Here is a 64,491-nt window from a genome sequence, read left to right on the forward strand (position 1 = left end):
TGGATGAGCTGCACTACCTGAGCCACTTGTGTGGGTTGTAGACTCCGTCTCATGCTACCACTAGAGTGAAAGCACCGCCTGCATTCAAAAGTGACCAAAACATCAGCTAGGAAGCATAGGAACTGAGAAGTGGTCTGTGGTCCCCACCTGCAGAACCACTCCTTTATTGGGGGTGTCTTGCTAATTGCCTATAATTTCCACCTGTTGTCTATTCCATTTGCACAACAGCATGTGAAATTTATTGTCAATCAGTGTTTCTTCCTAAGTAGACAGTTTGATTTCACAGAAGTGTGATTGACTTGGAGTTACATTGTGTTGTTTAAGTGTTCCCTTTATTTTTTTGAGCAGTGTATAATATACATTACAATTCTACCAGGAGGAATCACTTCCCCTCAGACTCATTGCCGTTCCTACTATAGCAGGCTATATGACACAGCGAGAGCTAGTCAAAGAGTCTACAAGTGCGTCCCAAATGGCACTACTTTTCACCCGAGCCCTATCAGCCCTGGCCAAAAGTAGTGCACTAAATAGGGGAATAGGGTGCCATTTGGGACAAAACCATCAACGTCTTGGGGGCTCGTCCTGCTGAGCTGAGATCTGGTTTGAGGTATGTCACATCAAACATCTCCAATCCAAAGTTAAATCTAGAATTGGCTTCCTATTTCGCAACAAAGCCTCCTTCACTCATGTGCCAAACATACCCTCGTAAAACTGACCATCCTACCGATCCTCGACTTCGGCGATGTAATTTCCAAAATAGCCTCCAATACCCTACTCAATAAACTGGATGCAGTCTATCAAAGTTAACTAAAAAGCAGCATTCTCCAAGAGAGGATGGCTCTCACTTCAGCAGTGATGAATTCATGAACTTCTTTGAGGAAAAGATTATGATCATTAGAAAGCAAATTACGGACTCCTCTTTAAATCTGCGTATTCCTCCAAAGCTCCATTGTCCTGAGTCTGCACAACCCTGCCAGGACCTAGGATCAAGGGAGACACTAAAGTGTTTTAGTACTATATCTCTTGACACAATGATGAAAATAATCATGGCCTCTAAACCTTCAAGCTGCATACTGGACCCTATTCCAACTAAACTACTGAAAGAGCTGCTTTCTGTGCTTGGCCCTCCTATGTTGAACATAATAAACGGCTCTCTATCCACCGGATGTGTACCAAACTCACTAAAAGTGGCAGTAATAAAGCCTCTCTTGAAAATGCCAAATCTTGACCGAGAAATTATTAAAAACTATCGGCCTATATCGAACCTTCCATTCCTCTCAATTTTTTTTGAAAAAGCTGTTGCGCAGCAACTCACTGCCTTCCTGAAGACAAACAATGTATACGAAACGCTTCAGTCTGGTTTTAGACCCCATCATAGCACTGAGACTGCACTTGTGAAGGTGGTAAATGACCTTTTAATGACGTCAGACCGAGGTTCTGTGTCTGTCCTCGTGCTCCTAGATCTTAGTGCTGCTTTTGATACCATCGATCACCACATTCTTTTGGAGAGATTGGAAACCCAAATTGGTCTACACGGACAAGTTCTGGCCTGGTTTATGTCTTATCTGTCGGAAAGATATCAGTTTGTCTCTGTGAATGGTTTGTCCTCTGACAAATCAACTGTAAATTTCGGTGTTCCTCAAGGTTCCGTTTTAGGACCACTATTGTTTTCACTATATATTTTACCTCTTGGGGATGTCATTCGAAAACATAATGTTAAATTTCACTGCTATGCAGATGACACACAGCTGTACATTTCAATGAAACATGGTGAAGCCCCAAAATTGCCCTCGCTAGAAGCCTGTGTCTCAGACATAAGGAAGTGGATGGCTGCAAACTTTCTACTCTTAAACTCGGACAAAACAGAGATGCTTGTTCTAGGTCCCAAGAAACAAAGAGATCTTCTGTTGAATCTGACAATTAATCTGGATGATTGTACAGTTGTCTCAAATAAAACTGTGAAGGACCTCGGCGTTACTCTGGACCCTGATCTCTCTTTTGAAGAACATATCAAGACTGTTTCAAGGACAGCTTTTTTCCATCTACGTAACATTGCAAAAATCAGAAACTTTCTGTCCAAAAATGACGCAGAAAAATGTATCCATGCCTTTGTTACTTCTAGGTTGGACTACTGCAATGCTCTACTTTCCGGCTACCCGGATAAAGCACTAAATAAACTTCAGTTAGTGCTAAATACGGCTGCTAGAATCCTGACTAGAACCCAAAAAATTTGATCATATTACTCCAGTGCTAGCCTCCCTACACTGGCTTCCTGTTAAGGCAAGGGCTGATTTCAAGGTTTTACTGCTAACCTACAAAGCATTACATGGGCTTGCTCCTACCTATCTTTCCGATTTGGTCCTGCCGTACACCTACACGTACGCTACGGTCACAAGACGCGGGCCTCCTAATTGTTCCTAGAATTTCTAAGCAAACAGCTGGAGGCAGGGCTTTCTCCTATAGAACTCAATTTTTATGGAATAGTCTGCCTACCCATGTGAGAGACGCAGACTCATTCTCAACCTTTAAGTCTTTACTGAAGACACATCTCTTCAGTAGGTCCTATGATTAAGTGTAGTCTGGCCCAGGGGTGTGAAGGTGAACGGAAAGGCTGGAGCAACGAACCGCCCTTGCTGTCTCTGCCTGGCCGGTTTCCCCTCTTTCCACTGGGATTCTCTACCTCTACCCCTATTACGGGGGCTGAGTCACTGGCTTCTGGTGTTCTTCCATGCCGTCCCTGGGAGGGGTGCGTCACTTGAGTGGGTTGAGTCACTGACGTGGTCTTCCTGTCTGGGTTGGCGCCCCCCCTTGGGCTGTGCCGTGGCAGAGATCTTTGTGGGCTATACTCGGCCTTGTCCCGGGATGGTATGTTGGTGGTTGGAGATATCCCTCCAGTGGTGTGGAGGCTGTGCTTTGGCAAAGTGGGTGGGGTTATATCCTACCTGTTTGGCCCTGTCCGGGGGTTTCATCGGATGGGGCCACAGTGTCTCCTGACCCCTCCTGTCTCAGCCTCCAGTATTTATGCTGCAGTAGTTTATGTGTCGGGGGGCTAGGGTCAGTCTGTCACATCTGGAGTATTTCTCTTGTCTTTTCCGGTGTCCTGTGTGAATTTAAATATGCTCTCTCTAATTCTCTCCTTCTCTTTCTCTCTTTCTCTCTCTCGGGAGCCCTAGGACCATGCCTCAGGACTACCTGGCTTGATGACTCCTTGCTGTCCCCAGTTCACCTGGCCGTGCTGCTGCTCCAGTTCCAACTGCTCTGCCTGCAGCTATGGAACCCTGACCTGTTCACCGGACGTGCTACCTGTCCCAGACCTGCTGTCCCAGACCTGCTGGAACCCTGACCTATTCACCGGATGTGCTACCTGTCCCAGACCTTCTGTTTTCAACTCTCTAGAGACAGCAGGAGCGGTAGAGATACTCTCAAAGATCGACTACGAAAAAGCCAACTGACACTTACTCTTGTGTTACTGACTTGTTGCACCCTCGACAACTACTACAACTACTATGATTATTATTATTTGACCATGCTGGTCATGTGCTGTTATAATCTCCACCCGGCACAGCCAGAAGAGGACTGGCCACCCCTCATAGCCTGGTTCCTCTCTAGGTTTCTTCCTAGGTTTTGGCCTTTCTAGGGAGTTTTTCCTAGCCACCGTGCTTCCACACCTGCATTGCTTGCTGTTTGGGGTTTTAGGCTGAGTTTCTGTACAGCACTTTGAGATATCAGCTGATGTAAGAAGGGCTATATAAATACATTTGATTTGATTTGATTTGATATCACAGTGCCATCCGTTTTGTCACCAAAGCCCCATATACTACCCACCACTGCGACCTGTACGCTCTCGTTGGCTGGCCCTCGCTTCATACTCGTCGCCAAACCCACTGGCTCCAGGTCATCTACAAGACCCTGCTAGGTAAAGTCCCCCCTTATCTCAGCTCACTGGTCACCGTAGCAGCACCCACCTGTAACACGCGCTCCAGCAGGTAAATCTCTCTAGTCACCCCCAAAGCCAATTCCTCCTTTGGCCGTCTCTCTTTCCAGTTCTCTGCTGCCAATGACTGGAACGAACTACAAAAATCTCTGAAACTGGAAACACTTATCTCCCTCACTAGCTTTAAGCACCAACTGTTAGAGCAGCTCACAGATTACTGCACCTGTACATAGCCCATCTATAATTTAGCCCCATTATTTCTATTTCTACTTTGCACTTTCTTCATCTACAAATCTACCATTCCAGTGTTTTACTTGCTATATTGTATTTACTTTGCCACCATGGCCTTTTTTGCCTTTACCTCCCTTATCTCACCTCATTTGCTCACATTGTATATAGACTTATTTTTCTACTGTATTATTGACTGTATGTTTGTTTTACTCCATGTGTAACTCTGTGTTGTTGTATGTGTCGAACTGCTTTGCTTTATCTTGGCCAGGTCGCAATTGTAAATGAGAACTTGTTCTCAACGTGCATACCTGGTTAAATAAAGGTGAAATATATATATATATATTTTTTAATAAAAAAATGTGAGGAAAGCTTGGGTCAGAGCAGAGGGCCCTGGTCTCCTCTACTCATCTAGGCTGAATATCAAATGACACCATATTCACTACATAGTGCACTACATTTGACTAGAGCCCTGGTCAAAAATAGTACACAATATAGGAAATAGGGTGCCATTTGGGATGCAGAACTACAGTCTTAATTACATTACTATCCTCCTCATCACCACCTGTCATCACCTGTATCGCCATGGAAACATTTCACTCAGAGCCCCCTGACATCATGCTGTTACTATAATATCATGTCATAACTTTACATTTACCAAATCTTTTTAGGGAACACTTGTTTCTATTGAGTCACTTCAACAGCATTACCACAAATGAGAAACAATAATACAAAATGTACAATCCTCCCTCCCACCCCCTATTAGCCTGGCCCCAGATCTGTTTGTGCTTTTTCTTACTCCATTGTCATTCCCAAGCAAAACATATTTGGCGTAAGACTTTCATAATAAGAATTTGGTAAGGAAGATAACACCCCATCCTTTGATTGACCTGTAGTTGAATTCTAGTTTAAGTTTGGTTTACACTGTAATGTGTTATGTAAGCTGCAAGTATGTACAGGTAAGGGTTTGGACAGGATGGATGAGAGCCTGGTGAGATTCTCCTCATAAAGCATCATTTTCTTGACTGATGTATTGTCAAGTCCTATCAACAATATTTAATTGCAAAAGGATTAAGCCATACCATTGTTGAAATAGTTTCTGATTAAGACTAAATGCCACACACACAATCAAAGCAGTTTGTTTGACACTTGTCAATACATAACAACATTTATGGTGCCGTCTTCAGGGAGTAAAATTACCAGACCGATTCAATCCAGACAATTGGATCATTGCATGGGCTTCAAACATAAGATCACGATGAAAATGATTGTAATGTTTTTCTGTGTATATTTCTTAGTAAAAGTTTGAATTCCTTGTATGACTTATTAAAACAATTGCCATGTATTGCTAATCATACACATACTGCTATAAAGCACTATAATACATGATTTATTTCATAGTACATTACGGACTCCTTTGAAACACAACAGCTTGGATGGAGATTTTCGATTGAGGCTAATATACAACACAAAGTGAAGAGAAATCATAAAACCCATTGTGAACAGAGATGTGTACAAGAAGCCAACTAGTTTCTAAAAAAGGAACAATAAACGTTTTTTTTTAAACAACAATGGATACACCATTGTTTTCAAGAATGTAAGTTTTATAGAAATTGACATCATCGATTATTTACACAAAAACATCCATGTACGTTTGCAAAACTACAAGTAATTTACCAAACTTCCCGGAATCTTCAGTAATTTTGGTAATTAACAGGTAATCTATGGCAATCTATGGTAACTTTGGTAATTTATACTTGAATAACTTTAAAAAATAATGGATTCATATAGTATTATTTTTATATTTGTGTCCATATTGTCCATGAGTTTCTAGTGGATAGACCATATGGTTAAAGAGAAAATTGCCTAATTAATGAAAAAGCATCTAATCAACAATGGCATTATTTCAATTAAATCTGAAACTATTTACTTTTTCACAACTTAGTGCCAAAACATTTACAACAAAGACATTTTGACATAGTAAAATAAATAATATTGTAAAAAAAAAAGTATATTTCATTCTGAAACCCTCATATTAAACACCAATGGTATTCACTAAGTTGATGGTTTATACTTAGGATAATGTTTTACAGCTTTGTCATTCTATTTTTATTTAATCAACCTATTTGATTATGTTATTTGCAGTATCTAACGTGTTATAAGGCCACACAGAGGGCCAGAGATAATTACAGACACCTGTGATAATCTGATGTACCCAAAAAGGCCATATAACATTTTGAAAGTTACTAGTAATAAACCCTCCTTTTGCAATCCTACATCCATGATATTCCAGCATGACATACAATAGTGTTTTATGAAATACAGCGTGGATAGGAATATTGCATCTTCAGTAAGAACAATGATGTGTGTTGGACACATGGGATGGATCAATTCATTCAACTACCCAAGAGGATGAACAACACTCCAATAAGGTTTCAAAATAGAAAATTCACAAGCTTTGTTAGAGTTTTGTAGAATTATGTTATTATGTTAAACAACCAAAAAGTACTTTGACTCAAATCATTGATTTATACAAACAGTTATGCCCTTTTTTTGGAAAAATATAACATTAGAAAATACATTATGATTATTCAGTGCCAGTATACAGTACTGTACATCTCTGGAGGCACCTCATGCATACAGTGGTAGGTATTCAGGTCTACAGCAGGGAGCTGATGATTGAACCCCACTGAGATGATTCCCTATAGGCTATAGTCACCTGGAACCTCCACTGAGCTCTTGTCTTCTGAGCTGTATTTCTCAGAGGAAATCTGAGTTGGATCTGTCTTCCACTCTACATCCATCAAAGCATTTGAACAGCTGTAAAAAAAAAAAAAAAAAACATTGCAACACACACTTTTCCAGAGTTAAAAACTATTTCCAGACCAGCGTTACGTAACTCTTTGGTCTCCATTATTATTGGAGCGTCACCTAGATTTAAATCAATCATGTGTCCATGCACGCTGGCTGACATTGAAATAAGATGGATGTGTCTGTGATATCATACTGTAGGATTATTGCATCTCTGAACTTCACTTTCAACCACTGCCTGTTGAGAATGCTTTGGGACAAGATACTGACAACAGTACTGTCTCCAAGTGGATACAAGTTACATACTGTAAACAGATTCCCATAGGGGCAGTATTGCAAATCAACTACAGTATAACTAAAAAGTGGCGCTTTCAAATATTTTGATTGATCCAGTAATTTTCTTGGGTGAAATTAATTAAGACTAAACAATGTTTAAAGTTAAAAACACATAAATCAGTAACCTATCCAGAAGCAGAAACTCATCTTGATAAGTAAACAGAAAGAGATATGTCTCAAATACTTTGAGAAACATGAACATTGGTCTAACAGGCGAAAAAAATTAAGAAAAACCTACGGCCTATAGTAAACCACATTTTAAGCCACGTAGCATAAGTTTAAAAAAAAACTTTTCTGGCACCAGCTTACCTATTAAAGGGCCGCAGCTGAGCTGAGGAGGATTATTTATTGGGTTCCATTTATGTTGCACTTGCGATGCCTTGGCTTCCTGTCAGTGCACGAAAGATTGTGCAACTGTTGAATCAGTTCCTCTGTGTGACACCATGCACCAATGGAATGGTAATGGAAAACTCTCTCTGTCTAAACAGATGATAGGTTGGGGCTGGGAGAGTACTATAGCAGCTGGGAGAGACTAGGAGAGTACTGACTCTGAGGGAGTCCATTCAGTCATGTCAGGCTTGAGAACAACTGTTATTCCAATTACCTAATGATACACATGCTCTGTGCCATGGCTCTTATAGGAAGATACTCTTTCTGAACAAATACAATGCTATTTCTCTGTAAAAAAAAAATAGCAACAGACATTCAGCATGGGTATAGAGAAGGGCACTCAATATGTACTGCCCTGACACAAATGACTGATGATTGGTTTAAAGAAATTGATAATAATAAGATTGTGGGAGCTGTACCGTTAGATTTCAGTGCAGCCTTTTTTTTACCCCTTTTCTTGGTATCCAATTGGTAGTTACAGTCTTGTCCCATCGCTGCAACTCCCGTACGGACTTGGGAGAGGCAAAGGTCGAGAGCTGTGTGTCCTCTGAAATACAACCCAGCCAAGCTACACTGCTTCTTGACACACTGCTCGCCGTACACCTGGCGACCGTGTCAGCGTGCATTGCGCCCGGCACACCACAGAAGTCGCTAGTACACGATGGGACAAAAACATCCCTGCCGGTGTAACCGACGTGAAATGGCTAGTTAGTTAGCGGTGGTGCGCGCTAATAGCGTTTCAATCGGTGACGTCACTCGCTCTGAGACTTGAAGTAGGGTTGCCCCTTGCGTTGCAAGGGCCGCGGCTTTTGTGGCGCGATGGGTAACGATGCTTCGTGGGGTGTCAGTTGTTGATGTGTGCAAGGGTCCCTGGTCGAGCCCGGGTTGAGGCGAAGAGAGGGACGGAACCTACACTGTTACATTGATGCTGTTGACCCGGATCATTGGTTGCTGCGGAAAAGGAGGAGGTCAAAGGGGGGGGTGAGTGTAACCGACGTGAAATGGCTAGTTAGTTAGCGGTGGTGCGCGCTAATAGCGTTTCAATCGGTGACGTCACTCGCTCTGAGACTTGAAGTAGGGTTGCCCCGTGCGTTGCAAGGGCCGCGGCTTTTGTGGCGTGATGGGTAACGATGCTTCGTGGGGTGTCAGTTGTTGATGTGTGCAAGGGTCCCTGGTTCGAGCCCGGGTTGGGGCGAGGCGAAGAGAGGGACGGAACCTACACTGTTACACCGGCCAAACCCTCCCCTAACCCGAACGACGCTGAGCCAAATGTGTGCCACCCCATGGGTCTCCCGGTTGTGGCCGGCTGCACCAGAGCCTGGACTCGAACCAGGATCTCTAGTGGCACAGCTAGCACTGTGATGCAGTGCCTTAGACCACTGCGCCACTCGGGAGGCCGCCTTTGATATTTTTTACCATAACCTGTTGTTGAGAAAACGTATGTGTTATGGCTTTTCAACATCTGCCATATTGTGGATTCAGAGCTAACTATCTAATAGAACTCAAATGGTTTTCTTTAATGGAAGCTCCTCTAATGTCAAATATGTCAAGTGTGGTGTACTGCAGGGCAGCTCTCTAGGCCCTCTACTCTTTTCTATTTTTACCAATGACCTGCCACTGGAATTAAACAAAGCATGTGTGTCCATGTATGCTGATGATCCAACCATATACGCATCAGCATCCACAGCTAAGGAGTGCACTGAAACCCTTAACAAAGAGTTGCAGTCTGTTTTGGAATGGGTGGCCAGTAATAAATTGGTCCTGAACATCTCTAAAACTAAGAGCATGGTACAAATAATTCCCTTAGATTGTAAATGGTCATGGTCAAAACATATACATTACGAGTCAAAAGTACTCATTCCAGGGTTTTTCTTTATTTTTACTATTTTACTAATTTCTACATTGTAGACTAAAAATAGAAATAACACATGGAATCAAGTAGTAACCAAAAAGGTTTTCAACAAATCAAAATATATTTTATATTTGACATATTTGAGAATACAATGCTCTTAGTTTTAGAGATGCACAATGCAGAAAGTAGTAAAAATCACGAAAAACCCTTGAATGAGTAGGTGTGTCCAAACTTTTGACTGGTATTGTCACGACTTCCACCAAAGGTAGCTCCTCTCCCTGTTTGGGTGGTGCTCGGCGGTCGTCGTCGCCGGTCTACTAGCTGCCACTGATCCTTTTTTCCTTTTCGTTTAGTTGTGTCTGTTTTGTTGTGCACCTGTTTCTTGTTTGGGTTGATTAGTGTGGGTATTTATTTTCTTTCTACCCGCTTTGTGTCGTGCGGGTTTAATTTTGTTTCCCTGTTGTGTTTGGGAAATGTTGTTTTTGTTCATTATTTTTTCATTCAGGTTATGTCATTGGGATTTCGTTCTTTTGATCATTGTTGGACTGTATATTTTTAGTCCGGTGCATGTATGGTTTTTTGATGGACGTTATTAAACTCTAGTTATTGGAATTATCTTCTCTCCTGCGCCTGACTCCTACACCCATCTCTCGTAGAGAGACATTACAGGTACTGTAGATTTAATGGTTGTAAAGATGGGGAGAGGGCTGTCCGTAATAAAGAGATGCTCTGCTTTTTTGACACCACACTCCAAAAAACAAGTCATGCAGCTTCTAGTTTTGTCTCATCTTGATTATTGTCCAGTCTTGTGGTCGAGTGTTGCAAAGAAAGACCTTGTTAAGCTGCAGATGGCCCAGAACAGAACAGCACATCTTGCTCTTCATTGTAATCAGAGGGCTGATATAATAATCCTATGCATGCCAGTCTCTCTTGACTAAGAGTTGAGGAGAGACTTATTGCATCACTTCTTTTTATAAGAAACAATGTGTTGAAAATCCCAAAATGTTTGCATAGTCAATTTACACACAGCTCTGACACACACACTTACCCCACCAGACATGCAACTTCGGGTCTTTTCACAGTCCCCAAATCCAGAACAAATTCAAGAAAGTATACAGGAGTATATAGAGCCATTATTGCATGGAACTCCGTTCCATCTCATATTGCTCAAATGAACAGTAAACCCGGTTTCAAAAAACAGATAAAGTAACACCTCACGGCACCACGCCTCTCCCCTATAGTGAGAGAAAAAAGTATTTGATCCCCTGCTGATTTTGTACGTTTTCCCACTAACAAAGAAATGATCAGTCTATAATTTTAATGGTAGGTTTATTTGAACAGTGAGAGACAGAATAACAACAAAAAAATCCAGAAAAACGCATGTCAAAAATGTTATAAATTGATTTGCATTTTAATGAGGGAAATAAGTATTTGACCCCTCTGCAAAACATGACTTAGTACTTGTTGGCAAAACCCTTGTTGGCAATCACAGAGGTCAGACGTTTCTTGTAGTTGGCCACCAGGTTTGCACACATCTCAGTAGGGATTTTGTCCCACTCCTCTTTGCAGTTCTCCAAGTCATTAAGGTTTCGAGGCTGACGTTTGGCAACTCGAACCTTCAGCTCCCTCCACAGATATTCTATGGGATTAAGGTCTGGAGACTGGCCAGGCCACTCCAGGACCTTAATGTGCTTCTTCTTGAGCCACTCCTTTGTTGCCTTGGCCGTGTGTTTTGGGTCATTGTCATGCTGGAATACCCATCCACGACCCATTTTCAATGCCCTGGCTGAGGGAAGGAGGTTCTCACCCAAGATTTGACGGTACATGGCCCCGTCCATCGTCCCTTTGATGCGGTGAAGTTGTCCTGTCCCCTTAGCAGAAAAACACCCCCAAAGCATAATGTTTCCACCTCCATGTTTGACGGTGGGGGTGGTGTTCTTTGGGTCATAGGCAGCATTCCTCCTCCTCCAAACATGGCGAGTTGAGTTGATGCCAAAGAGCTTCATTTTGGTCTCATCTGACCACAACACTTTCACCCAGTTGTCCTCTGAATCATTCAGATGTTCATTGGCAAACTTCAGACGGGCATGTATATGTGCTTTCTTGAGCAGGGGGACCTTGCGGGAGCTGCAGGATTTCAGTCCTTCACGGCGTAGTGTGTTACCAATTGTTTTCTTGGTGACAATGGTCCCAGCTGCCTTGAGATCATTGTCAAGATCCCCCCGTGTAGTTCTGGGCTGATTCCTCACCATTCTCATGATCATTGCAACTCCACGATGTGAGATCTTGCATGGAGCCCCAGGCTGAGGGAAATTCAGTTATTTTGTGTTTCTTCCATTTGCGAATAATTGCACCAACTGTTGTCACCTTCTCACCAAGATGCTTGGCGATGGTCTTGTAGCCCATTCCAGCCTTGTGTAGGTCTACAATCTTGTCCCTGACATCCTTGGAGAGCTCTTTGGTCTTGGCCATGGTGGAGAGTTTGGAATCTGATTGATTGATTGCTTCTGTGGACAGGTGTCTTTTATACAGGTAACAAACTGAGATTAGGAGCACTGCCTTTAAGAGTGTGCTCCTAATCTCAGCTCGTTACCTGTATAAAAGACTCCTGGGAGCCAGAAATCTTTCTGATTGAGAGGGGGTCAAATACTTATTTCCCTCATTAAAATGCAAATCAATTTATAACATTTTTGACATGCGTTTTTCTGGATTTTTTGTTGTTATTCTGTCTCTCACTGTTCAAATAAACCTACCATTAAAATTATAGACTGATCATTTCTTTGTCAGTGGGCAAACGTACAAAATCAGCAGGGGATCAAATACTTTTTCCCCTCACTGTATTTCACCTAGATAGTTTTTGTGTATGTATTGATGCCTTTTTAAAATTGATGTAGTTCTGTCCTTGAGCTGTTCTTGTCTATTAATGTTCGGTATTATGTCATGTTTCATGTTTTGTGTGGACCCTAGGAAGAGTAGCTGCTGCTTTTTGCAGCAGCTAATGGGGATCCTAATAAAATACCAAACATGATTACATGGGTTCTCTCTGCATCTAACAGGCATGTTACGCTGGATGTGTAACTTTTGAGAACACTTGATGAAGTGGCTCGAGCTCTGCTCATGGCAGAAAAAGCTATACGTGTCCTGTGAAAGCCCCAGTGTAGTTCCTCTGTAGTGCTACTACATGGGTTGAGTCTTTGTGCTGTAGGTAAGACTCATAAATGGCCCTACCTACCTCAGTAAAAGCCCAAAGTCAGTAAAACCCTGCTCAGATTCCAGAACTGTAATGTTGCAACCAGCTGACGAATCACATTCACACTGAGGATGCAAAGCCAAGGCAATCAACGAGGCAGGCAGCGCACCCGTAACATCTTTATAAACTGATACACACTCTGGGTCGTAAAACAGCAAGGCTGGTATTTGGGACACAGCACGAGCGTTTCTCTGTGCTGAGCTGACACAGGGGATGTGGGAGTATTAAAAAGCAGGTTCAGTTTCTCTGTAAGAGGCCGATCTCATAACTATGTCAGTGGGGGGCTCAGTGGACAGCAGGTTACAATGCAACATAGTGATTTCTTATATATATATATATATATATATATATATATATATATATATATATATATATCGTATATTTGTTACACTAAGAATTTCTGCTAGCATTTTTTCTCTTACAGACATTACTCTGGATTTAGCCTAGCTGAGTTGACATGTGAAGGCAGGAACAGCTGCTGGTGACACAAACTATTCCTTGTTGAAGGAATACCACCCAAATTAGGAACTCTGACTGAGGTGATGGTTTAGATAAGGAACAAAACAGTATAGATTACATTGTATCGTGAAAGCATATGATAGTGAGGTTTAGGAGGAAAACTGAGTCCCAGGATGATTGTTGCTTACTCACTCAGAGTCCACCCATTCTTGTTTTCTGTTCTTCCGTCGAACCGGATGTGAGGGTTTGGCACAATCTGGTCGAAGAGCTCAAACATCACTGAATCTGGACCGCAGATACCCCATTGAGGAAGACCCTGATGAGAGAGGGTGTGTTTGTTGATAAGAACAAAACATGCCAGCTGCTCGACTCAAAGACAGACCCTAAACCTCAACCGAATTGTGACAGAGCTATAGACTCGCAGCAGGAATCATTCCAAGTCAAGAAAGGCAGTGAACACTGCAGATTTCAGGTCCAAAATATAGACACTTCATAGTGAAAAACTGGCATTGAGTTTTGACAACAGTGGAGGTTTTATGAGTTACAGTCTCTTTACAAAGACCTATACGTATAAAAGTCAGTTCAGTCCTGAAAACATCTTTCTGTATGACAACTAATATCCACCCATACAGTACTAAACACACATTTTCCCTTCCCATATCTCCAAGGCTTTATTCAACCACGCCTATAAAATACTTTTTAGTTGGTAATAATGAGACATTCCCCACTAACTGCTCATAAAGAGAATATAATGCCTGAGGGTATGTGTGTTATTGAACTCAATGAAGGGTTGCGTCCCAAATGTTACTCTATTCCCTATTTAGAGCACTACTTTTGACCCAGGCCCACTATGTAGGGAATTGGGTGTAATTCGGGACACAGCTTTACTTTTGCTGAAAGGGCATTTAAGGTGTATCATTGCCGTGTGGTAAGAAGGTGCATGCCTTTTCAACAAGGAAAAGGTCAGGACGAAGGTTGGCATAAATGGTACATCAGACTGGCAGCATGGAACAGCATTGAGCTAGGATGCGTCACAAAGAAGTGGCACCCTATTCTCTATATAATGCTGATCTTTGACCCGAGCCCTATGGGCCCCCGTCAAAAGTAGCGCACTATATTGGGAATAGGGTGCCATTCTGGATGCACATTGAATGTAGGTAATTTGCCCCTTGAAAATCACTGTGTTGCTGTTTGTCAGAGTTTGGTATTGTCTGTGGGTGATCTCCCCCATCTTTTCCACAGTCTCATAAAATATAAACTGAATGATAGAAAGATCAGGGCTAAGCATATTTCTGTACTTCCAAAACCACATGGAAAAGCAATAGGAATCACTTTTACATGGTTTCTACATACATGCACTTTATTACAATACAGAGAATGCTGTAAACACTTCTGAATAAGCTTCAGACTGAAAATTACATTTCATTGTCAGTATTGTGAAGCATGGAACTCTTTGTCAGGCTCTTTGTGGTCAGATCTCCCCAATTCCCATCAGGAAAAAATAAAATAATAATATGTCCTTAACTTCTATAAATCTTAATACCATAATATAGAATGATGGACAGAACACACAGCAGACTCAAACAGGCCGACGGCAGCCTATTGAATTGATATTTCAAAATACTGGTCTTTCTCGGAAAGCAGTGGCTGAATTTTAGTCAAAGGGTTTTCACCACGTGAAGTAGGGATGCTGGCAATCTATGGAGTACATGTGTGTATGTACTAATAAATTGCTAACGGGGTGCTAGGCTTATTCTTGAGACGGCTTCAACACTGGCAAACCCCTCCCTGGAGCTGCCAATGTCAGCTATCCATTACAACACTTACGGTGTCAGAGGAAGCGTCGCCCAGAGGATTCCAGCCATGGCAGTAACCACTTCTTGTCCCATGCTTCAAATTCACTCTGGTCTGAACAAGTTACTCTAGCGATCTGCAACATGATTGGTTAAACAAACATTTATTTGCATTTATCGTGTGCAGGTTTATTTTGATTGACAAGAGCTACAATTATTTGATACAAAGCTTTCCTTTGCCACAGCATGCAGTCACCCCTTTTGATAGTGATGCCCTCTAGCTTTGAATAGATTTGCATAAAGCAGGCTCAGTTCATAATTCTGTTCACAAACATGTCTGTAATTTCATAGGACACATTCAACATCAATCCTTCAGACCTTCAGGATATTTACAGTGCCTTCAGAAAGTATTCATACCTCTTTAAATGTTTTTGTGTTATAGCCTGAATTCAAAATGGATTAAAAAAATAATCTTTTAGCAAATTTATTGAAAATTAAATACAGAAATATAACATTTACATAAGTATTCACACCCCTGTGTCAATACTTTGTAGGAGCACCTTTGGCGGCAATTACAGCTTTGAGTCGTCTTAGGCATAGCTGTATCAGCTTTTGACATCTGGATTTGGGGATTTTCTCCCATTCTTCCTTGCAGATTTTCTCAATCTCTGTTAAATTAGCTGGGGAGCTGCAGGGAACAGCAAGTATTCAAGTCGTTCCACAGATTTTTTTATGAGATTCAAGTCTGGGCTTTGGCTGGGCCACTAAAGGATTTTCATTCTTGTTTTGAAGACATTCCAGTGTTGCTTTGGCTGTATACTTAGGGTCATTGTCCTGTAAGAATGTAAATCTTCGCCCCTAGTCTAAAGGTTGTTTACACTCCGAAGCAGGTTCTCATCAAGGATTTTGTTCTCTCATTGTTATCTCTATCCTTACCAGTCTCTCAGTTCCTGCCACTGAAAAACATGCCCACAGCATGATGCTGCCACTACCATGCTTCACGGTAGGGATGATGTTATATGGGTGATGAGCTGTGCCTGGTTTTCTCCAGACATAGCGCTTTGCATTCAAGCCAAATAATTACATTTTTGTCTCATCAGACCACAGAATATTTTAGAGTCTTTCACATGCCTTTTTGCAAAGTCCAGGCGTGCTGTCAAGTGGCCTCTGTCTGGCCACTCTCCATAAAGCCCAGATTAGTGAAGTGCTGTTGCTGTAGAGACTGTTGTCCTTCTGGCCGGGTTCTCCCATCTCGGCCAATAAACTCTGTAGTTCTGTCAGAGTGGTCATTGGGTCCTTGGTCACCTCCCTGGCCAAGGTCCTTCTTGCCCGGTTGCTCAGTTTGGGCGGATAGCCAGTTCTAGGCAGAGTCTGGGTAGCTCCATATTTTTTCAATTTACCAATGATGGAGACCACAGTGCTCTTGGAAACTTTAAACACTCTAGACATTGTTTCATACCCTTCCCCAGATATACGCCTTATCACAATTCTATCTCGGAGATCTACGGACAGTTCCTTGGACTTCATGGTATAGTTTATGCTCTTGAAAATAAAGGAGAGCCGCACACTCTAGGAGCTCAGATGCAAAAATGTTATATCCAACGTTTTGACAGCCAAGCTGTCTTCATCAGGGTATAATCACAAACACTGGGGGATGACTCGTTTATATAGTGTCAAAAGACACACAGGTGTCTGTAATCATGGCCAAGTGTGGCCTAATATCATTGGTTAGAGGATGGGGAGAGGAGAGGAGAGAAGAGGAGAGGATGAACGGGGGTGGAGAGGGATGGGGGAAAGAGGGGAAAAGTCCTGTCAGTGGAATAAGAAGTACTGTAATACAACGGAAAAAGGCCTTTACTGCAGCACATATTATGACGTGGTGGTTGCTGATGGTCTCCATTAAGACAACAAAGACTGAGACACTGAAATTATGGAAAAGATCCTGCCAATGATAGCTCTTGCAGGACGGTTCCATACGAGTATGGGCATATAGACCAGTTGACTCTGAGGTTATAATACAACACTTCAGTGGTACTGTAGTCCTCAGCTGCAGGGAGATTTAATCACGGAACTTGCCTCTGCAAGTGTGCATGTCAATCTGTTGTTAATTAACTTGAACTGAACTGAAACTCTTTTCAGGTTGATAAAAAAAATAACTGTCTTAGAGTCAACATGAGAACCTGAAGAAGCTGTACAAGAAACGCATTGTTCGTTGATGCAGAGCAGAGGAAAAATTAAAGATAAATATACCTAAAGTAAACTATTTTCAGGTTGAGAAATAAACAACTGCTGTACAGTCAACAAACGGACCTGAAGAAGTGAAGCGAGTTGTTCATTGATGCACTGCAAATGAAAAATAAATAGAATAAAGAATAGGAGATGGTCGGTTGTCTGTCTTGTGTGAGGTTTTTACACTTGTTTTTGGATGGGAGATTGTGTCAGGGCTCCTTCCTATTGTGACTTCCCTGTCTCTGTAATGTCAAATCAAATCAAATGTTATTAGTCACATGAGCCGAATACAATACATTGAAATGCTTACTTACAAGCCCCTAACCAACAATGCAGTTTAAAAAATATGAATAAGAAAAATAAATAAAATAAATAAATGGAACAAATACTTAAAGAGCAGCAGTAAAATAACAATAGCGAGGCACCAGTTAGTCAAGGTAATTGAGGTAATATGTACATGTAGGAAGAGTTATTAAAGTGACTATGCATAGATGATAACAGAGAGTAGCAGCGGCCTGAAAAGGGGGGGGGGGGCTCATGGCTTGGGAGTAGAAGCTGTTTAGAAGCCTCTTGGACCTAGACTTGGTGCTCCGGTATCGCTTGCCATGCGGTAGCAGAGAGAACAGTCTATGACTTGGGTGGCTGGAGTCTTTGACCATTTTTAGGGCTTTCCTCTGATACAGCCTGGTATAGAGGTCCTGGATGGCAGGAAGCTTGGCCCCAATGATGTACTGGGCCATACGCACTACCCTCTGTAGTGCCTTGCGGTCGGAGGCCGAGCAGTTGCCATACCAGTCAGTGATGCAACCAGTTAGGATGCTCTCGATGGTGCTGCTGTAGAACCTTTTGAGGATCTGAGGACCCATGCCAAATCTTTTCAGTCTCCTGAGGGGGAATAGGTGTTGTCGTGCCCTCTTCATGACTGTCTTGGTGTGCTTGAACCATGTTAGTTTGATGGTGATGTGGACACCAAGGAACTCAAAGCTCTCAATCTGCTCCACTACAGCTCCGTCGATGAGAATGGGGACGTGCTCTCTCCTTCTTTTCCTGTAGTCCACAATCATCTCCTTTGTCTTGATCACGTTGAGGGAGAGGTTGTTGTCCTGGCATCACACGGCTCCTCCCTATAGGCTGTCTCGTCATTGTCGGTGATCAGGCCTACCATTGTTGTGTCATCGGCAAACTCAATGATGGTGTTAGAGTTGTGCCTGGCCGTTCAGTCATGAGTGAACAGAGAATACAGGAGGGGACTGAGCACGCACCCCTGAGGGGCCCCTGTGTTGAGGATCAGCATGGCAGATGTGTTGTTACCTACCCTTACCACCTGGGGGCGGCCCGTCAGGAAGTCCAGGATCCAGTTGCAGAGGGAGGTGTTTAGTCCCAGGGTCCTTAGCTTATTGATGAGCTTTGAGGGCACTATGGTGTTGACCGCTGAGCTGTAGTCAATTAATAGCATTCTCACATAGGTGTGAAATGGCAATGTGTACTGCAATAGAGATTGCATCATCTGTGGATCTGTTAGGGCAGTATGCAAATTGGAGTGGGCCTAGGGTTTGGTGCTGATGTGGTGCTGATGTGAGCCATGACCAGCCTTTCAAAGCACTTCATGGCTACAGACGTGAGTGCTACGTGTCGGTAGTCATTTAGGCAGGTTACCTTAGTGTTCTTGAAAACAGGGACTACGGGGGTCTGCTTAAAACATGGTGGTATTACAGCCTCGGACAGAGAGAGGTTGAAAATGTCAGTGAAGACACTTGCAAGTTGGTCAGCGCATGCTTGCAGTACACGCCCTGTTAATCCGTCTGGGCCCTGCATCCTTGTGAATGTTGACCTGTTTAAAGGTCTTACTCACATCGGCTGCGGAGAGCGTGATCACACAGTCGTCCAGAACAGCTGGTGCTCTCATGCATGTTTCAGTGTTATTTGCCTTGAAGCGAGATTTGAAGTAGTTTAGCTCGTCTGTTAGGCTCGTGTCACTGGGCAGCTCTCGGCTGTGCTTCCCATACCAGTCTCTGTGAGTCACACTGTCCTACAGCATAACTTTAAATATAAATGGTATCTTTTCAGCCCCAGTATGCAAAAGCAGGCACAGACTTACCTTCTTCACTGACAGTTGAACAGTCTCTAAGATGGATGTGCTTATTTTCTGCAGTTGGAAATGAGGTGCTGCATCGTTTTCCTTGGTATGGGTTTAAAGATCATAATTCAAAATGAGAACCAGCACAAAGAAAAACTGATTACAGTTGGAAAGCAACCACTGTAAACAGAATTTTCTTTTTTCAAAGATGCGCTATGCAGAAATCGCTCAGCCATTTCCTGGTTGCAAAAATTCAGTTTATGCATTGTGTAGAGAATAATTGTACCATCTAAACTGTTCTAAAATATATTTTCCATAACCAAAAATATTTTCTTATCAGCTCTTTGAAGCTGGTGTACAAAACTGAAAGTAAAAGATCCAAAAACTAAACTTAAGAATGGGAAGCATAGAAATAGTGCACATAGAACAGCTCTACCGCTTCTTAGACTTGCTTTCAATGAGAATGACAGGGGGTGTGATATGGAATATGTAATTGCATTACACTCATAGAAAAAAAAAACTTTATCTAGGACTTGTGGGTACAGGCGAAGAACCCTTTTCGAACCCCTTTTTATAAAAGAGTATAGGATCCAGTAAAATGAACTATTGGTGTGACTGTTGAACTTTACAGCCATAAACACTGGTTTATGGGGTTGTACACTATCACTGCAGCCAGATAAGAATATAAGAACCTCCTGATCTGATCTATATTTCTGCCAGATCAATGCATCTCCTTTTCTGGGATCAGATGGTTGTGGTTATAGTCTGGATGGAAGCAGATAGTTGACGTACCAATCATATAGCTAGTACACTATGACCCTTCAAACACTCACAAGGTAAATTTAATTCTGGACCTCGAGGCCAGTACTACTTCTGATTGTCATCCTTCCCCTCTAATCAAGGACTGATTTAGAACTGGGACAGCAGGTGAGTGCAATTAATTATCATGTAGAACAGAAAACCCGCAGTAATCTGGACCTCCAGGCTTGGATTTAATTACCCCTGCTCTAAACCATACGTTTCACATCATTGTCTTATAATACCCCCACCTTAAACCCCCATCATACCATCATATGTGTTTGTATAGTGTAATAACATCAAACTAATGTTGTATCATAGTATTTTAAATCCTGAATGGACTTCACTAGCTAAAGCTCTGGCCCTGTGTGTCTAGCTGTCATGTGTAACACTGTATTTTAACATGTACGTCATCGGATAATCCTTTGTGCATCCCAAATGGAACCCTACTCCCTACATAGTGCACTACTTTTGACCAGAGCCATTTGGGCCTTGGTCAAAAGTAGTGCACTATATAGGGAATATTGTGCCATTTGGAATACAGATTTCTTCTCACTGTAGCGATTCCCAACATTTTGGTTTTGTTAAGCTAAGAACATATGGAGATACTTCCCATCCAGAGAATTGGAACATTCAGCAGAGTGCAAATTAGGGGGTGGGCGGCTGAATAAGTCATGAGTCCTCCTAAATGCAACAAAGTCAACATTTTGGGGGGTCTCTAAATAATGTTAATTTAACCATTCTCCTGTTTGTTTAAAATGCAATTTGTACTGCTACGGTGGTAAATATGAAAATAAAAGTTTCTTCCAAATTAAACTAGCTCCCGTCCCGTCCCGTCCCGTCTACTCCCCTTCCTCCCCTCCGGCGTTCGACATCGCCGGTATACTAACCACCGGTCCTGGGATCCATCATTATATGCACACCTGGCATTAATCATTACGCGCACCTGCACATCATTAGGCACACCTGGACGCCATTACCTCATATATTACCTCCCTTATGTCTGGCACTCCCTTAGGTTCTTTCCCCAGTCAGTATTGTTTATGTGTTTCATGTCTATACGCTACTCATGTTTGTTATATTGTTCGATGTTCTGTTTATTATTAAACTCACCACCTGCACTTGCTTTCCCGACTCCCAGTGTATACGTTACAGAATACTGACTCAAACAATGGAAGCAGCAGGAACACAGAATGTCTCCCAGACAGTCAACGAACAGGGATACCTTCTGCATCAACATCATGACCAGCTGGCACAACTGGGGACAGCTATGGAAGAGGTTCTTCGCAGTGTGCAACGTCTCGAACATACCCGGAAGGCGTAGCCGTCAACTAGCGGAGGATACTCTACAACCAGCCGACCCAGCGAGCCAGCCAACAGCCCATTCAGCAACCCGATGTGGTCAGAATTCCCGTTTGTCCCTCGCGGATAAATATGATGGTACCCCATCTAAATGTCGTGGCTTCCTACTTCAGTGCTCCCTCTACTTTACACACCAGATAGGAGCCCCCACCACCGAGAGGTCCAAGGTTGCCACAGTTAATTCTCTGCTGACTGGGCGGGCGTTGGAATGGGCCACGGCCGTCTGGGAGCGAGGAGAAGAACTAGATTCATATGAGGGGTTCATGGCTCTGTTCAAGTGCATCGATCATCCCCCAGAGGGCAGAGAGGGAGGTGAGAGCTTACTTAATTATGGCAGGGGGACCAGACGGTTGCCAAGTACACGTTCACCTGCTGGACAATAGCAGCATCCAGTGGATGGAATGAGCCGGTGCTTCGTACGCTATTCAGAAGAGGTCTGCGCAAGGAGGTCCAGACGGAATTGGCCTGTCGAGATGACAATCTCTCCTTGGACGCACTCATTGCGATGGCCATCTGTCTGGATAACCTACTTCGGGAGTGTCGGTACTCTCATCGCTTCTCTCCCTCAGTGAACACTCTGGCTCAAAGCCTGAACCCATGGAGGTAGGGGTCACACACCTCCCCGCGGCGGAGCGACACAGATAGTGACAGCTGAGGCTCTGTCTGTATTGTAGTCAAGGAGGGCTCCAGCGGTGTCCGGCACTTCCCAATCCGGGATTCACAAGAGCAGAGGGACAGTCACGTGTTTTTCCACCTCCTGGGGTAGGAGTGAGTATTCCATCTTCAACACTTTCTGCTAAACTCTTTTTGGTGTCCATTACACTAGTTGACTGTCCCTCATGTACTGTGTCTACAGCGTTAGTGGATTCCGGTGCCAAGGGGAACTTTATTGACCAGACCCTTGCCTCCTCTCTTAACATCATCTCATACCCGCTCTCTTCTCCTTTCCCAGTTCAACTCCTCGATAGTCGGCCATTAGGATCCGGAACCACCACACACATCACCCAACCCCTCACCCTCACCGTGGAATCCATTCATCAGGAGAACATACCCTTCATCACCAGTTCCCAAGATCATCCTCAGCCTTTCTAGGCTTCAACGCCATAACCCCACCATCTTATGGTTGAGGATGAGAATCACAGACTGGTCACACGAATAACGGAGGACCTGCTTCCCCATCCCCTGTGGTTCCATGTCGGTTGAGAGTCCTATGGTTGCCCTTCAGCCCAACATCCCGGAGGTATACCAGGACCTGCGGGAGGTTTTCTTCAAGACCTGCGCCACCTGTCTTCCTCCTCATCGCCCCTGGGACTGTGCCATCGACCTGCTGGTAGGGTCTACGCAGATGAATCTACCCTCTGTCGGTGGCTGAGACCCAGGCCATGGAGGATTACATCCAAGAGGCACTCCAACAAGGTTTCATCCGCACGTCCACTTCTCCTGCATCGGCAGGAGGGATGGAGGGTTACGTCCATGTATTGATTAGAAGACTCAATGAAATCACCACAAAGTACTGTTACCCTCTCCCGTTGGTGCCAGCAGCCATAGAACAGCTCCGCAGGGCCCATTTCTTTACCAAACTGGACCTGTGGAGTGCATACAATCTCATCCGCATCAGGGAGGGGGATGAATGGAAGACGGCTTTTAGCACAATGTCTGGTAACTACGAGCACTTGGTGATGCCGTTTGGTTTAGCCAATGCTCCGTCAGTGTTCCAGGCATTCGTTAACGAGGTGTTCAGGGACATGCTCGGACGCCAGGTGGTCGTGTATATCGATGACATCCTGGTCTACTCGGCTACCCTGGAGGATCACATCACTCAACTTCGAGCAATCCTGGAACACTTCCTGGCTAACCACCTGTTTGTCAATTTCATCAGAAGGCCGTCTCCTTCTTAGGCTACTAAATTAGCCCGCAGGGAGTGAGGATAGATGACAAGAAGGTAGATGCGGTTAGGTCATGGCCAGTCCCAATCACCCTAAAGGGGTTACAATGGTTTTTGTGGTTTGCCAACTTCTACCGCCGTTTCATCAGGAACTTCAGCTCCGTCGCCGCCCCTCTCACCTCTCTCAAGGGTGGTCCCCGTAGGTTAGTATGGAGCCCAGCAGCTGGGGCCTTCCGTCTACTCAAGGGACATTTCACCTCCGCCCCATTGCTCAAACACCCAAATCCCACGATATCCTGGTGGAGGTGGAAGTGGACGCGGATGCTGGAGGTGGAGGTGGACGCTTCAGAGGTGGGCGGGGGGGGGGGGGGGGGGCAGTTCTGTCTCAACGACAGGGTAATCCACAGAACTTGTATCAGTGTGCATATTACTCTAAGAAACTGTCCCCTGCAGAGAAGAATTAAGACGTCGATGATCAAGAGCTCCTGGCGGTGAAGTTGGAATTAAAGGAGTGGAGACACTGGCTGGAGGGTGCCAAGGAACCATTCGTCATCCTCGCTGACTATCGGAACATGGAGTACATACTGACAGTGAGGAGGCTGAATCCGCACCAAGCAAGGTGGGCCCTTTTCTTCACAAGGTTTGAGTTCACGCTGACCTATTACCCAGGTTAAAAAAACACCAAGGCCAATGCCCTGTCCCGTCTCTACGATTCGGGTGATGGTCCTGTCCAGCATGCACCTATAATCCCATCCTCCCGAGTCGTAGCTTCTGTGGTCTGGGACGTTGATGTGGACATTTGTCAGCCTGCACCCTCTAACTGTCCTCCTGTGCGCATCTACGTTCCTATGAGGATAAAGGATTGGCTGCTGTCCTGGGCACACACAGCTGTTGTCGCTGGACATCCAGCTATTTCTCACACAACCAAATCCATCTCTGAGAAGTACTGGTGGCCCACTGTGGCACAGGATGTCACTCGCTACGTCAACTCCTGTTCCATATGTGCCCAAACCAAATCCTCCCGGAACGCTCCAGCAGGGAAACTCCTTCCCCTTCCCGTGCCTCAGCATCCCTGGTCCCATCTATACATTGACTTTGTTACTGATCTACCCTCCTCTGCTGGTTTCACAACCATTTTGGTGGTTGTGGATAGATTTTCAAATCCTTTCATTTTAATTCCTCTTTCTGGTCTCCCTGCTGCTCTCTAGGTGGCTGAGGCACTATTCCAGCAGGTCTTCCAGCATTATGGCCTTCCAGAGGACGTCGTCTCCGACAGTGGCCCCCAATTCACATCATGGGTATGGAGAGCCTTTATGGAGAAGCTCGGTGTCACGGTCAGCCTCATTTCCAGGTATAGGCCTCCAGTCCAACGGGCAGGTGGAGAGGATGAACCAGGAGCTGGGGAGGTTCCTGAGGAGTCACTGTCAAGACCTGCGGGGAGAGTGGGCTTGATTCCTTCCATGGGCAGAGTACGCCCAGAACTCGCTTCATCACTCCTCCACTGGGTTGATCCCCTTCCAGTGTGTTCTGGATTTCCAACCGGCCCTGGCTCCGTGGAACCCGAGCCAGACCGAAGCTCCTGCGGTTGATGAGTGGTTCAGGCGTGCAGAAGAAGTGTGGAGCGACGCTCACGTGAGACTCCAGCGCACCGCCCACTGTCAAAAGGAGCAGGCAGACCGCCACCGCAGTGAGACCCCTGTGTACCACCCTGGGGATTGTGTCTGGCTTTCTACCTCCCACTCTGCCTGCCCTGCAAAAAGCTGAGTTCCCGGTTTGTGGGGCCGTTCAAGGTTCACAAGAGGGTCAACAAGGTGACGTATAGGTTACAGCTTCCCAGTGACTACTGTTACTCACCTTCTTTTCAGGTCTCCCTTCTCAGGTCGATGCTGTCCCCCACAACACGCCTCCAACCCCCCGGACATCGAGGGGGTCCGGCCTAAGCCGTCAGATCTCTACTGGACTCCTGAAGTCGTGGGGGTCAGCTCATGTACATGGTGGACTGGGAGGGGTATGGCCCAGAGTAGCAATGTTGGGTTCCAGTGGAGCACATTCTGGATCCCAACATCATCTGTGATTTCCACTTTTGCCACCCGGACCGGCCCGCTCCTCGTCCTCGGGGTTTTCGACGTCGCCGGTATACTAATCACTGGTCCTGGGATCCATCATTACGCACAACTGGCATGAATTATTACGTGCACCTGCACGTCATCATCAGGCACACCTGGACTCCATTTCCTCCCCTATATCTGGCAGTCCCCAGTCAATATTGTTTGTGTTTCATGTCTATACACTACTCGTGTTTGTTATATTGTTCGATGTTCCATTTATTATTAAACTCACCACCTGCACTTGCTTTCTGACTCCCAGCGTATACATTACAATAGTCCCCTATCTCAGCCCCTTTTTAGTTGCCCCAACATTTTTTCTACAAAAAAGGTCCTTTTGTCAGTCAGCAAGATACATCAATTGATTTAGTCTAGAAGAGTATAGACAATCGCTGAATGTCATTACATTTTTTGGTGTTTAGTAACCATGTCTATTTCCATTCATCAAATGGTGTGGAAAAAGTCTGACATTCTGGGATTTTTTTTGACTGGACCTCCTATGCGTGCACGAACTTGCATGGCATTTTTTAATGGACTTAAGAGTAAATATGTAATTTAACAGTATTTTTTATTTATTACATTTTAATTTGGGCATAAACACAACCAGTCATGATGTTTTAATCTTATAGTCAAACAAATCGCTTAAGGTAGTCTACCTGTGCATGTTTGTCCACTCCAAAAACATTACAGCATCCAAACAGTGCATGATGATTTGTTTGACAATAAGATAAAATCATCACGACTGGTTGTGTTCATGGCAAATTAAAAGGTAATAAACAATAAATGACATGTCTTTACAATTAGGCCCATAAGAAATGTCATGCAAGCGTGTGCACACATAGGAGGTCAAGTGCCCCAAAAAATTGAGACCCCGACAATCATGGTATAATTCGCACTCTGACCTTTGACATTTGCTTTAGATTTGACTTAATTCTCACTTTAGGAGTTTCTCTTTAGAGGGAGCTAGGTTAAAGCGTAACAACTGACACATTTAAAGGGACACAGATTGACATTTGTAGCATTGTCAGACTCTTTTATAGATTTTAGGAGATCTTAAAAACAGACCCCCTCCCCAAACAACTAGCGTTATACAAAAAAATTGAATTGATTAAGTAGGCAGGGAGCCAGTAGACACGTGCACAAATTAGAATGCTATCATACATCTTCTCCTCAAATTGGGTAAATGTGATTCTAAAATCTAACTTGAATTGAATTCCTTATATCGATGAACTACTAACAAGTTTTTCAACAAGTTTTTCTCATTTACATTTACGTCATTTAGCAGACGCTCTTATCCAGAGCGACTTACAAATTGGTGCATTCACCTTATGATATCCAGTGGAACAACCACTTTACAATAGTACATCTATATCTTTTTTTTTTTTGGGGGGGGGGGGGGTAGAAGGATTACTTTATCCTGGCGTATTATGCACTTCATATCCAAGAATATACTTTATTAAAAAAGGTTTGAAAACTGCTGTAAAAAAAGCTATTGAGAACATGTGAAAAGTTAAGTTTGTCAGAGTGTTGCACATTTGAAACTTCTAAAAGCAAAGACATGCTCAATATCTGAATGGTTAGCTAGGTAGAATAACAGACAGTCAGACAGAAAAAGAGAGCAAACACACTACTGTGAAATTCAGATCAGAGCTGAAATTACATCTGGTAGAAAAATATAAACATTTGCAGAAATTAAGTTACAGTCAGAAAACAGCAATCACATTTTATTTTTTATTATTTTAATTTTTATGTGAGCACCACAAACTCGATATCATGCAGAGGTAAATTACAAAATCTTCCTAAAATCCTGTTGTATCACCTCAACCAATGATCAAGGCTTCCAATAGATTGGTTTCAAAGATAATTTTGCTACCCCTGGCTAGCTTCTAATCTTTCATCTCTAATATACACCGAAAACCCACAAATATGCGTACCTTATTTACATATATTGATGGCTTTTAGTTATCTTTAGATACATGCATCAATGATTTTTGTTTTGTTTAGCAAATGGCTTTACTGGTCTCACTAAGTTCAAGTTCTGTATGTCTACACACTGCATCATTTGGAGTGTAGAGCTTTTATGAGAGACCATTCATTGACATTATCTCTGTTGTTCCTCTCTGGTTGCCGGTGCATCTTCAGTCACCTGGTCTGTCCATGTTTATGCTCTTTGTTCCTCTGGTCTGACTCTCCTCCTGGCACCAGCTAGGAACAGAGACAACAGAAAGATCATCATACACTCAAAATTATAGAAATAAAGTTCAAGTCAATGTTAAATGATAGGTGGTCATTCTATTTCTATGGTCGCAATTACAGCTCCTCATAGGATGACATTACCCATCATTTGAATCCCCCAACACGGTCAAACATTATGTTATGTTATCAAGGAATTATGTATTACCTGGAATTTTCCTGCCAGTTACTCGTCTCGGGCTTCCCTCTGTGAAGACAAATTTAAACACCAGTCATTATAGAACCTTATAGAACCCAAATTTTGGTCACTACAGAACCTTAAAGAACCTAAACCATAGTCATTATAGAACCCTACAGAACCAAACCTCTGTCACAATAGAACCCTACAGAATCCAAACTCCAGTCACAACAGAAACCATATCTGAATCACTACAGATCCTTACAGAACCCAGTGAGGATGAGTAGGGTTTAGATGTGTCTCTTACCTTGGATGAACTTGGTGATTTTATCAGAGTCCATGTCGAGCATTGAGGGGTTTCCCTCGATGGTGGTGATACGGGAGAAGTCAGCACCTACAGGACGGAGATAGGGATGTTACTGTATATGTCACAGATGGGACTTTTATGTATTCTAACGAAACAAGCAATTATGTTGGACAATTGACTAATTCTGCCGACTATGCCAAATATCACAGGGTGGAAATGTAACAGTTAGTTTGAATCCTGTTTGTCAGTCTCTCAACCCAGATTCTAACAGAACCTGTCACATGTCTACCCAGTGACATGCATATATGTGATTTTCAATTAAACATTGCATTATTTCCTCTATATTACGTTGTCTATCTACAACCAAAGGGGTGATGTTACTGACCATCCAGCTCAATGTTGGAGACACCACTGCTGGAGCCACTGCTGCTGGCCGAGTACTGAGGACCTGTGGATGACAACATATTGAAACATTACATCAGTCTTCACATAGAAACATAATGTTTTCACAGAGTGGCAGATGTAAGAGTCATGATCCAGGGGTGATGTAGAGTAAAGGGAATTCAGTACAACACATTAACATCTGTAGACCTGTGTCACACCTCAGCAACCCAAACATTCACTTCTTTGTTTCATATAGTGCATCAATACACCATATAGCAACTATAGACCAAAACAGGTTGATTTTACTACATGTTAATATGTACCCAGAGTTCTTCAGACCTCATGGACAGGAGTCAAGAAAGACCTGTGTGTCTGTGAGGTACATACCTGAGACCACTCTGGTAACTTTGGTGACTTTGGGCTCTCCCTCGATGACTCTAGTGACCTTGGTGAACTTTGGCTCGCCTTCAATGACTCTAGTCACCTAATAATCATAATCGAATATTAGATTTATATAACGCTTTTCCCGATGCTCAACGTGATTTGGTGGTTACATGGGTGGATACAACAATTGAAACATGGTTTGTTACATTGGTGTTACCTTGGTGATGGTAGGCTGTCCCTCAATCACCCTGGTCACCTTGGTGATGGTAGGTTCCCTTTCGATAACCCTAGTCACATGGGTCACATCAGGCGCTTTAGAAAGAGAGAGAGGACAACAAGTTTGACAACTGGAATAAATAACAACAAAAGCATCATTGAAGAACATGACGTTTAAACGGCAAACTTGTAAGATCTGAAGGTCCGAATGAACGTAAAAACTCCAGACTCCATGAACTACAGACATGTAGTGTGTCAGTGGTTCCTCTACTCCTTGATTCAAATATTGTAGTTTATACTTTTTATCAAATTAGACTGAAGCCCAACCTTTCACTGGCTTTAAAAGAATTCATATGACAGGAATATATTGCATAATCAAAGGACACGTGGATATGTGCTTTGCAGATACGTTCCGAGTAAAGGCTTTCTCCAAGACATCAGTTTTCCCCTTAGAGTAGCAAATTCCTCTTTCAGAATCTTGACTGGAGATAATTGCATAAACTGTACCTTGAACTTCTGTGGATATTTCTCTTTCACATCAAGAATTAACCTTACAAGTCAAATCCCAATAAAGAACGGTTATTTTAACCAGAACAGATAAAACCTTGCCAGGTGTCTGCTGCTATGGCAAGTCTTCTCTTGTTGCTGTCTGTACTGTAATTATCTGAACAACCACAATGGTTTTTCCTCTTGGACATGGGTCATGAATCTCATTGAAGATAGAGATCCTCCTTATCTGAACTGTGCCAACTATTCTATCAACTCTTGTAGCACAATGTCTTCAAGTCTTTCCAAGACTACCCATCATATATCATGTAAAATGAATATACACTGAGTGTACAAAACAATAGGAACACCTGCTCTTTCCATGACATAGACGAACCAGGTGAATCCAGGTGAAACCTATGATCCCTTATTGATGTCACGTGTTAAATCCACTTCAATCAGTGTAGATGAAGGGGAGAAGACAGCCACCAATTTGAGTGTGTCAAGAACTGCAACGCTACTGGGTTTTTCACGCTCAACAGTTTCCCATGTGTATCAAAAATGGTCCACCACCCAAAAGACATTCAGCCAAATTGATATAACTGTGGGAGTCACCATGGGCCAGCGTCCCTGTTGAATGCTTTCGACATCTTTTAGAGTTCATGCACTGATGAATTGAGGCTGTTCTGAGGGAAAAAGGGGTGCAACTCAATATTAGGATGTTTTGTACACTCAGTGTACTACGCAATGCTAAGATTTATGCATGAAGGATGTTGTTTCGATCCTTTAACTGTAACTTACCTGACTCAATGACGCGTGTGATGATCGTCCTCTCTGAAGGAAACAGAAAACACACAGCAGTTAAAAAAAGTTACAAATAGTTGCAACGCAAAAAGGTACAGCAGACATCTAGACTTCGACTGATACAGTTGTACTCACTCATGAATGTGAGGGGGATTTCCTTATAGCTGTATCCTGACACGAACTGTGAATGAATAGAAAGAAGGATTAGAGGCTGTAAACCATATTATTGTAGGTCTGTGTACACATCGTTCTGCTCAAGTCCAATGCAGAGGGCAACTTTGAATCTTCAGATGCACTGCCTGGGGCTCGTGAAGGAAGGAGACATATCTGCCTCTATTATGTGGTAGGTACTGTATTTGTTCAAGGCTTTACATAGTGTCTTGTCATCTTAAGGTCATTTTGTAACAAACACTTAGACGTTAATCTCATCTTGCTATCTCAGGGTTCTGGTACATTACCTTGATCTCCATGTACTTGATGAGTCTTCTCAGCAGCCCCAGAAGGTCAGAGTTTCCAGCAGGCAGCTCTACAGGACAATACAGTACAGGGTGTTAGACATACTGGTAACACTTTATACTAGGGTATATACTGTACAGTCCGGCACAGTACAGGGTGTTAGACATTCTGGTAAAACTTTATTTTAGGGTACATAAAGTTTACTGCCAAAATAATGGAAAAACTTTGAGGAAATGAGGGATACAACATATATTGAAAGCAGGTGCTTACACGCAGGTGTGGTTCCTGAGTTAATTAAGAAATTAACATACCATCATGTATGTAGGGTCATGTATAAAAATGCTGGGCAGGCCATTATTTTGGCCAATATTTTGGCTACCATGGCTTTGCCCCAATAGGATGACAATGCCCCCATCCACAGGGCACAAGTGATCACTGAATTATTTGATGAGCATGAAAACAATGTAAACCATATGGTATGTTTACATGGCATAAAACCATGTTTGGGCTCGTGGTGGCCTAGCACCCTACACTTTATGTTGGTGTTTCCTTTATTTTGGCTGTTACCTCTTAATACTGGTAACACTTTATGTTAGCGTATATATAGCACAGCACAGGGTGTTAGACGTACAGGTAACACTTTACATTAGCGTACATACAGCACAGCACAGGGTGTTAGACGTACTGAACCATTTAGCACTGCTAAATATATATAATATATCAAGAAATGATTCCCTGCACAGTGTGTCTCTCAACACATGACAATATAATCAGGGTATATTTTGTTTCTCCAACAGAGTAGCTGGCAGTCAGAGAGGTTTGAGTCTTACCTCCGGGGTAGAGGAGGGTTTTGACAAAGTGAATGACTCCGTTAGTGGCCATGATATCATTTTCAGGGACCTCAATAGTGTTCACTCTGATTGTGTTGTTAGCCTGGAGGAGAGGAGTAGAGAGGATTAAGATCCAAACACTGATGGGATGATTACACATAAGACAACCACAATGAGATGAGTTATGAGTACAAGCTGGTAATGCGCCATATGTTTCTCAATTAGGTTGGCATTTACTTTTTCCACATTTTGTTACGTTACAGCCTTTTTCTAAAACGGATTAAAGGCATTTTTTCCCTCATCAATCTACACAAAATACCCCATAATGACAGTGCGAAAACAGGTTTTTAGAAGTTTTTGCAAATGTATTAAAAATGAAAACAGAAATACCTTATTTACATAAGTATTCAGACCCTTCGCTATGACACTCTAAATTGAGCTCAGGTTTATCCTGTTTCCATTGTCCATCCTTGAGATGTTTCTATAACTTGATTGGAGCCCACCTGTGGTACATTCAATTGATTGGACATGATTTGGAAAGGCAATCACCTGTCTTCAGTATTTCAGGTCCCACAGTTGACAACACATGTCAGAGCAAAAACCAAGCCATGAAGTTGAAGAAATTGTCCGTAGAGCTTCGAGACAGGATGGTGTCGAGGCACAGATCTAGGGAAGGGTAGCAAAAACGGCAGCATTGAAGGTCCCCAAGAACACAGTGGCCTCCATCATTAAGTTTGGAACCACCAAGACTCTACCTAGAGCTGGCCACTCGGCCAAACTGAGCATTTGGGGGAGAAGGGCCTTGGTCAGGAAGGTGACCAAGAACCTGATGGTCACTCTGACAGAGCTCCAGAGTTTCTCTGTGGACCTTCCAGAAGGACAACCATCACTGCAGCACTCCACCAATCAGGCCTTTATGGTAGAGTGGCCAGACGGAAGCCACTCATCAGTAAAAGGCACATGACAGCCTGCTTGGAGTTTGCCAAAAAGCACCTAAAGGACTCTTAGACGATGAGAAAGAAGATTCTCTGGTCTGATGAAAACAAGATTGAACTCTTTGGCCTGAATGCCAAGTGTCACGTCTGGAGGAAACCAGATACTGCTCAACACCTGGCCAATACCACCCCTACGGTGAAGCATGGTGGTGGCAGCATCATGCTGTGGGGATGTGTTTCAGCGGCAGGGATTGGGAGACTAGTCAGGATCGAGGGAAAGACGAACGGAGCAAAGTACAGAGAGATCCTTGATGAAAACCTGCTCCAGAGCACTCAGGAAATCAGACTGGGGCGAAGGTTCACCTTTCAACAGGACAACAACCCTAAGCACACAGCCAAGGCAATGCAGGAGTGGCTTTGGGACAAGTCTCTGAATGTCCTTGAGTGGCCCAGCCAGAGACCGGACTTGAACCCGATCGAACATCTCTGGAGAGACCTCAAAATAGCTGTGCAGTGACGCTCCCCATCCAACCTGACAGAGCTTGAGAAGATCGAGGCTGTAATCGGCGCCAAAGGTGCTTCAACAAAGTACTGAGTAAAGGGTCTGAATACTTACATAAATGTGATATTTCCATTTTTTAATATCAATTTGAGGTATTGTTTGTGGACTGGTGTGGAAATAAAACAATTTAATCAATTTTAGAATAAGGCTTTGACCTAACAAAATGTTGAAAAAGTGAAGGGTTCTGAATACTTTCTAAATGTAGTTAAGCTACAGAACATTTGCAACACTTTGCAGTAACCTGGTGGTAGTTGAACTAAATTCAAATCTAGGTAGTGTTTTCAGTAGTTAATTACTTTTTCACCATGTAGCTAACTACTGGAACTACTAACACACTACTTTTTTGGCAAAAATAAAATATGGATGAAGTAGGCAAGAATTTACTTACGTTTTTGGCATTAGACATGCCTAAATTAAGCATGCTGTTAACATAAGGTCAAAGTAATGTGCAATTTGTAGTCTATGACATTTCAGATTTACATATGATAATTTATCACAGAGAAGTTTGGATATAGTGAACTACTTTTACAAGGTAGCTTTAGTTCAGTAAACTATATTTCTTAAGGGTAGCTTTAGTGTAGCTTAACTTCTGTAAAGTAATTGGTAGCAGTGGAATGCAACTGTCTGTTGTTGGGTAAAATGTCATCTAAACTAAATCATGAATATTCTGCACTACAAACATCCAGGGACCTCACATGGCTTTCTGCTTTATTTTAAGAAAGGAAATGTTTTTATGATCTTAAAATATGACCCTAAGGACACTGCTGTAATACAACTTAAAAGCTAAGAATAAAATTAACCCAAAATTAAAATAGTAAATACCTTTGCAAAATTCTAAGTCTTGTCAGAATGCTGAATTATGTTGGGGAAGTTGTCTCTGGGGAAGTTCATCCAACAAATATGGTTCCTGTTTCTTACTCATCAGATTAATGTTATTTTAGACATCCTCTTTTCCCAAACACGTTTAAGTGTTATATATGTGTTCCAAGAAGTAAAAGTTAGCCATAATTCCTAGTTTAAACGTTTGTTCACATTGTCGATGACAAAGGATTGCGGTAGTTAGTAATACTGAGTGGATCAGGATGAGAGTCTCTTGATTCACTGTAAAAACATTGTATAATCTCTTCAGGATCTTTGTGATACTTGCTTGGTTTTGTTGCAGCCATGATGCCATGATTTCTTATATTTACAGCCCTGTTGAGTGTTGAGAGGTTTGGACTCACATGCAGCACTCGGAGGTTGTTTCCCTGCAGAGACTTGAGGAGGTTGGTCACCCCAGTCTCCAAACCTCCGCCGATGAACACTCCGTTGCTGAAGTGGTAGAGCAAGATGGTACGCAGGGCGTTCATATTACCTGGCCAGAACAGACAGGGCTTTAGATGGAAGACTACGGATCCATAGTACATATCGTACATACATCTACCTACTCTAAGTCTTATGGATGTTCCTTTGACATTACAACCTTTAGGAGATAGCTTGTAGCTATGGTAGCTATGGTTAAGGTCTGCAGTTTTTCCTGACCACCACGATGTGGCCTGACAAGAAAACCTCTGGCTATGGTATTTGTTTGAGAGACTGAGACTGACTAACAGGGACGGAGAGAGAGGGAGAGTCTGAGAGATGAACCAACCTCTGAGCAGAGCCATGTCACTGTCGCTGACACCAGCGAAGGCCTCATCACTGGGAGCGAACAGAGTGTATTCTCCTTCCTGTTTGAGCAGGTCAGTCAGACCAGCCATCTCCATCAGTGACAGGAAGATCCTACAACCAAAACATGATGAAGGAAACAGTTACCTGGCTCTCATGACAACCACTGAGGGTAGATATAACTGGTGCCAGTGTGATAGGTTAGCATATAGAACTCCTTCCTGAACTTGTCTCTGACTGGGCTTTAACCAGGGTTCTCTACCTTGCCAACACATGTGACCGCCCGTACGAACCGATTGAGCTATAGAAAAGGATCCTCTTCAGTGATGAGATCCTTGGTATTATTTAGATAAAAAGATCACTTGCAAGAGGTGTACATGATTTGGAAAGAAGTTGGCCCACTGGTCTGTATAAACTCTTAGTACATTTCCCAGCCTGCTCCCAGGTCTGTATACATTTGATTGAACTGATTAGTGAGCTCTCTGACTCTCTGGCTATTGGGTTGGCTAAATAACATCCTTTCTCAAGCAGGAGTAGGGGTGAGACAGGATTGTACTCCAAATCCAACACTGTTTAATATACAGTATATTCATGAGTTGGCCACAAAATCGGAACAATCTTCATCTGCCCCTTGATCCTTCCACTAGTCTGATCTCAGCTCTGTATGAGCTTGAGCTAACTTATCTGACTATTTCATTGGCTGAAGCACATACAGATCTGGGACCAGGCTAAAGCGCACACAGTCTATATGTCCACAAGCAGCTTACTTGAATCCTCCGTTGTCAGTGAGGATCTGGAACATGGTGGCCTCAGCTGGCTTCATCAGAGTCCTCATCAGGTGGAGGGCTCCGTTACTGCCCTCCTTGCTGCCGCGCACCAGGCAGGAGTTCTCTATGCACACCGCCTACAGACAGACAGGACACAGGACACAGGGTATACAGGTTAAAGAACCACTTAAGTGAAAACTTTTTTATCCTAATAATGTAACTCTAGTCCTAATATCCTAATTTTAGCAAAATTATGACCTATGTGGGCATTTTGGTATGCTAGCATAAGCACCTAACTAGTTAGCTAGCCAGATAGTTAGCTAGCTAGGCTAATTGGTTCTCCAGCCAGCTAACTTCTGTTTTGAGCATCTTTAAAACTGAAATTTGAGTTGGAACATCTGCTGAAGTCGCCCTTTATAAGACATGGAAATGAATAGTCTACTAGCTACTGAATTAACAGACTCTTAGTCAGTCCAGTAGATGATAGCCAAGTGAAAAGAATATGTGTTGTATGGCAGACAGCCATTGTGTTTGACCAGCTGTTCAGAGACAAGAGATGGACTTGCACGCACGCACACATGCACGCACACACGCACCCACACACACACACACACACACACACACATTTGTATACTCACACAAACTCTCTCTCTCTCACAAACACACACATACTGTATGCACACGCATACACGCACACACACACACTCAAACACACACACACAGAGACTCACTGTGCGGTAGATGAAGACTCTGAGGAACTTCCCGGCGATAGTCTCCAGGCGCTGTCCGTTGTACAGCTGTCCCAGAGTGATCTTCTCCTTCAAGATGTGGTTCTCCAGAATCACCTTCAGAAAGCTCTGGTCAATGGCCATCACCTCATCTGGAGGATGAGATATTTCATATAGATACATTGTAAGAGATCAAAAGATGACATTAAATCTGTTTGTAAACAATACGTTTGTAGAAACTAGCCCCAATTCTGCAAAAATGGAGATACACGTTTTTTCTAGGACCTTCACCTCCACTGGGTGGATGGTATACATGATAAATATATACATGGTAATCTTCTCTATTGAAGAAAACCCAGATGTGTAGACACCTCGTCTGGAAGGGTGATATACATGGAATATATATACAGTACAGTATATGGTTAATACTTAGATAAACAAAAAGACACAATAAACTACAGCCAAATGCAGGGGATCTTGCGGTATTGAGCAAAACTCAGACGTGTACAGATCAAAAGATTACAATAAATCTGTTTGTAAACAATAACTTTTCTAGGAGCTAGCCCAAATTCCGCAAAAAATGTAGATCAAAGGTTTCCCTAGGACGAAGACGATAAAAAAGTTCAATTGTGATTATTATCGTCATTATGAGTCATAATATAGGTTAATGATGCAGTCTGGTGGTCTAGTCAGTCATTGTAAAACGTCAACCTTATTTTCCAGGAAATCTCCCGGGTTCTGTAGTTTCCCTACAGACAGATTGTACCAGTATCTGTGTCACGAATTGCACCTTATTCCCTTATTCCCATAGGGCTCTGGTCAAAGGTAGTGCACTACTGTATATAGGGAATAGGGTGCCATTTGGGACACAGACAGTGACTGTTCCAGTCTGCATTACCCGTACCTAATATACTGATATCCCGTCGGGAGAAGAGCTACCTCCTCCAGAGAGGAAACTATGGCTCTAATAAATGAGGACGTTTTAACAAGTGCTGAGCTGTCTGAGATACAGAGCTGTTCTGTTCTGTTCTGTACCGTACGTCGACAATGGACAAATCATGTAGAGTCTAAATTAGAGAACAATTTAGTGGAGGAATTTATAAGCCGTAACTCAACTATTCCAGCCTGGGACTCTTTCCTTTCCTGCAGCATGCAGCAGGCTAGTGTATCATACTACTGATTAATATACTTCGGTTCAGTTTATCACACATGCGTTACAAATGTTGGATTCAGGTAGGAGATATCTCTCCCCACGCCTTGTGAGGTCTAGAATGTTCCTATGCTGTGTATGTGTGTATGTGTGTGCGCAGTGGTAATTATGTATTCTTTGGGTTTGCACGGCATAAAGCTCCAGCTATTAATCATTCCAGCACTCTTCCCTCAGGAGACCAGTTGTCACGTCCTGACCAGTATAAGGGGTTATTTGTTATTGTAGTTTGGTCAGGGCGTGGCAGGGGTGTGTTTGTTTTGTGTTATCGGGGTTTTGGGGTATTGTTCTATGTTTTGTATTTCTATGGTTTTTCTATGTTGTGTATTTCTTTGTTGGCCTGGTATGGCTCTCAATCAGGAACAGCTGAACATCGTTGTTGCTGATTGGGAGTCATACTTAGGTAGCCCTTTTTTCACCTGTCTTTTGTGGGAAGTTGTTTTTGCATAGCTGTGTTTAGCCTGCAATACTGTGCGTTCGTTCGTTTTCTTCTTTTTGTTGTTAAGTGTTCAATAAAAGTTTAAAATGAGCACTCAACCCGCTGCGCCTTGGTCTAATCTGTACGACACCCGTTACACCAGTATACAGTATGTATAGTATATTGCTCACTAGTGAGTCCGCATGACAGCAAGACTAATGTCACAGTTTGGAACTCAGTGTGCATTACCCACCTGTGAGAAAGAGAAAGAAGGAGAGGAGTGATAAAGTGGTGACAGAGGAGCTATAAAGAAGAAGAGGGGGACTGAAGAGGAGCTAGAGAGAAGAAGAGGGGGACAAAGAGAGGAGCTAGAGAGAGGAAGAGGGGGACAGAGAGAGGAGCTAGAGAAAGGAAGAGGGGGACAGAGAGAGGAGCTAGAGAAAGGAAGAGGGGGACAGAGAGAGGAGCTAGAGAGAGGAAGAGGGGGACAGAGAGAAGAGCTAGAGAGAAGAAGAGGTAGACAGAGAGAGGAGCTAGAGAGAGGAAGAGGGGGACAGAAAGAGGAGCTAGAGAGAGGAGGAGGGGGACAGAGAGAGGAGCTAGAGAGAGGAAGAGGGGAACAGAGAGATAGAGAGAGGAAAAGGGAGAGACAGAGAGAGAGTTAAGGACCAAGAAAGGAAATAGTTCAGGACGTTCAAGAGTATTTAAGGGGAACGAGGGATGTGTTACAGACAGAATTGAGCGGGGCCATGATGTGTACTCACCAGTGAAGACAGAATTGAGCGGGGCCAGTAGTGTGTATTCTGCCTCAGCTGCCATGGCTGCAGACAGACCTAGTTCTGACACCATGTCACTGAAGGTGGACTGGGAAGGGATGAGCAGCTCCATCACCTGCTTAGCTTAGAGGACACAGACAACACCATTAAAAGCTTCTCTACCACTGAAAGATCAACACTTCTACACTTATTCAGACTTTTCAGATTTTATCTTAGTCTTGCCGTCATTGTTTTCATCTATTTGCCTATGTGTATGGTTGACTTGTATAACAGTGTAACAGCAAAGGGAGATTTAAATAAAGGTGTTGTGTATTTTGTGAAACAGTTCATGCCATTTACATTCCAACAAACAAATGCAAATGCAGAAACACAAACTGTGTGTTAGGAGCACAGCTCTGTAATGAAAGCACTATACAAATGACATGTATAATTATTAGGTGGGTCGAGATGGGGGAGCTAACCTGAGTCAGGCATGAGGACCTCGTCGATGAGGTGGATGACTCCGTTGGCGGTGACAATGTCTTTCTTCAACACCATTTTGATGCCGTTGACCGTCAGGCTGTCCCCGTCACAGCCAATCTCGATGTTGTGGCCTTCCAGGGTCTCAAAGGTCTGGCCGGACATGATGCCCTCTGAACACTGGACAGAGTTCAGCATGTGGAAGTTCAGCAGAGCTGGAGGGAGAGGAGAGGAGAGAGGAGAGGAGAGGAGAGGAGAGGAGAGGAGAGGAGAGGAGAGGAGAGGAGAGGAGAGGAGAGGAGAGGAGAGGAGAGGAGAGGAGAGGAGAGGAGAGGAGAGGAGAGGAGAGGAGAGGAGAGGAGAGGAGAGGAGAGGAGAGGAGAAAAGTGTCAATCGGGCCCACACACTCAGATACTCCTACATACAGTATATCCTTATTGATTAGCAGCATTTTCGTTTGGTTGGGTTACTACACTATGGACATGACTGGACCAGCATCCCGGGAAAAGTGATATGTGTTTGACTTCATACACTGTACTAGCCAGGCGTCATTTTAATCCTAAATAACATAAAAATCCCCATCAAAACCTGTCAGTTTAAGCTAGAGATATTTTGCATGGGCTCAATCTACTGCATTGCATATGTCGGCCATCCACATCTGAGATGGAAGGTGTCCAAGCTACAGCGGTGTTTGTCAGAGCTACTCGTGAGACATCCCGAAAATCGGTCTTCTCATGAATACGTCCCGCCGGACACGTCTGAAGTCGGTAACGCTGATCTGCCAACTTCTGTCTGTAGCGTCCGAACCGTTTGGGCTTCAAACTAGTTTGACCTCACTGTGGAAAGTGGAGACACTCATTTTGCTCTACATCCTCCACAAGTGTCACAGGGTTCTTCTGAAGGTAACCGATACAAATTAATGGTAGTAGAGGTGCCTATGCATGGGATTATGTCATTTTTAGCATGGCTTCAGAATAGCAAATGAATCACAGGTTACGTCCCAAATGGCAACTTATTCTCCATTAAAGGTCCAATGCAGCCATTTTTATCTCAAAATCGAATAATTTCTGCATAACAATTAAGTAACTTAGTGTGATTGTTTTCAAGCAAGAACTTTGCTAGGACTGTCTGTGAGTGGTTTGAGTGGGGAGGGAAAACTTAAAATGAGCTGTTATCGGCAGAGAGGTTTGGAACTCTCTTTCTTGTTGGTCTATTAGCTAATTTAGCTCATGGTGATGTCACCATGGAAGGCCAAAACTCCCTCTCACCAAAACTTGCAGAAATTTCAGGCGGTCGTTTCAAACAGCTCTAAATAGTCAGATACATCGAGAAATCTGACTGCCGATAGATACTTTGCACCTCTGCCCAGTGTCGGCAGTTAACTTTTTGTTGTTCACAAAGAACAGTTTGAACATCTTGGCCATGTTCTGTTATAATCTCCACCCGGCACAGCCAGAAGTGGACTGGCCATCCCTCATAGCCTGGTTCCTCTCTAGGTTTCTTCCTAGGTTCTGGCCTTTCTAGGGAGTTTTTCCTAGACACCGTGCTTCTACACCTGCATTGCTTGCTGTTTGGGGTTTTAGGCTGGGTTTCTGTACAGCACTTTGTGACATCAGGTGATGTAAGAAGGGCTATATGAATACATTTGATTGATTGATTGATTGATTGAGTTTACCTCTGATTTGCTTCGTTTAAATACTCCAGGCCATAAGGTGGTAGAAGCTTTTTTGGCTTGTACCTGCTGTAAATAATGTAAGACAACTAGCAAGCTGTGCTAATGGGTCATCATTAGTTACCACAGCCACAAAGTCATAAACCCCACCTATTTCTACAATTTCTCTTCGTAAAATGTGATTTTAAACCTAACCCTAACCTTAACCACACTGCTAACCTTATGCCTAACCCTAAACTTGTTTTCATAAATTTTTACAATATAGCCAACAGTAAGAACCGCGCTAATGTTGTTGCTAGCTAGAATTTGTAGTAAGCCCTTGTTGATACTAACCAGATGGCCACAACTAAATGACTAGTGTAGATAGCAACATTGTAAGTAAACCACAATGGATTCATTTTTGAATGAAGCAGCTGCCTGTTAGCTGTCTAGATTCGGTGGAGTAGCTACTGTATGTTGTGCTAAATGGAGATGCTAACCGTTTAGCTAACGTTAGCTAACAAGCGAACTGGCACTGGAACTATGGGAAAATGGAGAGTGAATTAAAATGATTTCTTCATCATCTTGCTAGTGTTAGGGTTGAACTGGCTATTTGTTTGCATAACTTATATAATATACCGGGGAAGCTATGCTACAATATTAAGTATATAAACTACGAGTAAATCAACTGCTGAAGACAAGAAGAACTACACCCGGCGACAGGAAGTGCGTCACGAGGCTGGGACCAGCCTGCACGCCGACGATAGGAGGAGCAAGTTTAAACCACGCTCCTCCTCCCTCTGACAGGCCAGCATTGAGCGGGAACTATCACAGTATATAAGAGAGAACAATAGGATGTGTCGCTCTCTTCTCTGTCTGCCCTGCGAGGTGTCACAGAGAGACCGTATACGAACGACATATTTACCATACACGTGTTTGCATTAATTAAAGTACAAATAAATCAGAAGTTACTATGTGCTGACTATTTTGTTCTGATACCAGAAACGAATTGACGCAACTTTAACACTAGATAGCTAGTTTGGTAAAGCATTTAGCGTTGTGTGCATTGTGCTGCACTTACCATCCCATTTGTTTCATATGAAGTGTGTGTGACTGCCTGGCTCAGTTAACAAGCTAAAGCTACTAAGCTAGCTAACTAATGAGCAGGTGCACATTATCAAACTGAACCTAACAAAGGTAAAAGATGTAAAGATTAAAAGAGCATTATCATAATTTTCACATTTTCCAAAATACTGTATATGGAAGTATACAGTCAGTGGACAGTTTATTAGGTGCACCACCCCATTCACGGAAATAGCTTGTTCCTATGGCCGTGGCTTGCTATATGAAGGCATCTAGTTACTGTTCACATGGACATTAGAATGGGAAAAACAAGTGACCTAAGCGACTTGGAGCGTGGTATGATTGTCGGTGCCAGGTGCGCCGGTTCCAGTATCTCAGAAACGGTCTAGGGATTGGAGAGAATGGTGCGACAAACAAACACGCAAATAATGGCGCAGTACAACAGTGATGTGCAGAACGGTATCTCGGAACGCACAACTCGACGGTCCTTGTCACCGATGGGCTATTGCAGACCGGGTTCCACTTCTATCAGCTTAAACAAGAAGAAGTGGCTCCAGTGGGCATGCGATCATCAACACTGGATAATTGAGGAGTGGAAAAGCATTGCCTGGTCCGGCGAATCCCGGTTCATGTTGCCTCATGCTGATGGCAAAGTCAGGATTTGGCATAAGCAGCATGAGTCCATGACCCCATCCTGCCTGATGTCAATGATACAGGCTGGTGGCGGTAGTGTAATGGTGTGGGGAATGTTTTCCTGGCACATGTTATGTCCCTTGATACGAATTGAACAACTTTTTAGACCCAGTACTAGATGGGTGTAGGTAATAAACTGGCCACTGAGTGTATATAAAACACAGGAACTATTTTTTTGGACTGCACTGGGCCTTTAGGTGCTCAACTTTTGACCAGATCCTTATGGGCCCTGGTCAAAAGTAGTGCACTAAATAGGGAATCAAGTGCCATATGGGACGCAGACTATGAAACTCGGGAGACCTGGAGATCCCTTACATCCCTTGGGTCCTGGTGTTGGGAGACTAGTGAGTGCAGGGAGACTGTTTTACTGCTGTGTTTCACTCTGTTTGACTGTGTGTGAAGTGGTGGGATCTCACAGCTCAGGGACGTTAGGGATCATCACCCCACTGCCAACCCTCCTAATGCTCTGAACCTTCTGAACCTTTCCACTGCCAACCCTCCTAATGCTCTGAACCTTCTGAACCTTTCCACTGCCAACCCTTCTAATGCTCTGAACCTTCTGAACCTTTCCACTGCCAACCCTCCTAATGCTCTGAACCTTCTGAACCTTTCCACTGCCAACCCTCCTAATGCTCTCAACCTTCTGAACCTTTCCACTGCCAACCCTCCTAATGCTCTGAACCTTCTGAACCTTTCCACTGCCAACCCTCCTAATGCTCTGAACCTTCTGAACCTTTCCACTGCCAACCCTCCTAATGCTCTGAACCTTCTGAACCTTTCCACTGCCAACCCTCCTAATGCTCTGAACCTTCTGAACCTTTCCACTGCCAACCCTCCTAATGCTCTGAACCTTCTGAACCTTTCCACTGCCAACCCTTCTAATGCTCTGAACCTTCTGAACCTTTCCACTGCCAACCCTCCTAATGCTCTGAACCTTCTGAACCTTTCCACTGTCAACCCTCCTAATGCTCTGAACCTTCTGAACCTTTCCACTGCCAACCCTCCTAATGCTCTCAACCTTCTGAACCTTTCCACTGCCAACCCTTCTAATGCTCTGAACCTTCCCACTGCCAACCCTCCTAATGCTCTGAACCTTCTGAACCTTTCCACTGCCAACCCTCCTAATGCTCTCAACCTTCTGAACCTTTCCACTGCCAACCCTCCTAATGCTCTGAACCTTCTGAACCTTTCCACTGCCAACCCTCCTAATGCTCTCAACCTTCTGAACCTTTCCACTGCCAACCCTCCTAATGCTCTGAACCTTCTGAACCTTTCCACTGCCAACCCTCCTAATGCTCTGAACCTTCTGAACCTTTCCACTGCCAACCCTTCTAATGCTCTGAACCTTCTGAACCTTTCCACTGCCAACCCTCCTAATGCTCTCAACCTTCTGAACCTTTCCAGTCCCAACCCTCTGACTGGGATGTGTCCCAAAATGACACCCTATTCTCTATACAGTGCACTACTTTTGACCAGAGCCGTATGAGGTAGGGAATGTAGGGAATGGGTTGCTATTTCGGACACAGGCAGAGCCAGCTGCTTTCTGCTTCCTGCCCTGTGGTGTTTAGCACCATATGAACGACACCTCTTTGGAAATATTTTTTGAACAAGTTAGAATATTTTATTATGGGAGTGCCACCCAGACATAAATTATAGTGTGACGGTAAATGTTTAGATTGTAAACTTGTCAAATTATCAAAAAGCTTCACCATATGAAAGTGTATGTCTGAATAGCCATTATTTCGTAGGCCATATGTGATCCAACATCTGAAACAAGAGCTCTTTTCTTTTTTATTACTCACTCCCACAACTGTGGTGAACGCTCAGTTTGCCAACTGCCTGAGGATTACATATCCACAGCACAGACTGTAACTAGTTGGCTCCATTTGTTTTTAGTAGGAAAAAGCGCTTACATGTAAAAACTCTGCGGTTACTCAGCCCTGCAAACATGGCGAGCGGGAACCATTGAGTTACTTTTCCTGCACCTTCATCTCATTACACACGGATATGGCCTGAGGTTGGAGATCTATATAAAGTCTCTATGTCTCTCCTCTGCTTTAAAGTACTCTCCTGTGAGCTGCTCTCTGTATTTCTAGAAGGCATTCCATAGAAGTGATGGAGCTCTGAAGCCTGGCCCAGCGGTTTGGTTTACCTTGGAGGACACCCTTGTCACCCATCAGTCGTTGAAGCACGTCTGAGTCCAGCTTGGCGAAGGCATCGTTGGTGGGGGCGAACAGGGTGTACTGGCCGGGTTGTCCCAGCTTGTCCAGCAGGCCTGAGGCCAGAGCCACTTCCTGTAGGGAGAAAACACATCATATCCTCCATCATATGCTCCATTAATACTGTATGAATTGATAAATCGAATAAAATAGAATGAAAAAGACGAGATGAGAAGAGAAAAGGAGAAAAGAGGAGAAAAGATATAGATGAAAAAGGTAGGAAAGGAAAGGTAGGAAAGGAAAGGTAGAAAAGGAAAGGTAGAAAAGGGCATAAAGAGAAGAGAAGACTTACACTGAGAGTGGTGAGGTCATCGTCAACCTCGATGACATCCTGGATGGTGTTGCCCACGGCAGTGATGACACGGTCGATGATGTGCACCACTCCGTTGGTGGCAACCTGGTTGCCATGGATAATCCTGGCACAGTTCACCGTCACGATCTTCATACATAACAACACACCACATAGGACATGCACAGCACAGTCAGTATCTGCACACAATACACAACAGCATACTGTCCTTAACTCTCCAATGTGCACTCAACACAGCCTTCAACAACTAACTACCTGCACACAATAAAGCCTTAGCTTTCCATGATGGCAACTTTCCTATCTCATGGCATGGAAACCATCAGATTTCCAATACATTCCATGGGCGCTGGTCAAAATAGTGCACAAAAAATGGAGTAGGGTGCCATTTGGGATGCAGAAGATGATGTTGTGTAGGTCTAGTGGGATGCTCACCCCGTTGGAGTAGTGGTTGATGTAGAGTCCCAGGTCGTTGTACATGGAGTCGACCACCAGGCCGTTCTTCAGGTCTTTGGTCAGCAGGCGTTTGTTAGCCATGTGGTAGTGCAGAGCATTGTACAGCTCAATGTTCACGTTGCTCACCAACGCGCTACGCACTTCCTGTTAAAGAAATGCAGAATAGAAAGGCTTAAGATAACATAAATACTTAACATAAAGTGATGACAATCAACCACACATTCTGGTGTTTTATGTTGTAGCTCTTTTAAATGGTCACATTACAAGCACAGAATGGTTTTGGCACTGAAAAAAACTAAAACTATCGCTGGTGGATTCAACTGATTGTCTGACTTACCTGGAATTTTCCAGATGTAAGAGATGACACTTAACCTGACTTACCTCATCTAACAAGTCCCAGGCATCGTTGCTGGGAGCGAAGAAGGTGTATGACCCAGATCCCTCTATCTCCTCCCTCAGCTTGGAGATGTGAGCGTATTCCTGGGTGGAGATGGCCTTGACCAGGCCCAAGGTACCATACACATTGTCTATAGGGGCCACTGTGGAACAGGGAATAGAAGGTACCATGATGACTACATCCCCCTACATACCGGGGGTAATCCCAAATGGCATCCTATAACCTATACAATGCACTACTTTTGACCAGAGCCCTAAAGAAGTGCAGTACATAGGGAATAGGGGGCCATTTGGGATGCACACAAGTCTCATTGAAACAACTCTAACAACCTTAAAGAACCCCCAAAAAAGACGGATGAAGCTAAAAGGAAACATGCAGGGGTAGGACGATGTGCCTAAGGAATCTTTATGTTGGTGTGGCGTTGTGACTCGTGAATTTAATGAGAAAACGTAATACCCCTTGGTATGTCTTCGTTGAACCTCTTGTTTAACCTTTGAAGTACACTATAACATTAAGTGCACTACAAAAATACACTGCGTATCTTGTACCCTATAACATTACATATACTGTAACCAACTGTAGCTACATACCTGCAGGGCATCCTTTCATTCCTTCCAGCTTCATGTACCCTGGACAGCACTCATACAGCACCGTCCTATAGACAGAGAGACCCAGATAGACTAAGTTCAGAGACATAGACAATGCATCACAGACAGATCACGCATAAACTCATACAGCACCGTCCTACAGACATAGAGACACAGACACGTCATGTTTAGGGACAGATCCCTCATACAGCACCGTCCTACAGACAACACAGGGACACACACGTTAGAGACAGAAAGGAGGGAGAGATGGAGACATCCCACACAGATCACGCTTTAGAGACAGAGACAACACACTGACACAGACACAGACACAGACAGACGGACAGGTCACAAGCTAGATACAGAGTCATACCCTATCCTCTGTTTGAATATTCAGAGTCGGGGTGCATAAACAGTGATTCCCCACATCCCATGTAATTACAGTGTTCTAGAAGGTCTTTCAGTACAACAGAGCACATCGTATATTTATCCTGGAGTTCATCCTAGTATATTTCAGCTGAATCATCACTAATGTCTTTATTAAAAGGCTGTTTCATGCTCCTGTGTGTGTGTGTTCAGATGTTTCCACATGGTCCTCATTATCTGTTTTATTACCCATAAGGCCATGTGGTCCCAGGGCCCAGGCCAGCACGCCTCCAGGGTAACGCTACCACATTGTATGCATTCATAAACTATGTCTGCCTCCAGAATGGCACCCTATTCCATAAATAATGCACTTTGTAGGGAATAGGGTGCCATTTACCAAGGACCCTGCCCCTTTGCAACTAAACAATTAGTCTCGCCCTCTAGTCCATGATTCAGCCTTGGTTAAGCTCTAAGACATTATGTTTTGTCTCTTGAAGTAGCGCGTTGCAATCAAATCCATAAGCAGTCGGAAACCTTGGTTATGAAATTTAACTTTTCAACTCCCGCATTTACCACAAACTATTGAATGGGCTGTGTGGAAACTGTAACAGACTAGCTCATTAGAAATGACTTGGGGGGGAAATGATGGGAGGAAATGGCACTGTAATCTTTCATCTAAATCAAACAGCTTTTAAAAGCAATCGTAATCACAGAGACACAAACACAGAACAGGCCTCATTAGGTTTTCAGAGGATCTTTAATTAAACTCCATGACATTACAACCCAGCTAACAACAAGCATTCCCACAACTTTAAGTCATTAACTAATATTTTCATAGGAACGTTACCATGATATACAACAAATGTTTCCAAGAGACCATTGCCTTAACCCTCTAGAGCAGCGTTTCCCAAACTCGGTCCTCAGAACCCCAAAGGGAACACGTTTTGGTTTTTGCCCTAACAGTATACAGCTGATTCAAGTGATCAATGCCTGATGATTAGTTGATTATTTGAATCAGCTGTGTATTGCCAGGACAAAATCCTAAACGTGCACCCCTTGGGGTCCCAAAGAGAGAGTTTGTTCTGAAATGTCTGTCCTATATCTGAGAGATACAGTACAAAAAAGATCAGGAACTAAACTATCTCCATATATATACTGAACAAAAATATAAATGCAAAATACAACTATTTCAAAGGTTTTACTGTTTCAGTTCATATAAAGAAATCAGTCAATTTAAATTAATTCATTAGGCCCTAATCTATGGATTGATTACACATGACTGGGAATACAGATATGCATCTGTTGGTCACAGATACCGTAAAAAAAAAAGGTAGGGGCGTGGTTCAGAGCATCCCAAACAAGCTCAATGGGTGACATGTCTGGTGAGTATACAGGCCATGGAAAAACTGGGACATTTTCAACTACCAGGAATTGTGTACAGATCCTTGCGACATAGGGCCATGCATTATCATGCTAAAACATGAGGTGATGGCGGCAGATGAATGGCACGACAACGTTAACATCAGCAAACCGCTCGCCCTCACGTCGCCATACACATGGTCTGCCGTTGTGAAGCCGGTTGGACGAACTGCCATATTCTCTAAAACGAAGTTGGAGGCAGCTTATGGTAGAGAAATGAACATTACATTCTCTGGCAACATCTCTGGTGGACATTCCTGTAGTCAGCATGCCAATTGCACACTCCCTCAAAACTTGAGACATCTGTGGAATTGTTTTGTGTGACAAAACTGCATGTTTTAGAGTGGCCTTTTACTATCCCCGGCACAAGGTGCACCTGTGTAATAATCATGCTGTTTCATCAGCTCCTTGATATGGCACACCTGTCAGGTGGATGGATTACCTAGGCAAAGTATAAATGCTCATTAACAGTGATGTAAACAAATTTGTGCACAACATTTGAGAGAAATAAGATTTTTGTGCATATGAGACATTTCTGGGATCTTTTATTTCAGCTCATGAAACATGGGACCAACACTTTACATGTTGCGTTATATTTTTGTTCAGTGTATTTCCATTCATTTTTTAAACTGGTACTGGGGACCTTCAGATGAGTCTTGTGAGGCTTGACGCTTGTGGGGGTCGTAGAGCAAAACGGAGAACAGCCTGGTGAGAGTCTCTTCTTTCCACAGAGGGGTAGGCCAAAACATTCAGACGCTTTAGATGTTTTCGTGAGAAGACATACTTTCGGCATGTCTTATGGTTTGACAAACATTGCTCTAACTCTGCCAGAGAGATATCGGTGTATTGAGATGCAGCCCATGCAAAAAATCTGATATCTCTACCTTCTTAAAAAAAGGTTCCAAAAGGGTTATTTGGCTGTCCCCATTGGAGAACCCTTTGAAGAACCCTTTTTGGTTCCAGGTAGAAACCTTTTGGATTACAGGTAGAACCCTCTGTGGAAAGGGTTCTCCTATGGGGACAACCAAATAACCCTTTTGGGTTCTAGATAGCACTTTGTTTTCTAAGAGTGTAGCTTAAACAGACAGATTTTGATGAGGATTTTTTTATTACGTTAATTAGGTTTCCGCTGGGCCACTGAAATTGTTGGAAAAGGGTTCTTGTCAAATAGAACTTGGTATGTTTGGAGGAACTTTTGGGGGAAAGTTAATGGAAAATTCTCCTAACCCACAGAAAACTGGACACATTAATGTTCTTGCAACGTCCCATGAATCGTGTCTAGAACATTATTATTGTACATTCTGAGAACATGGTAACCACGTTATTGGTATTTTCTTTTTGACATTAAGGGAATGTTCTCCTAACTCTTAACACCAAAACATGCAAAAACAATTCTCCGAAGGTTTTTGCTAACATAGATAGAATGTTCCTCTAACTAATGGAAAACTGGGCACAAACATTATGGGAACATTATGGGTAACATTACAAATCCCTTTTCGCTCCCTAGAATTGTTAGCTGAGAAACTGTTTGATATCATCATCTATCTGTAAGACACCTCTGCAGTACACATTAACTGTATCAAAGACTGATGCTTTCAGACTATAGCTATAGCTAACAGCTGCAGGTTGGATTTCCACCTCTTTATATCTTAATAATTGGGAACAGGACAGGACACAGTAGCTATACATTACTACAAATAATTATTAAGATATAAAGAGGTGGAAATCCAACCTGCAGCTGTTAGCTATATAAAGGGCCTTACCCTGTAGATCAGCATGTCTGAGTGTGTGTGTGCGTGTTCATGGGTGTGTGTGTGCGAGAGCGAGTGTATCTGTGTGTGTGTGTGTGTGTGTGTGTGTGTGTGTGTGTGTGTGTGTGTGTGTGTGTGTGTGTGTGTGTGTGTGTGTGTTTGTGCACACTTTGAATGTGAGTGAGAGTTACAGTACAGTGAAAGTCTGATTTATCCACTCTGAGAAACCCCACAGGCCCTGTAACTACTCTCCATCTCTCTCTTTAGTGGTAATCAGCTCCTATAAAGGTATTCAAACTGTAAACAGTACCACATGGGTACCAAGTTGGCATCAAAGTTAAATTAATTTATTATAAGCAGAGCCCTTCCTTGTTTTAATAGACAAAAACCACAGAAGGACACTACCCCTGAGTCCTAAATGGCACCCTACTCTATATATTGTGCACTACTTTTGACCAGAGCCCTATGGGCACTGATCAAAAGTAGTGCACTATAAAAGGGAAAGGGTGCCATTTGGGACGCATTCTAGAAACACCTAGCTAGTCCATTTCATAATCCCACACCTCATAAACCATGACATGACTTGTTAAAGCAGAACAAGTATGCTTCAATTTGTGCAGAGCCAGAGGTATTGTTGAGAGAGGAGAACTCACAGACATTGCCTTATGATATGCCAGTAAATGCCACAGAGTGTATTCCACTGTTTAAGAATAAGAAATGACTAAAATGTAAAATGTAAGTAAGCCTTTTCTGAGCCAGAGGCAGACGTGAGGCAGCGTGATGTACAAGTACACCATTGGACAGCACGCTATTCCACTGTTTTCAGCTGCAGAAATTCTAAACAGTACAACAAACCAGCAAATGCTGAATATACAAATACAATGACATGAAGTAGGTTATAGTAGGAGATGGATGTCCAGTTTGAAGTGGACCAAACCTTACATGGTTGTGAAACTGAAATATCTATTGTGGGTTACAGATCTCTGTAGAAAGCTTTATGCTGTATGAACACACGCTGGGCACACACTGGTTGAATCAACGTTGTTTCCAGGATATTTTAACAAAATTAGAAGTTGAATTTACATCTGTGCCCAATGAGCTCACCCTGCATGATGCTGATCCTAGATAACTCACTAACTCATTTTTGGATGATGGTAGTTGGAGGTTTAGTTTATTTTTCCAGAGTAATGGTTTTTTAATAATGGTTGCTTGTTGTTCAGTCTTTGGTGGCTTGGAACTTAAGTCCAGCTGTGCTTCTTCATCAGCGGTCCCCCTGGGACGTCTGCAAACCAGAAAAACATTTCCACATGATCTCCAGTGTTCCAGTGGTAGCTGGGTCCATAACAGGACAAGACAGCCTTGTCTAAATCAACAGAGTTTGACTGGAGAGAGAGGGTGTCGAGGGCAGGATGGAGTGAGGTTTACAGTGGCTTGTTTCCTTCATAGCGACAGAGAATGAAGCTACAGTGTGGTGGGCTGTTCAGAACTGCATCCCCGGCTCCTCCCTCAGACATACATGCACACAAGCGTGCACGCACGCACAGAGCTATCATCCCTCAGTAAGAGTCAGCAGAGAGAAACAGAGCTATCATCCCTCAATAAGAGTCAGCAGAGAGAAACAGAGCTATCATCCCTCAGTAAGAGTTAGCAGAGAGAAACAGAGCAGATCAAGGCCTGCCGTACGTGGAGAGGGGCTACGTCCCAAATGGCACCCTATTTTCTATATAATGCACCTCTTTGACCAGGACCCATAGGGACCCATAGGGCTCTGGTCAAAAGTATTGCACTATATAGGACATATTCAACTCTTACCCTAAGAGGTCCGGAGCCTGCTGGTTTTCTGTTCTACCTGATCATTAATTGCATCCACCTGGTGTCCCAGGTCTAAATCAGTCTCTGATTAGAGGGAAACTATGAAAAAACGCAGTGGAACTGACTTCAAGGTCCAGATTTGAGTTTGAGGGAATAGGGTATGGTACCAGATGAGGAGAGGTCATGGCTCATGGCTCATGGCTCATGGCTGACTGCCATAGTTGCCTTCTTTTGAACTTAGCCCCTGGAAACACAGAGAAGAGAAGAGGGAGAGTGGGGGGACGAGCCAGGCATGAGATCACACATGCCCTGATGAGGCACAGTCAGCAAAACCATCTCCACTCTCCCACGCACATACAGGAGAACCAAGACTCCCTCTGGCCTGGCCCCGGGGTCGGAAACTTCCCTCTGTCTAGTCAGCAGCTCTACTTTAGACTGGAGATCTCTGTATGTCAGCTAGCCAAACCAATACTACTGTAGTACTGGCATCTGGTCAATGGAGAAAACTGTGCGTTTTCCAATAAACAGATAATTACCAATGATGTGGCCCATCATTATGAGCGGTGCCAGTTGTTTTGGTTGTTTTTTGTGGGGGGGTTCTATCCAGCATTATCCGTTAGGTTTGCTGCAGGTAGAAAATGCTAGGAAATGTTCCGTACCTCACATTGCTCAAGCTGATCGTCTCCAACAGACTCGGAGGTTGTGGCTTAAAATGGGTCAATTAGGGGCAGTTTAAGGGGACAGTCAATGAAACCAACCATGGAAGAATGTTGTAGCGAATTCGGAAGGTAGTCCACACCGGGACTCGAATCCTGATCCAGCGAATGTCAAGCCAACACAGTTACGCCAAGAGGTTTGGACCTGTTGGTGTAACAGTTAAGGTGTTGGCTTCACAGTTGCTGGACCCAGGTTCGACAAATACTATTATTTGTCAGGGAATACTATTTGTAGATCAGTGATACTACACATCATTTTGCTCAAGCTGATCCTCTCCAAAAGACTCAGAAGTTGTTAAGGGCAGTTTAAGGGGAGAGTCAATGAAACCAACCATGGAAGTATGTTGTAGCGAACACTACTCAGCATCCAGGAGCATAGAACACTACTCAGTATCCAGGAGCATAGAACACTACTCAGCATCCAGGAGCATAGAACACTACTCAGCATCCAGGAGCATAGAACACTACTCAGCATCCAGGAGCATAGAACACTACTCAGCATCCAGGAGCATAGAACACTACTCAGCATCCAGGAGCATAGAACACTACTCAGTATCCAGGAGCATAGAACACTACTCAGCATCCAGGAGCATAGAACACTACTCAGCATCCAGGAGCATAGAACACTACTCAGCATCCAGGAGCATAGAACACTACTTAGTATCCAGGAGCATAGAACACTACTCAGTATCCAGGAGCATAGAACACTACTTAGTATCCAGGAGCATAGAACACTACTCAGTATCCAGGAGCATAGAACACTACTCAGTATCCAGGAGCATAGAACACTACTCAGTATCCAGGAGCATAGAACACTACTCAGTATCCAGGAGCATAGAACACTGCTCAGTATCCAGGAGGATAGCTAGCAAAGAACACTACTCAGCATCCAGGAGCATAGCTAGCATAGAACACTACTCAGCATCCAGGAGCATAGCTAGCATAGAACACTACTCAGCATCCAGCAGCATAGCTACATAGAACACTACTCAGCATCCAGGAGCATAGAACACTACTCAGTATCCAGGAACATAGAACACTACTCAGTATGCAGGAGCATAGAACACTGCTCAGTATCCAGGAGGATAGCTAGCATAGAACACTACTCAGCATCCAGGAGCATAGAACACTACTCAGTATCCAGGAGGATAGCTAGCATAGAATACTACTCAGCATCCAGGAGCATAGCTACATAGAACACTACTCAGCATCCAGGAGCATAGCTAGCATAGAACACTACTCAGCATCCAGCAGCATAGCTACATAGAACACTACTCAGTATCCAGGAGCATAGAACACTACTCAGCATCCAGGAGTATAGAACACTGCTCAGTATCCAGGAGCATTGCTACATAGAACACTACTCAGCATCCAGGAGCATAGCTACATAGAACACTACTCAGCATCCAAGAGCATAGCACCATAGAACACTACTCAGTATCCAGGAGCATAGCTACATAGAACACTACTCAGTATCCAGGAGCATAGCTACATAGAACACTACTCAGCATCCAGGAGCATAGCTACATAGAACACTACTCAACATCCAGGAGCATAGCTACATAGAACACTACTCAGCATCCAGGAGCATAGCTACAGTCGTGGCCAAAGGTTTTGAGAATGACACAAATATACATTTTTACAAAGTCTGCTGCCTCAGTTTGTATGATGGCAATTTGCATATACTCCAGAATGTTATGAAGAATGATCAGATGAATTGCAATTAATTGCAAAGTCCCTCTTTGCCAAGCAAATTAACTGAATCACTAAAAAACATTTCCACTGCATTTCAGCCCTGCCACAAAAGGACCAGCTGACATCATGTCAATGATTCTCTCGTTAACACAGGTGTGTTGACAAGGACAAGGCTGGAAATCACTCTGTCATGCTGATTGAGTTCGAATAACAGACTGGAAGCTTCAAAATGAGGGTGGTGCTTGGAATCATTGTTCTTCCTCTGTCAAACATGGTTACCTGCAAGGAAACACGTGCCGTCATCATTGCTTTGCACAAAAAGGGCTTCACAGGCAAGGATATTGCTGCCAGTAAGATTGCACCTAAATCAACCATTTATCGGATCATCAAGAACTTCAAGGAGAGCGATTCAATTGTTGTGAAGAAGGCTTCAGGGCGCCCAAGAAAGTCCAGCAAGCGCCAGGACCGTCTCCTAAAGTTGATTCAGCTGCGGGATCGGGGCACCACCAGTACAGAGCTTGCTCAGGAATGGCAGCAGGCAGGTGTGGGTGCATCTGTACGCACAGTGAGGTGAAGACTTTTGGAGGATGGCCTGGTGTCAAGAAAGGCAGCAAAGAAGCCACTTCTCTCCAGGAAAAACATCAGGGACAGACTGATATTCTGCAAAAGGTACAGGGATTGCACTGCTGAGGACTGGAGTAAAGTCATTTTCTCTGATGAATCCCCTTTCCGATTGTTTGGGGCACCCAGAAAAAAGCTTGTCCGGAGAAGATAAGGTGAGCGCTACCATCAGTCCTGTGTCATGCCAACAGTAAAGTATCCTGAGACCATTCATGTGTGGGGTTTCTTCTCAGCCAAGGGAGTGGGCTCACTCACAATTTTGCCTAAGAACACAGCCATGAATAAAGAATGGTACCAACACATCCTCCGAGAGCAACTTCTCCCAACAGTTTGGTGACGAACAATGCCTTTTCCAGCATGAATGACAACATGCCATAAGGCAAAAGTGATAACTAAGTGGCTCGGGGAACAAAACATAGATATTTGGGTACATGGCCAGGAAACTCCCCAGACCTTAACCCCATTGAGAACTTGTGGTCAATCCTCAAGAGGTGGGTGGAAAAACAAAACCCCACAAATTCTGACAAACTCCAAGCATTGATTATGCAAGAATGAGCTGCCATCAGTCAGGATGTGGCCCGGAGGTTAATTGACAGCATGCCAGGGCGGATTGCAGAGGTCTTGAAAAAGAAGGGTCAACACTGCAAATATTGACTCTATGCATCAACTTCATGTAATTGTCAATAAAAGCCTTTGACAATTATGAAATGCTTGTAATTATACTTCAGGATTCCATAGTAACATCTGACAAAAATATCTAAAGACACTGAAGCAGCAAAATTTGTGAAAATTAATATTTGTGTCATTCTCAAAACTTTTGGCCACAACTGTACATAGAACACTGCGCAGCATCCAGGAGCATTGCTACATAGAACACTACTCAGCATCCAGGAACATAGCTACATAGAACACTGCTCAGCATCCAGGAGCATAGCTACATAGAACACTGCGCAGCGTCCAGGAACATAGCTACATAGAACACTACTCAGCATCCAGGAACATAGCTACATAGAACACTATTACTGCTCATCATCTACTAGTGTAAGTGCATCACCTTGCAACACAACCCAGCAGCAGAGTCCATGCTGTCAAACTGATGATAGGGAACTAGGACATGACCTGAGTCCGGCATGGATCAGAACGTCAATAAGAGAGCTGGAACCATGGGAACCATTCTGTTCTTTGATTAGATGTATTTTTTTGGTAAAACAATCCATACAGTTTAAAACAGTTCAGAAGTAGAAAGAAATAATAGATTTCACATGAAAGTACATTGGAATACACTTTTTTCCAATGTGATCCTTGAAATACTATGTGGTTGTTATAATATGTGGTTGTACTGTGTCTGTTTCGTGTGAGCAGCACTATGTGGGAAACCTCTCTGTACTATGTGGGCTCTGTCTTTTCTGTCTGTACTCAAAGAGTTTCCACTGTTTCAACCTCCAACCAGTAAATATGGCTGACACATTACTGCCCTATCAGAGCCAGGAAACAGCGGTGCACCACTGTGGCGTCCCTACGGCGACCACGCTCACCATACCATAATAACCATCATAACCATAGGAACCAGGATCTTTATAATGTTTGGGATTGTTCATTGATGTAAGAGTTGAAGGCTTGCTTGGGTATAATCTTAAATCTTGTTCCTTTGACGTTCATTACTAAACCCTCTGAACTCTCCTTCAGAGTAGTCTTTGTTTCCCAACATACACTAGATGAAGAGATGGTATTTGATGGTCCGTCATCATCCTAGATTAATCTTGACTGCTGTTCATGTTTATGTTAATTAAACCTATCTTTCTCAACTACTCTCAAGTTCAAGTTCAGGCATAGTACCATTAAAGGTCTCTTTGTTTCTCAACATGGATGAAGATGATGAGAGGGTATTTGATGGCAGGTCATCCTTATACAGTGGGGGAAAAAAGTATTTGATCCCCTGCTGATTTTGTACGTTTGCCCACTGACAAAGAGGATCAGTCTATAATTTTAATGGTAGGTTTATTTGAACAGTGAGAGACAGAATAACAACAAAAAAATCCAGAAAAACGCATGTCAAAAATCTTAGAAATTGATTTGCATTTTAATGAGGGAAATAAGTATTTGACCCCTCAGCAAAACATGACTTAGTCATTTTATAACATTTTTGACATGCGTTTTTCTGGATTTTTTTGTTGTTATTCTGTCTCTCACTGTTAAAATAAACCTACTATTAAAGTTATAGACTGATCATTTCTTTGTCAGTGGGCAAATATACAAAATCAGCAGGGGATCAACTACTTTTTTTCCCCCACTGTACATTAGACCTTCCTCTGATGTTAGTGGCAAAATTAGTCAAAGATAACACAGACCTTTTGTTATCTTTCCTAAAACTCCCTTCTGCGTCCAAATGGCACCCTGTTCCCTACATAGTGGACTCCTTTTGGCTCTGGTCAAAAGTAGTGCACTATATAGGGAACTCCCTGACTGGTTCTAAAGGGTGATCGTAAATCTACACATACTCGTTTAATCCGTACCATAACACATACCCCGTATAACCGTACCATAACACATACCCCGTATAATCCGTACCATAACACATACCCCGTATAATCCGTACCATAACACATCCCCCGTATAATCCGTACCATAACACATACCCTGTATAATCCGTACCATAACACATACCCTGTATAATCCGTACCATAACACATACCCCGTATAATCCGTACCATAACACATACCCCGTATAATCCGTACCATAACACATCCCCCGTATAATCCGTACCACAACATATACCCCGTATAACCCGTACCATAACACATACCCTGTATAAACCGTACCATAACACATACCCTGTATAATCCATACCATAATACATACCCTGTATAATCCATACCATAACACATACCCCGTGTAACCGTACCATAACACATACCCTGTATAATCCGTACCATAACACATCCCCCGTATAATCCATTCCATAACACATACCCTGTATAATCCGTACCATAACACATACCCTGTATAATCCGTACCATAACACATCCCCCGTATAATCCATACCATAATACATACCCTGTATAATCCGTACCATAACACATCCCCCGTATAATCCATACCATAACACATACCCCGTATTATCCGTACCATAACACATCCTCCGTATAACCCGTACCATAACACATCCTCCGTATAACCCGTACCATAACACATACCCTGTATAATCTGTACCATATCCAACTCTGGAACTGATTCAAAGCCTCACGAAAGGCACATAAATCTGTTACACTGACTTCCAAGTGAGGGAATGTTACCCTTGGCTGTGAACCCACTCTCTGAGGGTGTCTCAGAGGGAGTTGGGATATGGAAAAAAAAACACATTACCAATTCACACGTGTATTAATACACACTTGTACATGTGTGAAAAGGACAAATATAAGCACCCACCAAATTATTATTATTATTATTGTTATTATTAAGCTCTGCTCTGAAGTTATGTGGTCCATATGAGTTTCCATGGCACTAGGGATCACCCTGTGTCCATTTGGACATTTCTGTGTGGTGCATGAGACTACATCATTCCTGGGTCCATGTCTGGGTCCCTAATGGCACCCTATTCCTTGTATTGTGCACTACGTTTGACCAGAGCCTTATGACCCCCTATGGACCAAAAGTAGTGCACTATATAGGTAATACGGAGCAATTTGGGACACATCCTCTGTGGTCCGTACAGAGGTCCCTAACAAAGCTCTGACCCTAACCTAGCAGTGTCATATTATTAATCTTTCAACCCAAAGGAAAGAATGTGTCCTGGAGGAACCCCCAAAAAACTAAACGTCACTTACGCTTTCTTTCCACAGATGGCCCCTTGATACCAATTACGACACGTGCTGAAGTACTTCTTCTTGGTCCCCATGGCCTGCTGCAGAGCGCACACGTTGGGTCTAACGGTCGCCAGGGAAACAGAGGAGACAGATGGTTAAATGAGCACATTTGGAATATCTAAAGTGTTCCGCACTCAGCATACCATGTAATAAATACTGTATGTCTGTTTGATTCTGACATAGCAATTTACATTAGCTCTTAAATGTTATTTAGTGAACTTTAAAGCATGATTAATTGAGCAATTATGAAATAATCATATTCAGAATTAAAGTCTCTGATATAATTTGTTTCCGTAAATGATCATAAAAGCAGAAAAAGAGTTGCGTTTCAACTCAGCAAAAGTTTGGATTAAAAACAACTTTTGCATGACACATTTATATAGACTGTGTATGCATCAGCATAAATCAGTGAATGCAGATCAAGTCCTTCAGATAATAATAACAGTAATAATAACAATAATAATAACAATAATAATTATACAAATAATGATAGCAATAATAATAATAATTCTACTACTACTACTAATGATAATAATAATAACAATACTAATATAAAATAATAAACTTACCCCTCTTTTCTTGCCCTGACTTTACTGTGGTAGACTATCTTATCATAAGAAGAGGAGTCCGCCACGTCAAAGTTCGACAGGACAAACACAGCAAAGAGAGCTGCAAACAGGATCTTCATGATGATATCCCAGGAAGCTCCTCAAGGTACACAGAAACACTGAGAAATGGGAGCAGGCTGGGGAGAGGGAACTTATATAGTAGGAGAGCCTCACTAGGCTGGCTGGTTGAGGAAATAAGAGGGAGGAATGGAACACACCAAAGCCAGACTCACGCCTGGACCACCCAGCACCCCTCCAAGACCATGTTACGCACTCTACACTAATACTCTGTGGTGCGACACGCTACTATACGGGGAAATAGTTGTAAGATTAATGGAAGGTATTGTCATCATTGAGATGTTTTATTTAGTAATCATTTTGATACTGATAATTTGCTCCCACTTCAGATTTTATACTTTCTGATTCTGTTGAGATTACGTTTAAATTTAAGGAAAAATCCCACAAAAAAATCACAATACAAGCTCATACATATGATATTCATTTATGCCATGGAAAACACATGTAGAAACCACACTGGCATGTAGAAGACAGAACATACATCCACCGTTCCTTTCTGAAAACTAGTAGCTAGACAGAGAGTTATCTTGTTCTAGTCAGACAAGGTCCAGACAGACATGGTACCATATTGCAGTATTAGTCACCTCTGTGAACAGGCAGGCACCACTGGAGGCTGTAAGTCATTTTATTCAGAACAAAGCTGGCCTCCAGATTTAGAAAGCCATAAACACACTCTAGATGGGCCTACAGGAGCTGAGTCCTCCAGGGCCAGTCACTGATCTGTGTATCAATTCCTAATTATTAAACCACATAAACAAAACTCACACACTCAAGAGGTAGGAGTGAGAAGTAGTCTGTCAGAAGTAACAGTTTGTGCTTAGCCCCACCTAGTGGACTGAGGGGAGTGTGACATAGAGGAGACTATGACTATTGGAGAGGATAGGAGAGTGTTGAGGAGAGGACAGGAGAATGTTATGGAGAGGAGATGAGGGGAGGGGAGGGGAGGGGAGGGGAGGGGAGGGGAGGGGAGGAGAGGAGAGGAGAGGAGAGGAGAGGAGAGGAGAGGAGAGGAGAGGAGAGGAGAGGAGAGGAGAGGAGAGGAGAGGAGAGGAGAGGAGAGGAGAGGAGAGGAGAGGAGAGGAGAGGAGAGGAGTGTGGCTGTAAATACCAGAGCCATATGAACTCTTTAATACACTAAAGATGTTAGGGAAGGAAGCCTCGCTCAGACTCTCTGCTTACACGTGAGAGGAACAAACAATGCCACAAACACACGCCTGTGTCTCATATGTCCATAGAGCCTTTAAAAAATAGAATTCATAATTTAACAAACTCAATTGTTGTGGGAGACAAATTGGAGAAAATCCCAGTGATGTGTTATCGGCATAAAAAATCCAGATAAACACAACACCCTTCTAAAAAGTTTTTGAGGAAGAGAACCCTCTAGACAATCATGCCAGTGTGTGTGGGTGATATGGGTCAGTTATCATCTAACTTCTAACAGAAGGGAATAAGATAATATATTTCTATGATCTGTTGATTGTTCGCATGTGATTGAAATTTCATTTTCAAATGCGTGAGCTGTGCAACTTTACTGTACCTTTGGAAATGGTACAGTAAATCAAATTGCTTCTCTGAGCTAATTGAAGAGATGTGTCTGCACAACACAAACCAACTAACAAGTCAATCACTGTGTTGAGCTGCTCCACATGCGCTATGAGAGACAGAGATATGTGAGGTCGGCAGGACCATAGAGATAACCCTACCGTCAGGGAGGGCAGTGTCTCTCTCTCTGGTTAAAGGAACAGAACACTCCTACTGTTCACTAGATTCGGCACAAACACCAGAAACTACACAGTACACAGTACACACACCAGAAACTACACAGTACATGTCCCCTGAACCCTAACTCTTACAGCTTATGACACATGCTGGGGAATGCAGGCAGTTATTTTCAGCCCATAGTCCAAAGTCAAGGTTTCCCAACTCCAATCGCTGTCATTGCCAAGCCAAACATAACAATGAGTGAAAAATAATTTGCATGAGAGCACCACAGACTGGCAGTCAGGCTCAGGGTCCCACCACATCTATGGTGATTTGTTACAGTTTATAATCATATTAAACAATCTACAATCAATTCACTCTGCAATCCATAATTAAGTATTTCCATTAGCCAGAGGAACCAGGCAATCTCCCGGAGCAGCATGTCCCTGTTAGATGAGAGAGTAATGACAGTGTTTTAACACCCAGGCTGGTTAACTCATTTAACACATGCAGTGTGACTTTTCTCTGTAAAGGCCAGCAGACTGCTGGAACACTGAGTGACTGGGGAGAGGAGCAGCAGACACATGGGCTATGTCTGACTCTGAAATGGTACCCTATAAAGTGCACTACTTCTGCTCAGCCGTCTGTCTGTGCCCTTAAATCCTTTATGTCTGTCTCCCAAACTATTCCTATCTGTCCTATCATAAAAAACGATTAAAAAATATATGTAAGAGGTTCGGGAATATTTTTTACAAAAAAAAGTTTTGTTTTACGACTTTCAACAGGTATCTCAGCCAAGCGAGTGTTCCTCTGTGTGACCTTAACAAGACTGAAGTAACCAGTCTGAAGTAACCAGTCTGAAGTAGCAGTGAAGTACCTTCATATTAGAAAAGGATTCTTCCAATTCATGTTACCATGGAGATAGAGATCTAATGAGTAGATGAGACACTCCAGCAGGTCTGTAGCTGTGAAGCTGAGAATATCCATGGAAGTGCAAAAAGATGAATGAGGAACAGTGATATGGTGATATATATGTGAGAAAACGCTCACTGTCTGTTGAAAGGATGGTGATACTGACTTCAAATCATTTATGTTAAAAACATATTATGTTTCTTGATTCATGTTGTATAGCCCTCTGGAGCCTGAATGAATGCCAAAAATAAAACACAACATTAGCACTCCCTCAGAAAGTATACATATCTAATCAATTTGCATAATCAGAATAGCAGAACACAATGCAATACTTCACATGTGAATGCAGTAGTATGTCTTTAAGGTTAACAATAGGATGCTGAGAGTCCCAGTACCTTACCTTGAAGGGCAAATCTAGGATTCGAAAAACAACTGTTGCACCCTGATCTGTTTCACCTTGTCTTGTGTCTCCCACCAGGTGTCTCCCATACATCCCCTGTGTATTTATACCTGTGTTTTCTGTTTGACTGTTGCCAGTTTGCCTTGTCCCGTTCCTCTTTCTTGTTTTTGTTCTAGTCTCCCCGGTTACGACCTGTTTTGCCTGTCTTGACCCTGAGCCTGCGTACCGTCTACGTCTGCCAACTATTACCAGGATAACGAACCCCTGCCTGTCCTCGACCTGCCTTTTGCATGCCCCTGTATTTTCAATAAATCTCTGAGACTTGAACCATCTGCCTCTCGTGTCATCATCTGGGTCTCATCCTGACATGATAACAACAAAGTGGTAACTCCACCACTTGTTTTGGTAAACGGCTGAGGGATGGGCCTAAAGAAGAAAACACTCTCAAATTCATAAACAGAGCTATAAAAATCCCCCCAAAATATGCACAAATGGCTGTACCAATCTCAGATTGCCCCTTTGAGGGTTAACAATGGGATGCTGGGAGCTGAGTTAGTATGCAGTGTTCCTGTCAGTACTGAGTATAGCATCATATGGTAACAACGTGGGGAGTTCCTCACAAAAAGCGAATGAATTGTATTTCACAAGCTAAGCTATGTCAACATTCAGTTGTAGGGGAGAGTTGGGTAAGTTGAGCCATTTTTTCCATTCTGTATCACTCCGTAAAGGGAAATATAGTATTATTTCTAACAAAGATATCTACATATATTTCAGGATGTTGTGTATCCATGGAAATAATCAGAATTCATGTAAACATTACAGTTTTGAAAACATAGCTTGTCTAAAAAAAGTAGTCTCTTGGCACAACTGACACCGGGTATGGGGACTGTGGGACAGGGTAAGTTAAGCCGCCTTCAAATGTCTGTACTGAATTAAATATTACCACTACCTTTTTAAACGATGTCTATCTTTAACACAATTACAATCACTTTTTTGTCTTTAAATAATGTTAAACATCTTTTAACACAGGCTTAACACCTAATAAACACTGTAAAACACTTTTAAAATAGGACAGTCCTGGGTGTTACATCCTATCCCTGTGATAATGCCTTGGATTACATATGGGAAGAAAACATTTCAATTTGCTCAACTTGCCATTGACTCAACATACCCCATGGTCATTGGCTCAACATACCCCATGGTACTTGGCTCAACATACCTCATGGTCATTGGCTCAACATACCCCATGGTATTTGGCTCAACATACCTCACGGTCATTGGCTCAACATACCTCATGGTTATTGGCTCAACATACCCCATGGTAATTGGCTCAAATTACCCCAAGGCAAACATTTTGACTATTAGCCCACACAGCTACTAGGATACACTTAACCTCAAATGATGTATAGAACAATCTTACAATGATCTACTTTGGTTTAGATACAAGCATCATGAAACCTCCAACACAATAAATTAATTTGACTTGGTCAAAAGTAGTGCACTATATAGGAAATAAGGTGCCATTTGGGACATTCCCGAGATGATAGACTAGACAGCATCATTCAAGCTAGTTTTGAATAATTCGCCAAGGTGTGACATTGTACAGATCTACCTGTAAGAATCATTAGTGTTTTCCGTTATGCATTATGACAAGGGATCGTTGTGAAATAGCAGGGGGCTGACTGGAGGAAGCAGCAGAGACAGGGCCTGTTAATAAAATACTGATAGTTCTATCACGTCTATGGTTACAAAACTCAGGTAACTTTCCCCAAATTCCCAGGTTTTCCAGAAATCCTGATCGGAGAATGACGTCTTATATGCTTGTTTCATATGACACCCTATGTTCCCTGGTTCCAGAGCCCTATGTCCCCTGGTCAAATGTAGTACACTATATGGAGAATAGGGTGCT

General features: G+C 43.1%; 1 protein-coding gene across 1 annotated transcript; it reads right to left on the minus strand.

The window, feature by feature from the left end:
• Positions 1 to 27,226: 27,226 nt before the first annotated feature.
• LOC106612876 (periostin) lies at positions 27,227 to 59,627 on the minus strand. The gene is made up of 23 exons (XM_014214481.3): positions 59,453 to 59,627; positions 58,845 to 58,943; positions 46,643 to 46,707; positions 46,037 to 46,194; positions 45,635 to 45,799; positions 45,185 to 45,331; positions 44,826 to 44,967; positions 39,249 to 39,461; positions 38,776 to 38,910; positions 36,390 to 36,538; positions 35,659 to 35,795; positions 34,875 to 35,005; positions 34,468 to 34,598; positions 31,748 to 31,850; positions 30,920 to 30,987; positions 30,597 to 30,642; positions 30,459 to 30,491; positions 29,173 to 29,267; positions 28,959 to 29,055; positions 28,573 to 28,635; positions 28,188 to 28,274; positions 27,911 to 27,949; positions 27,227 to 27,714 (listed from the first exon to the last, which is right to left on the minus strand). The coding sequence occupies exons 1-23, from the start codon at positions 59,569 to 59,571 to the stop codon at positions 27,671 to 27,673; spliced, it is 2,466 nt and encodes an 821-aa protein (XP_014069956.2). The 5' UTR covers positions 59,572 to 59,627; the 3' UTR covers positions 27,227 to 27,670.
• Between the last annotated feature and the right edge of the window lie 4,864 nt (positions 59,628 to 64,491).

Source organism: Salmo salar, chromosome 09 (assembly GCF_965601325.2).
Source record: "Salmo salar chromosome 09, fSalSal1, whole genome shotgun sequence".
Lineage (NCBI taxonomy): Eukaryota > Metazoa > Chordata > Actinopteri > Salmoniformes > Salmonidae > Salmo > Salmo salar.

Coding starts and splice junctions, on each gene's coding strand:
- LOC106612876 (XM_014214481.3), bottom strand. CDS start 59,571: ATGAAGATCCTGTTTGCAGCTCTCTTTGCTGTGTTTGTCCTGTCGAAC. Junction 44,968..45,184: donor ATGACCTCACCACTCTCAGT/GTAAGTCTTCTC, acceptor TTCTCCCTACAG/GAAGTGGCTCTGGCCTCAGG. Junction 35,796..36,389: donor GAGTCTTCATCTACCGCACA/GTGAGTCTCTGT, acceptor GTCTGTCTGTAG/GCGGTGTGCATAGAGAACTC.